The sequence below is a fragment of the Salvia splendens genome, chromosome 9 (genome assembly GCF_004379255.2).
Source record: "Salvia splendens isolate huo1 chromosome 9, SspV2, whole genome shotgun sequence".
Lineage (NCBI taxonomy): Eukaryota > Viridiplantae > Streptophyta > Magnoliopsida > Lamiales > Lamiaceae > Salvia > Salvia splendens.
The window spans coordinates 717,743-786,007 of NC_056040.1; the positions used below are offsets into that span (position 1 = coordinate 717,743).

The window sequence follows — 68,265 nt, forward strand, 5'->3', positions numbered from 1 at the left end:
TTGTAGAACGAATTAAAAAGAAAAGAGTGCATATCCTTGTTGAAGGGAGAATATAATAAATGGTCCCATTGTGATAGTTAATTAATTAACACGACTTTTGGAATAATTTGACACGATTCGGAAAAACGTCGCCGATGAAAGTAATTAACAATGACCTCTTTTGTCTCCTATCTTATCAATGACTTTTCCACTATTTGCATATATATGTATGCATACATGTGGATAGATGTACCTAAATCAAACAATAAAATAATCAACTTTTAAAAAATAAGAAATTAAGTATCATATATTCATATTAATATAGAAATCTATTATGGATATACATCGTACATGACAATACACGATTGATCCATGCGATGTAGACTTCAATCGATAAGTAGTTAGGTGTACAATTTTACGCTATACTAGTGCAATTTTAGTTTCAATTTCAATTACAATTTAGCTAGTACTCTCTCCGTCCGCCATTAGGAGTCTTATTTGTGGGCGACACGAGTTTTAAGAAATATTAAGAAAAGTGGATGGAAAAAAGTTAGTGGAATATGGGTCCAACTTGTATATATTAGTTTTAAATAAAATGTGAGTGGAATGAGGTAGTGGAAGATGAGACACTATTACCATTTATGGTAAAAGTGAACCGAAACTCCTATTCGTGGACGGACTAAAATGGAAAAACGGGACTCCTATTTGTGGACAGAGGGAGTATTGCACAATATTAAGAATCTAAGAAATTAAACTAATACTTTTGATCCACAATCAAACATTTTTCTCTATATGTTGAAATCATGCAAAAAAAACATGAAAACATATAATTTTCGGGGTGGAATCATTGAGTGTAGATGGTTTGCAGGCTGAAGTGAACGAATGGTAGAAAGAGAATTATTTCGACTTCTTATTCTTCAATTTTTTTAGTTGTAAATCAGGGGTAATCATGATGTTTTCAGTCTATCCTAAGGGTGTCTGTCCACTATAAGGCGGACACGCCCAATAGCCCCGCCCCAGTTTTTGTCCATAGACCTAATTTTGTTGTCCATAGCCCCAAAATTCTATTTCCACCACTATAGTAGACAACTCCAATAGCCCCCAAATTTTATAATCAATTTTCATTTTTAAATAATCGCAGTATAAATAACTAGAATAATCGCAATATAAATAATCGCAGTATAAATAATCGCAGTATAAATAACTGAGATGGAGGAAGGGGTGGACTCGATGCCCAAGGTGGTGGAGATTGATTCCAACACCAAGGCTTTGACGGAGCCGCATATCCGCCAAATCCCGACGGCTGAGAAGCATATCCGCCAATACCCGATGGCGGCGAATGATGGGCCGACGGCTGAGATGGTTTGCTGTCATATCCCGATTCCTCAGTGTCGGGTGATTCGTCGTCTCCTCGGTGCATTTTGTAGAGAGTGTTTTTGTAGAAAGTGGGTGTATGGATTTTGTGAAAATGAGAGTGGGGGAAGAGGGGGAGTGGTATTTATAGATGAAAAAACAAAAAAAAATTCAAAAAATGCGGCTATAGCCGCGGCGGATATCCGCCACTATAATAGCCGCGGCTATAGCCGCGCCTATACACCCACCGCCGCGTCCTCGCCCCACTCGCGGCGAAGCCTCGTCCGCCGCCCTCCTCCCCCACCAGCCGCGTCCACCCTCGCGGCGGACACCCCCTCCACTATAATAGCCGCGCCTACCGCCCCGCTTCCGCCCCGCTCGCGGCTATAGCCGCGTCCACCTTATAGTGGACACTCTAAGACAAAATTAGACTCTCACGACGGTGTGGAGTCCGGGTCCGGCCACCCCTCTCGAAATTTGCCTATGAAGAAAAATATTCACTTTGAATTCTTGAGTTTATAAATAAATATTGCATTAAATGAGCATACTATTTTACACACAATTATCTCTAAATTTATTTTCTCTACAAAATTCATATAAGATCGTTCTAGACTAGTTGGTTGAGAAATACCACCACGAATCCCATAACTGAAAAATCACGAGTCTAAATTCCATCAACCGAAAATATACATCATTATCTTTTGAAAAAAGAAAAGAAAAAAAAAATACATTTTCCACCACCACCCCAAATCCCAAAACCTCCTATAAATAGAAGGTGATTCATGGCATAGATTCATTACGTAGAAAAGCTTAACTATATCTGTTTTAGACGTGTATGTCTCTCCACCTTCCTCACTCCTCCTAATCTCACTGCTTTCCCTCTCTCCTCTTCGCATTTTAATTTGTTGTTTATCGATTCCTCTTTTGTTACTGATGCACCAACGCAACAGAAAATCAGCTCAACACGTGAATTTCCTCTCGTTGTTTTGTAGGTTTTTGCATTAAAAATGTGTGGAATTCTAGCGGTTTTGGGGTGCGCCGATGACTCTCAATCCAAGAGAGTTCGCGTTCTCGAGCTTTCTCGCAGGTAATTTTCTTCAATTTCAGCTTTTATTTTTTTATGAGCAGAGTTGTTTGTGCTGTTTGTTATTGACTTATTGCTATTAGCTTGAGCTTCGTTGCCAATTATAGAAGCAGATTAGATGATTAATGCTGTTGATTAATTACATTTCCTCGTGTTTTATACTATTTCATTAATTTTGGATCATAGATTGGTTTTAGGTGGCGAAGTATGAGAATTTAAAAAATCGGCGATCGTGCGCAGTTTTTCTCATAATTTACCCTCATTTAATGATGGTGTGATATAGAAGCAATGTTGAGATCCGCTGTGCGTGGAATTTTCTGCGTTGATTTAGCCAGTGCAGTAGTAATTGATGAAATGAAGGGAAAAATAATTCCAAAAATGTGTGGAAATAGTGAAATCCTCTTTTTGGTTGAATCAAAAATTGATTTGAGCTGTGATTTAACAGGTTGAAGCACCGGGGCCCTGATTGGAGTGGTTTGTACCAGCATGGAGATTTTTACCTGGCCCATCAGAGGCTAGCTATTGTCGATCCCGCCTCTGGGGATCAACCTCTTTACAATGAAGACAAAAAGATTGTGGTCACGGTAGGTCCATTTTGCTCTTTACACGACGTCGTTTTGCCTGCGTTTATTGTCGTGGTCCAACAAGTACAATTGTGTGTGTGTTTAACTTTAATCTTAGCTGGAGATTTATTCATGAATTCATGCCGAGTTTTAAGATGGACAGATCTTGATTCCTCATACGATAACTTGGATGGATTTAGGTCAATGGAGAAATCTACAATCATGAGGAACTGCGGAAGCTTTTGCCTAACCACAAATTCCATACTGGGAGTGACTGTGATGTCATAGCTCATCTTGTGAGTATTAACTGCCAAGATTTTGATTAACAAAACATGATCCCCCATTCCACCTAGTTGGTTCTTGTTCTAACAGTTGTGTGTGTTTTTTCTTGATGTTGTCTTCCAGTATGAAGAGTATGGAGATAAGTTTTTGGATATGTTAGATGGGATGTTCTCATTTGTGCTGCTGGATAGTCGCGATAATAGCTTCCTTGTGGCTCGTGATGCGATTGGGATCACTTCCCTGTATATTGGTTGGGGGCTTGATGGTATTGCTTCTTTGTCCTCTATGTTGTTTGTAGCAATTGGACTAAAGCATGATTGGTTATTTGATAATTTCATGTTAATCTTGTTTCCCCTGTTTCATCTTTAGGCTCTATCTGGATATCATCTGAGCTCAAAGGGCTGCACGATGAATGCGAGCACTTTGAAGCCTTCCCACCCGGTCACCTGTACTCGAGCAAGAGTGGAGGGCTTAAAAGATGGTACAACCCTCCCTGGTTCTCAGAGTCCATCCCTTCAACTCCTTACGAACCTTTAGTTTTGAGGCGTGCTTTTGAAAACGTAAGATTCAATTGAATATATGTGTATATATATGAGTTAGTTTTTATTTCTGGGTGATAAATGTCCTCTGTTTAACTGTTGTTTGGCTATTACATATGCAGGCTGTTATAAAAAGGCTAATGACTGATGTGCCTTTTGGAGTTCTTCTTTCGGGAGGACTTGATTCGTCACTAGTTGCATCTGTTACGTCTCGTTACATGGCTGGCACGAAAGCAGCGAAACAGTGGGGATCACAGCTTCATTCTTTCTGTGTTGGCCTTGAGGTCAGTGGTTATTGTTCTTGTAGTTTGAGTTCAAGCAGCTGTGTTTCTAGTAGTCGACTCTAACATATTCCACCCTCTTTTTCGAGCAGGGCTCACCTGATCTGAAGGCTGCTAAAGAAGTTGCTGATTATCTTGGTACTGTTCACCATGAGTTTCATTTCACTGTTCAGGTAAGCTTCACCCCATCTGTGTCAGGTCAATTAAGGATGTTCGCTGTCTGATCTTTCTCGATTTTCTTCATACCGATGATTCTTTACTATGTACTGCAGGATGGAATTGATGCAATTGAGGATGTGATATATCACATTGAGACTTATGATGTAACTACTATTCGAGCTAGCACTCCTATGTTCCTTATGTCGCGTAAAATCAAATCTCTCGGAGTGAAAATGGTCCTATCAGGTGAGGGCGCGGATGAGATTTTTGGCGGCTATCTTTACTTCCACAAGGCACCCAACAAGGAAGAGTTCCACCGTGAAAACTGCCGCAAGGTACAACCACAGGATGCCATACTTGCCTAGGCCAAAGATCTAGAGCAACTTAGATCATGACAAACTAATGGTTAATGTTTATGCATCTGCAGTTAAAAGCTCTTCATCAATACGATTGTCTTCGAGCAAATAAGGCAACTTCAGCGTGGGGTTTAGAAGCTCGCGTACCTTTTCTCGATAAGGAATTTCTGAATGTTGCAATGAGCATTGACCCTGAATGGAAGCTGGTAAGGCTAAGTTTAGTATATATGCATCTTCATTATTAATGAAAACCGAGATCTACACATTGCTTGCAGCTCGATTGTGTAAAAACTATATCTAAACTTTGCAGATAAAGCCTGACCAAGGGAGAATTGAAAAGTGGATAATAAGGAGGGCCTTTGATGATGAGGAGCGCCCTTATCTTCCAAAGGTAGTATTAAATGAATGCATTGTGATTTTTTATTATGATTTATGAATCTCTCTTACCATTCTCTCTCTGAATTTTCGCAGCACATCCTGTATAGGCAAAAGGAGCAATTCAGTGACGGCGTGGGCTATAGTTGGATCGACGGGCTAAAAGCTCATGCTGAAGAACATGTATGTCATATTTTACTCTTCACAAAGATTAGTAGCATTGCTTGAGTTCTTGGGAGTTTTCCAGTGTCCAAAGGCATAAATTAATGCCATTCATCAATTTCATCAAATTTGTAGGTTACTGATAGGATGATGCTCAACGCCGATCACATCTTCCCCCACAACACGCCCACATCGAAGGAGGCGTACTATTACAGGATGATATTCGAGAGATTCTTTCCTCAGGTAACAACAGGCAGTTTAACTCTCATTCAAACAGAAACTGGTGATTATTCCTTAGTCTAGTTTTGTTGCTGAGCAAATGTTGCATTTGGTCGAATGCAGAATTCAGCCCGTCTCACCGTTCCAGGGGGGGCTAGTGTGGCTTGCAGCACGCCCACAGCTGTTCTGTGGGATGCATCATGGTCAAAGAACCTAGACCCCTCGGGCAGGGCCGCCATTGGCGTCCACAACTCGGCCTACGAGAAGCATCTGGCGAACGGGAACCTGACGACGTCCAAGATAACCGACTCTGCTCCGATGAGGGACGGGGTCGGTGCTCCGGGGCTCACCATCAGGGGCTAGCACAGGTGCAGAAACTCAGGTTGATTAGAAAGTGTATGTATATCATCAATAAGTAGTCTGCATTGTGTAGGGGAAATAATTAGTTTGCTTTAACTATGAGATGCTTTGTATTTTGTTGTGTGGAGAGGGATATGATATGATATGATTTGATTTGATGGAATATTTTACTTCCTAGTTTGTATTTTTCATTTTTAGTTTGATAAAATGAAATTACTTTGGAAGATTGTGTGGAAATTACTTTGGAATTTTACTGCTTGAATTTTATTGCAGTTGGTATTTTTGGTGGCATTATATTGCTTTCGATCCTTTTTGTATGATTTTTATTAGGATGGGCACATTGTGTGTGTATGTTCACTATCGTGTTGATACGACAATTATATGACTCAATAAACTCAAATTCGAATATAATTTTTCAATGTGAACACAATCTATTTTATAAACACAAATACAACTTGTGCATGATACAAATACGGTAGTAATATGTCAATAATCTGATAATAACATACCACAATAAATATTCAATTTTACAAAACATGGTAGACCTACAATATAAAAATTTTGTTAAATTGAAAGATTAATGCTCAAATGAATAAATAATAAACTAAGACTTTAAGTAATTAATTAATTTTAAAAATAGGGAGTAATAATAACAGGTTACACAAATTCTACACAAAATTATTATATCTTGATCATATCGGCATGATATCATGTTAGTTATAACAAATAAATTTTATTATAAATTGTTTGTATTCATATTAATTTTAATAATTAATTTTAATATGAATTGCACTTTGTATTTCATATGCCGTCAACGTAACCTTCATGTGTACAAACTCATTTCTGTAAAATATTTTTTAAATAATTTAATTTAAACGAGAGTTATATTTATTAAAAATATATATGTATATTAATTTATTTTCCAAACTTATTAAATTAAAATTGTTATTCTATATTTAGCAATACTAATATTTATTACAAATATATATGCATATTAATTTATTTTCCAAACTTATTGAACTTACATTTTTATATATTTAGCAATATTGATATTTGTATATTAAAAATATTATCTTCTTAATAATTCATATTGAAAAAAAAAGTAAATCACGATTACACTAGTTTGTAAAGTATAAGTAATTAACACGTGTTTCAAGAAAAAAAAAGTGGTACTCCACGTGATTATAGGAGTATTATTTATGCGAAGATAAACACATGATTATTAACAAAACCCCATAAATAAAATATTTGCTGGATAAAAAATAAAACTAAACAAAACCTATTAAGGAAACAAAAACCTCTCTGAATCAAAAACACAAAACCCCAATAAACCCATTAAAGGAAAATAAAAGCCATAGCTGAATCAAAAAACTCAAAAACCCCACGCTTAATGGCGGCCAAAGAGAGAAAGCTTCTCCTTCATGAAAAAGTCGAGGTACCGTTTTGGTCGAAATTCCGGCGCCTCACCGTTTTTTGATAAAGTTTGTATTTTTTTTATTACGCCTTCTTTCTTTGATCATCAATGACTCTTCGTTCTTTTGATTCTCCTCCCCCTTTAATCAATACTGTCAATTTTATTGAATTATTGATGTGTCGTTTCGTTAATGTGAAGTTATTTGTTATTAATTTAATCTGCATTGTGGGAAAACCAAAAGTCCTTACGGTGTTCTTTGCATGTGCTCTATCTTCTTTCATTAATGATCGAGCTGGTAACGGGGTTGGATTGAGTGTTTATCATTTTTTCCTTGATTTGGTTTTCATGGACATGCAAATTTGATATTGGTAACTATTTATCTAGAATTTGATGAATTTTGTTTGTGGATATGTATTGTTACTCTGCCTTGATTTTGTCACAAATGAGGTAAAAGGGGGATGAATTATGGCAATTTTGGGTTTTATTGTTTGTTTCTATTTATGGATTTTTCCACAAATTTGCTTAGCATTGAGGAATCTTGATCAGGTGAGGAGCTTGGATGATGGGTTTCTTGGTTCGTGGCACCCTGGGGTGGTTATCCGCTGCGGAGAACTGGTTCGTGGAGTCAAGTATGATCACATTCTCTGTGATGATGATGATGATAAGTTGGTTGAGGATGTGAAGGTGACCCCTGCAATTGATGGGGTTCTTGATGAAGAAGTTAAGAGGCCGGGTGAGTATAGGGGTTTGATTAGGCCTTGTCCGAAATCTCTAACTTTGGGTGCTGCAGGGGCGTGGCTTCTGCATTACGGAGTGTGTGTTGACTTGTTTCTTGACGACGCCTGGTGGGAAGGTGTGGTGCTTGACCACGAAGATGGGTGTGGTAGGCGGAGAATTTTTTTTCCTGACCTGGGTGATGAAGTCGAAGGCAAGGTTGATGATTTGCGGCTTAGTAAGGATTGGGATGAGGTCACACAGAGGTGGAAATATCGTGGGAACTGGCTGTTTCTTGAATTAATCGAGGAACAGGAGAAAGACTGGCCTCTCCTCGTCTCTGTGCGGCAAATGTGGTATGAGGTGAGGACGAAGGATAAGTTTGAAAAGGTTGGGGAGTGGACTTCGTCTAACCGGGAGGTGTGGAATGAATTATTGCAAGAGGTGTTTTGTGATAATTTTAAGCTTGCTGTTGAGCATCTCTTTGCAAACTTATCCTGTAAATCAGGGAAACAAGGACAAACGTCACTGAAATTTCTGGAAAAAGAGTTTGAATCTGTTCTAAAATCTGAAGGACCTTTTCGTAGTTCTGTTGCAGTTGCTGCACCTGTTGAAGAAGGAATTCCGCGAAATGATTTAAATCATGAAAGCAATGATCGGGTTCAGATTCAGGATGATCGGCTTTGTGTCTCAGTTAGACCTGAGAAAGAGCAAGTTTTGTTTCCTAATCCAGTTGAAGATTCTGGGATTAGTTCGAGCAGTTCTGATGAATCTCCTAGTTTGAAACTGAGACGAGGAAAACGTAAAATTTTAACCCAGAAAAGAATGCTTAAATGGCAGTCTGCTGTACCTAAATTGGTTAGTGGGCCTAAGAAATGCCCTGATGCCATTGATCGTTATAAGGAGTATATTCCGTCGAAAGGTATTGCTCAGAGTGAGCTCATATCCGATGTAAGCCAACATCTACTGTATTTGGGCTGGAAAATTGATTTTACACGTGAAGGTATTGGAAATACAATGAGGAGACGCTATATTTCCCCTGATGGGAAAACATTCCCTTCACTTCCTGGGGTTTTTAAGAAGCTTGACTGTGACTTTGAGTTGAAACACAGATCATTGCAAGTTAGCATGCACTCAAAGGACGCCATTGCAAACTCCGTGAGTTCACATGAAGAGGCACCCTTACCTTCTTCGAAATCCCAAGCTTCCAGTGAGTTGTCCAAGTCGTGCATCACCAATGAGATGATTCACATAGAACCTAAACATTGCCCCGAAGCAGTGGAGCATTATTGTTCACTAGGTGCAAAGCGAAGGCCAGCAGGACCGGAAGGCGAGAAAGCAAGGCAACACTTGTCTTCACTTGGATGGTCTTTTTATTACCACAAAAAAAGAGAGGAAGGGGAAATGCGTTATAAATCACCTGCTGGAAGAATTTTTCCCTCCCTTGTTGGAGCTTGTAGATGGTGTGTCAAAACTGGTGCACATACTTCCACCGATCTCTCTCCCTCCACTGGAAGAGTCGTAAATAGAGATTTCATCGATAATGATCACGGCGATTTATGCACGAGTAAATCACAACTTGCGTTTGTGGCGGATGATTCCACTGTAAGTACCCCTTTATTAGAGAATGGCAATATGCAGTTAACCGATGTGCCAGTGTCGGAGGGGTTTGTTCAGTCGATCAAAGGTGAAGTTCAAAAAACCAGAATGTCGAGGAGGAAGAGGAGAAAACTCGAATCAGATTGTCTTGAAGTCTCACTATTATCACCCAACAGAGGAAGGAAATCTAAAATGAGGCTGAGGGGAGATTCAAATGCTGATTCTTCAACCCCAGTGAGGCGATCTAGTAAAAGGGTACGCGAGAGGGATGCTTCTTCCTCTCAGCAGGCCCCTCGAACTATCTTGTCCTGGTTGATTGACAATAATGTGGTTTCGCCAGGAGAAAAAGTTCACTATCGCAGTAGCAAAAAGCGTCCTCGAATGGCAGGACAGATATCTCGTGAGGGGATCAAGTGTAGTTGCTGCGGGGCAATGTTTACTCTTAGTAACTTTGAAAAACATGCTGGCGGAAGTGATCATAGACCTTCTGCAAATATCTTTTTGGAGGATGGTAGGTCTTTGATTGAGTGCCAGTTGGAACTGAAACTACGTAATAGCCGTCGAAATTCAAAGTTAGAACGTCAATTGAAGGCAACCCAACATAATAGAAGAAGTGATAACATATGCTCTGTCTGTCACTATGGAGGTGAATTAGTTCTATGTGACCTGTGTCCATCCTCGTTTCATACTCAGTGTGTTGGTTTAAAGGTATTCCCCATATTCATCCACTTCTTGTTTAATAGCGCTTGATTATCTATTTCTTTCAAGAATAGGCATTGGCCATCTGGTCGAGTTAAAATCTTTTTAGGTTGTTTTGGTGTCATTAGATCTCTCTGTTTTTCACTGTGTTGAGCTCTAACAGGATGTCCCGGAGGGTGATTGGTTCTGTCCGTCCTGCTGTTGTCAGATTTGCAAATCTAATACCGGAAATAGACCAGCCAAAGACCCTTCTTTCCGCATATGTTATCAGTGTGAGCGACGATGTAAGTAACCTATATAGGTCCATATATACTTGTAAAATGAACGGAAATTTAGATTCTCGAGTATATCATGGCCTAACTGTTACAACTTCTTGTAGATCATGCTGAGTGCCTCACAATTGAAGAAGATGCACCCGGTTATTGGTTCTGCCACGATACATGTCAACAGGTACTGTTACCTGTATCCTTTTAAAGAACTCTGTTTGCATATTGTGGGTTTTTTAATCACGAGTGAAAATAGGTGTCGTTGAGGCTTTTTTTAAATATAACTGTTCTAGTGCAGATATTTCATGGTCTGCGCGGGATTCTGGGGGTAAAGGTTCCTGTGGGAACTGAAAATATGACTTGGACTTTAGTGAAATACATGGAATCAGATTTTTCTAAGAACGGTGCAGCATCTAATGACGAGGGTCTGGTGGAGAGTTACAGCAAGCTTAATGTTGCCCTTAGCGTGATGCATGAATGTTTCGAACCTGTCAAAGAGCCAAGGACAAGGAGGGATCTGATGGAAGACGTTATTTTTAGTAGACGGTATGATAGTCTCGTCTCCCCATGGCTACTTATGCATAATTTTGAAGTTTCTCTAGACTCCATTTCTTTGCAATTGTGGAATGTTTTATACTTTTGCATACCCTAGTAATTTTTGTTTGTCTTGCCCATTCCTACATCTAGCAAATCTGACGGATAATAGTGGGCGTCTACTAGATTGAAATTATTATAATTTAATTAGAAAATATCATTTATCCTCACGTACCTTGAGTCCTTGACTATCATCTTAGATTCTTGTTTATTTGGTACTAATACTTAGATTTACAGGTCCGATCTTTACCGTTTGAACTTTGAAGGGTTCTACACAGTACTATTGGAAAAGAATGACGAATTGGTCTCAGCTGCTAGTGTGAGGTATTTGATGCTTCGCATTTTTATTTTCAACTTTCTTATACTGTTCTATTGAAGTAACTCGAAGTCTATGTCTTACCTACTTCAGGATATATGGCAAAACAGTTGCAGAAGTCCCTCTAGTCGCGACACGGTTTCAATTTCGTCGACTTGGGATGTGTAGAATTCTGATGAATGAGCTTGAGAAGGTATTGTGTTCCTATATTTTAGAACTCTATGGTTTTGCTTCATTTCCCTCTGACCTGCATAACGAATCATCCTGCTAAATTGCTATTGTTTACACACTATTATAACGGAAAAACGGGTTGCGTTGCTCACCTTATGTTTGTGCACTCAAAATTGTATTCCAGTCCATAAACTCAGCATCAAGCTGCCTATTCAGTATACACTTCTTTAATACCAACTTTTCAAGAAAAATGACTTGCAGTTCTATTCAGTCGAAGCGCTCACTTTCTCTTGTTATCACAGCGAACTTCTCCATAGTTTGTTGGTGCCATGTTATTTTGCTTATTTGATGTATTTGGCTTTTGCAGCAACTCGCAGAATTGGGAATCGAGAGGCTTGTGTTGCCTGCTATTCCAACTGTACTTAACACATGGATAAATTCATTCGGTTTCTCCAAGATGGATGAATCAGAGAGATTAAACTTTCTGGTCTACACCTTCCTCGACTTCCAGGGCACCGTATTCTGCCAGAAAATGTTGAATATCAATCTTTCTATGATTTTGGCCCTACCTGCAGGTAAATGAAATGTGCGACTGCTATTTGATCGAAGGGCGTTTTCTTCACAAAAAGGGATCCAACCCTCCTTTGACACCTTTCTGCAGAAAAACAAACAAACTGTTGTGACCACGTTGACTACTATGCCGACATTAAGTTTGATGGAAACAGTGCTGTCTCCGAAGTTCTCGAAAGGAAACAAGTAGAGGAGACCGACACCACAGAGCAAGAAATGGCCTGGTAATGCTACACTCCAATTATTAGACGGCATTCCTTGATTAATTATATCTCATATCGGCATTGTGATTAAAGATACGGGCTTTTGTTTCTGAAAATTTTACTTATTCGCCTCAGCAATAAAACAGTAGCTGACAAAGGCGATGCTGGTTGCTCCACTGAAAAAGCCATTGTGGTACTTCATCAGCCCACTCACCAGTTTCAAGTTCACTAATTTGCATATTTTCGATGAAATTTTCACTGTTAGCTATGTGTACAGGTGGTGGATCAACCAACTGTCCCGGACTACTCGTCTCTCCATCCCGCCCTTGATTATCCTTTACTATCCACGAGCAGTGGCACGCAATCTGAAAGCAGCACTCAGGTTACATTAAAATGCTACAAGCGAAGGAAAGTATCCGCCTGCTAAGGGCATTAGTCTTCTCAGTAATGTATCTAATCTTCTTCTTGTCGTACCTATCAAGCTACTCGAGAACCTCTCGACTTTGGGAAGTAAGCTGGAAGATACCCGACATAGCTCATAAGCTCAAAATAAACAGACGTGGCCCCATTGTCGATTTTTTTGCACAGATTACAATACTAGCTAACCAAATCCTAACACACTGCTGGTTTTTCAATGTCTTCAGCAGAGTTTTTTGAAGCTATCCGTTGAAGCAACGCGTTCGACGTGCTTTTGTATAAATTCCATTTACTGTTCTCTTTTGTTTTAACTAATGTTGTCACTCTTATCCTCAGGTCAGTCTCTGTAAATATTCTTCAAGAAATATTATGGTATGTGAAGTTAACTTATTTTTGGGAAATTGGAAATATTAGTCCAAATTGTTTCTTGATTTTAGCACTGTGGAAAGTTTAATATTGCAATTATGGGTTTAATTGCATGAATTATACTTAATTATAGTACTCGTATCAAATTGGTTACGGTTGATAATTTCGCACTTTTTTCTCCTAATTGTTTATTGCATTGAAAATTGTATTGAGAACCAAGCTAAAATGAGAAATTTGACGTAATATATTAATTATATGTACAATTCTAAAATTGGATATTTATTCGAGGATGAGATTTATTTTTAAATGACATATTTATGGAAGGAAGGATATAAATTAATTAAATCGACGTCGAGCGCGGATGATGGTTGTAGTTTTTTTGTCTTAAAAATGCCTTTTTGCATAGCCAAAAAGTGAACAACAAAGAAATATCACCATCTAAAGAGGTAGACCAATCATAAATCTAATATTGAGTGGAAAGTTATTTGATTAAATATTTTCTGGTTTGAATGGTTGAATTTGGTTGTACATTTCTTAATCAGAAAAAGATAAATAAAACATTGAACAACTTGTGACAAGAGTTTTACCTTAAGGCATTGATACGTACACGTAGCCATTATATGAACACCATACATGCCATATCACTTTTCTTTATTAAAACTTTTTTTAGCTACAAATAAGTATTTATTCATTAATATGAGATCAAAATCATGGATATGTAACATATGTTCGACCCACTTGGCTTAAAATATAGTAAGTATTCAATAATATACACTACGTACTTCTTTCGTCCAATAAGAGTATGCACTTTTAATTGAGCACGAATAAAAAGAGATAGAAAATAAAATTAATTAAAGTATTGTTAGTGTAGAATGAGTTTGACCTCATTAGAGAGAAAAATGTTTTCAAAATTAAAAAGTATATATTTCTATTGAACCAAGAAACGAGTGTATACTATTGTGGGACAGAGCAAGTAGTATAAACCAAAATTATTATTAAAATGTACTCCTATGCACTTATTACTAGAGAAGATTTGCTCTTTTGATGCCTTAATGTCTCGTTTGGTGCAAAGTACATTATCTTCGTAACATTACTTTACAGTTTACACAAATTGTAATACTGTTAAATATACTCGACACAAATTGTAATCCTATAATATTATAAATTGTAATCACACATATAACAACCAAGCCATAGGAAACGAGCATATCTAAAGACACCAGCAATTGCCAATTAGAGCTACAAAATTAGCCTACATATGATAGCTGTTTTGTTCTTTCTATAAAACAATTAATAATGATTTCTCTGACTTATTGAAGGAGAACATATTATCAACTCAACTACAATTTTTCATTAACTTACGAAGCTTATGTTAAGATATATTCTCTCAAACCAATAAGTAGTTCCAATCACCACTTCTGCGTATGAATGAAATCATCGTAGATTATTCCCTTAAAAAATTATTCAATATTTTTTTATGTCTTAGTCTAATTTAACGCAACCCAATGTACAAGGTCAATCTAACACAACTTAATTAATATACTAAGATACAAGTATTTTATATGCAATAATTAAGTCATAAATTTCAGTCACCAAGCTACGCTGATAAATAAGAAATTACTATTAGTCCTTTTTAGTAAAGGGTTAGATAAATTAATCCTTGAGTACACGATGCGACTGTTTATGGCCCGACCCGATACTGAACCAGCACGACACAACAGGCCGGTTTCCCAATTAGATCCGGCCCAGCCCGGTCCAAAAGTTTGATAAATATCTGAGGTAGCAAGATCACCCTTCATCACCAAACTAACTAAATAAACATTTAAATATCTAAGTAGATTTGTGTATATAGTAATCCATCCATCCCAAACACTATAGTCTGATTAAAAACGCAAATCGAAAGATTCACTTATGTAATAAATTCCCAATCATAACATAATATTCCAGAAGCCCCAAAAACCAACAACAAAGCAGAACCGAATAGCCGACCCGACCCGACTCACTCGGAGCGGTTGGCATACCTCTCGACCTTGGCATCATTGAGGTTAATCCCCACCATGGCCTCCCCGAGCCCGCAGCTCACCTCCGCCACCACCGCCGCGTCGTTGTAGTGCGTCACCGCCTGCACGATCGCCCTCGCCCTCCGCGCCGGATCCCCACTCTTGAACACCCCGGACCCGACGAACACCCCGTCGCACCCCAGCTGCATCATCAGCGCCGCGTCGGCCGGCGTCGCCACCCCTCCGGCGGCGAACTGCACCACCGGCAGCCTCCCGAGCTGCTTCGTCTGCATCACCAGGTCGTACGGCGCCCCGATCTTCTTCGCGAAGGAGAACACCTCGTCGTCGTCCATGTTCCTCAGCACGCGGATCTCCCCCATCACCGACCGCACGTGGCGCACCGCCTCCACCACGTTCCCCGTCCCCGCCTCGCCCTTGGTGCGGATCATGGCCGCGCCCTCGCGGATCCGCCGGAGCGCCTCGCCGAGGTTGCGGCAGCCGCACACGAACGGGATGCGGAAGTTGTGCTTGTTGATGTGGTTGTCCTCGTCGGCGACGGTGAGCACCTCCGATTCGTCGACGTAATCGATCCCGATCGATTCTAAGATCTGCGCCTCGACGAAGTGGCCGATCCGAGCCTTCGCCATGACCGGAATCGTCACGGCCTGCTTGATCTCCTTAATCAGCTGCGGATCTGACATCCGAGCGACGCCGCCTTGGGCGCGGATATCGGCGGGGACGCGCTCCAGCGCCATGACGGCGCAGGCGCCGGCCTCCTCCGCGATGCGAGCTTGCTCGGCGTTGACGACGTCCATGATGACGCCGCCGCGGAGCATCTGAGCGAGGCCGACCTTGACGGAGAAGGGGGATTGCTTGGTGGTCTCGGCGATGCCGCCGTTGCCGTACACGGTTACAACTCCGGTTCCGGCCATTTTTGAGGAGGATAAAGCTTCGTAGAGAGAGAGAGGGGAGAGGGAGAGGGAGAGGGAGAGGGATAGGGACAGTTATGAAATGGGTGGGGTGGAGTGATGTATATATATATGATGGATCCGCGAATTTCTGATGTTAGTAAAAACTGGTAGAGAATGAAAACTACAACACACAGAATTTACGTGGTTCGATTTACTGAAGTAAATCTACGTCCACGGGAAGAAGGGAGGGCAAGATTGTATTGCTTGATCTGGGATTACAGCTTACAACACAGACTTGCTATATGATTTTATCTCTAGAGAGTTTTTTTTCTCCTTCTATCTGATCTAAGTTCTATTTATATCTTGAACTAAGATCGTGGCTTGCATCACCACCCTAAGTCGTGGATGTCGTGTAGGTCATGGCCTAAGATCGTGGATGTAGCGTAGGTCATGGCCTACGATCGTGGCCTGAGTTGACACCACGTGGTAGTGGGTGTGTTGGACATCCTGTATGGGTCCACTAACTCCTTGTTCGGTCGAATACTGAGACCGAACTGCTTTGGTTGCCGATCTGAGAGTAGAGCTTGATGCCGACCTGAGAGCAGAGCTTGATTGGATGGCTTTTACCGAGCTGTAGGCTGAGGCCGAACTCTTTGGTAATGCCGAACTCATACTCCTGCTTTGGTTGCCGATCTGAGAGTAGAGCTTGATGCCGACCTGAGAGCAGAGCTTGATAGGTTGGCTTTTACCGAGCTGTAGGCTGAGGCCGAACTCTTTGGTAATGCCGAACTCATACTCTTCCTTGGGCTTTGGGCTGATGGGCCGTCATTGCTGTTGGGCTTGTTTAGTACGCACCCCATCACTACCCCCCCCGAAAAGCGAAGTGAATCACTTCGGCGAAGCGAGTCACTTCGGCATTCTGGAAAAGGGTACGGGGGAGGCTGAAGTCAGGGGACGTGCCCTGCGCGTGACTGCATTAAATGCGGCATTAAATGCGACAGTAAAATCCGGCCGTCGAATCCTGAAAAGGTGGAATATGAAACGGTGCGATGATTTGAAATCTTTTCCAAATCTGATAAATACCGCCTTTCTTCATCATTTGAACACCTTTGCTATTGGCTTCTTCTGCACTCTCTATCTTTTGCGTGAAAAATTTCCTTCCGCTTTCAAAAATTTCCTCAGGATTTCTTCAAACTTTCAAAGAGTAAGAACCATGTCTGCTTCTTCTTCGTCTGAGTCTGGTAGCGGTAGAAAAGGGGGTAAGGGGTCTTCTAGCCGGAAAGAATCCGGGGAGAAGACCGTAGAGTATTTTCACAGTATCTTGAGTAAGGATACTGTGATATCCCTTTACGAAAAATATCTTCTTCCCGGGGGGAAGGCGGTGGTTCCCGACGATGATCATAGGGCTAACGACCCGCCGGAGGGTTATGCCACCGTTTACGAAGCCTGCTTAGAATGCGGGCTTCGTTTCCCTCTTCCCCCACCTTTTGTAGAGCTTCTTGATTTTTTTCAACTCCCTTTAGGTCAGGTGACTCCGAATTCTTGGAGGCACTTGTCGGCTTTTGCTGCCGAACTCCGTAGGTTAGATAAGGATCTGTCTCTGCGGGCAATCCTTAATTTTTTCCAATTTAAAAGGAAGGGATCTTGGTTTTACTTGATCCCCTTACAGCCTTTTAGGGCCTTCTGCAAAACCAAATGGCCGAAATGGCAAAACCGCTTCTTTTTTTATAATAGGACAGCGGCTCCGGGCTTCCCCTGGAGAGGGCCGAAGTCCGTGATTCCTCATCCTCGGTTAGAACCATTGGCCGAGCTCGATGGCGAGCTCAACAAGATTCCCATAGTTAGGAAACAATACACGGAGTCTGAGCTCGTCAAGGGCGACGTCGTGTTCGACATCTCGTCTTCGGACGAAGAGGCCGAGGGTGAGGATTTCTCTTTATGTTCTACTGCTTTAACGAAGAAAACTAACCTTGCTTTCTTGCTTTTTGGCAGTGTACATGCTGAACAAGGCTACCCGAAAATCTTCGGAGTCCAAGGAGCCGGAGAGGCCGAAAACCACCAGCTCGGCGTCTGATGCCGAGAGGACTCCGAAAAGGCAAAAAACCTCTTCGGATCCGAAGAAGCCGGAGTCAACTTCGGCAAAGGGGAGGGGGAAGGCCCAGAAGCCCCCGAGAGCGCCAGAGAAAGACGTGGTCTTGGCGCCTCCTTCGGAACATATCTGTGAGCCGTTTTTATGGCCCACGGACTTCGCCGAGGTGAATTCTCTTCTTGATTTTCTGGCCTTGCTTTTTTCCTGTATTTTTTGTGGTCCCTTTGTTGACTTTTTTCTTTATTCATTTTCAGAGGAACGATATGCTCTCCAAGCTCGTCGCCGTCGAACTCTCCAAAGCGTCCAATGACTATGCTGAGATGCAGAGGAAGTTGGCGGCTGCTTGTCATCGGGCCGAACAGGCTGAGGCTAACTTTGAGAAGGCCAGAGCTGCTAGGATTTCGGCCCAGGATGAAGCTCAGTTTGCCAAAAACCAGCTCGTCATCCAGCGGGAGCAGACGAAACGGAGGGATGCTGCTGCCGTGGTTGCCCAAGGGGAGGCTCTCCGTGTTTACACGGAGAAACTCTTTTTGAGCAGCCAGTTCTCGGCCTTTGTCGGTAGTCTGGTAAGGCTAATTGCCGATAAGGGCGAGCAGGGGGCCGACGTCGTGCTGCCTCTGTACAGCCGAGAGATAGCGGCTCGGCTTCAGAATCTGCCGCTCCTTGAGGAGCTCGCTTCATCTTCGGTCCTGCTTTCTGCAGACCGAGTCCGGAGTTGTCGAGCTGATCGGGACGAGAACCTGGAGGCTATCTTTGTCTCCGTGGGACCCGTTTCACCCGCTTCGACTTACCACGGAGAGGGTGAGGCCGAGCCGCTGGAGCTGGAGGCCGAAGTCGAGCGGGCCGGGCATCCGGAGAAGGAGGCCGATCAGGAGGCGGAGGCGAGGCCGGCAGGAGGCGAGGCTGAGGCTGAGGTAGCCCAGGAGAAAGAAGCTGTACCAGACCGAGGAGCCGGAGACGAAGCTGGCGGAGTATGATTTCGTCTCCCTTCTCTTAGTCTAGTTTCTTCCTTGTAAAATGGCCTTGAAGCCCTAGTGTAAAAAATTTTCCTTGTGAATGAAAAATTCTCTACACTTGTCTTCGTATAGCTTTTCGTGCTCGCCTTTATTCCTGTTGTATTTTACTATCTGCTCGGTACAGCTGCCGAACTAATATAGCTGCTTTGTACCCAAGGAGATGGAGATACTTCACTGGAAACGGCTGTACTCTTCGGCTTTGGACGAAGCTGAGAGAAGAGCTATAGCCGATCAGACGAAGAATGACGAGCTTCTGGCTCGTTTAGTGAAGCTGGAGGCCGATATCAAGGACTTAGAGTCCGATAAGAAAGATCTGGAGGCCGAGCTGAATACGGCCATTGCTGAGAGGACTGCGTATGAGGATTACATCCGTGTGCGCGGGGGAATGACCATATCAGATGTTCAGAGTCGAGTTGACGAACTGTGGGAGGAATATCATGTACTCCGTATGAACAATGTGCTGGAGAGCCCGGCTTGCCAACAAGTTGTGACATCACTGCGGCGTTGGGCTTCTCGGTACAACATTGTTCTTTCTCGGCGCCCCTCCATAGAAAGATTCCTTCGGCATATCGCGCCAACAGATGCTCGCACTCCAGATCAAACCTCTGGTTCCCTTGTTCAAAATCCTACTCCCAGCCAACAACGAACTCCGGAACAGCCGGAAACGTCAAGACGAGAACGGGCTCAGGAGCAACCGGAATCGTCAAGACAGGGACGGACTGAAATTCGCCGAGGAGTTGTGACTATGAGCGAGCAAGATCAGCAGATGCTTATTGCAGAGACTCTTCATCGCCGAGGTGTTAGGACTTCTCGGGCTCGGGGAAGAGGCGTTGGGTCGAGGATAGCATCTCGTCGACCTGCTTATTCTTCATCTGCTCGGAACAACCGAACTCGGCTTCCAGAGGATTTTGCAGATAGGTGGCTTAACTTCAGCAACCCTGGACAGTAGAATAGTCCTTTGTAATAGCGTAACGCCATTTTGTAGGGTAGCTAAGTTGTATGCCGAACAAGATTTGAAAAATGAAATTTTGTTTTCGCTTCTAACACTGTATTTACAGCTTAGCGAAAAAATTTCATCGTACTCGTCCTCGGTCTTATGAAGTAAACTTCTTTGACCGGACTTGGGCCTTGGTCTTATGAAGTAAACTTCTTTGACCGGACTTGGTCCTTGGTCTGATGAAATAAACATCTTTGACCGGACTCGTCTTTGGTCTGATGAAATAAACATCTTTGACCGGACTCGTCTTTGGTCTGATGAAATAAACATCTTTGACCGGACTCGTCTTTGGTCTGATGAAATAAACATCTTTGACCGGACTTGGTTTGTGTTCTAATTTGGCGATTTTTGTCGCCGGGATCGAACTTTCCCTTGTCCTAATTCGGCGAGTTTTATCGCGTGGATCGGACTTTCCCTGTTAACCGAAGTGGTCTTATGCAGTAAACCTCTTTGACTAGACATGGTCGTCCCCGGTCTTATGAGGTAAACTTCTTTGACCGAACTTGGTCGTCCTAATTCGGCGAGGTTTATCGCGTGGATCGGACTTTCCCTTATTGCAGTTCGTTTCAGACGAAGTGCTTGTTAAGCTGAATCGCGGTCTTGTATCCTCCTTGGAAGCTTGGACTCACAATCGTTGGCTTATTGCAGTTCGTTTCAGACGGACTGCTTGTTAAGCTGAATTGTGGTCCTATATCCTCCGTAGAAGCTTGGACTCACAATAGTCTTTAATAATCGATCTAAAAAGGAGATCAGTCTTTAAAGAACGATATACCTTGGTACCATTTGTAAGAGACGACAAGCACATAGAGACAAAACACATAGAGAAAAAATGAAAAGGACGAAGGAAAAAAACTTTAAACCCTTTTTTTTAAAAAACGACAAGTAAAAGGTACAAGTAAAAAACAAACAAATAAAAACACATACCCCTATGACCGAACTAGACACAAGACGGACTGACCGGACTTTTGTCTCTTACAAGTGGAACTTCTTGAGGTTGGAGACGTGCCATGTTCGGGGTACTTGTTCTCCTGACATGTGAGTCAATTTATAAGACCCTTTGCCGAGGACTTCTGACACCCGATATGGACCCTCCCATGTGGGTTCGAGTTTGCCCAGCTTTTCTGCTCGGCTTACTTCGTTGTTTCTCAAGACGAGATCTCCCACTTGAAATTGAAGCTTTTTCACCCTTTGGTTATAATACCGGGCTACTTGCTCCTTATACTTGGCTGCTTTTATGCACGCCAATTCTCTTCTTTCTTCGGCGAGATCTAGTTCTGCTCTCAGTCCGTCGTCATTCATTTCTGAGGAGAAATTTAGAGTTCGGGGACTGGGTACGCCGATCTCCACCGGAATTACGGCTTCAGTGCCGTACACCAGACTATACGGAGTTTCACCGTTGGAGGTTTTGGGTGTAGTTCGGTAGGACCATAGGACTTGAGGGAGATTTTCTACCCATTGTCCTTTGGCTTGTTCTAACCGAGCTTTTAACCCTTTCACCAGAATCCGGTTCGTTACTTCCGTTTGTCCGTTTGCTTGGGGATGGGAGACCGAAGTGAACCGCTGTTGAATGTTCAGCTCTTGGCACCAATTCTTGAACGTCTTGTCGGTGAACTGAGTCCCATTATCCGAGATGAGGATGTGGGGTATGCCAAATCGGCACACTATGTTCTTCCAGACGAAGTCCAATGCCTTTGAGCTCGTTATCGTAGCTAATGGTTCAGCCTCCACCCACTTCGTGAAGTAGTCCACGGCAACGATAAGGAATTTCATTTGCCGAGGAGCTTGAGGAAGTGGTCCCACTATGTCTATGCCCCATTGCATGAAAGGCCAAGGGCTTTGCATAGTGTATAGATCGGTCTGCGGCATCCTTGGGACATTTGCATGAATTTGGCACTTCGTACACTTCTTGACGAGCTGCACTGCCTCTTGTACCATGGTTGGCCAATAATATCCCCATCTCAGAACTTTTTTAGCTAAAGCTCTGGCTCCGATGTGGCTACCGCACGATCCTTCATGAACTTCTCTGAGGATGTAGTCCGTCTCTTCTGGTCCTACGCACCGCAATAACGGTTGGAGGTAAGACTTTCTAAAGAGGACTCCTTCATGAAGTTCGTACCGAAGTGCTCGGCACGTGATCTTCCGAGCTTCTCTCTTATCCTCGGGCAATTGTCCTTGATCCAGATACTGCAAGATCGGCGTCATCCAGTTCGGCGAGCTGGATACTGAATGTACCTCGGCTTCATCAATGCTTCGATGCATTAATTCTTCCGCCTTTGAGCTCGGATCTGAGGCCAACTTACTTAAGGTATCTGCTCGGCTATTTTCCGCTCTGGGAATGCGGATTATCCGAAAATAGGAGAAACTTCGGCTGATGCTTCGCGCTTTGTCCAAATACTTCTTCATTCTCTCGTCACGAGCTTCACTTGTACCCAACATGTGATTTACTATGACTTGTGAATCACAATGGACTTTGAGAGATTTGACGAGCAGACTTTGCGCTAACTGGAGTCCGGCCAGGAGGGCTTCGTACTCGGCTTCATTATTAGTAGTGGGGAATAGGAAACGAAGTGAGTAGGTTACCTCGTGTCCGTCGGGAGCGACAAGTAAAATACCAGCTCCACTTCCCATCTTGTTTGAAGCTCCATCTACGAATCCGCTCCAGCAGTCCGGCGGCTCTACTTCGGATTCCAAGGGCTGTGCTAGTTCGGCATTGGCAGAATTCTTCTGTTCGGCAATAACAGGAATTGCTTGATCGAACTTCGCTTCTGCAAGAAAATCCGCCAAGGCTTGTCCCTTGATGGCTTTCCGAGGTAGATATTCAATTGTGTGCTCTCCCAACTCTATAGCCCACTTGGCGATTCTGCCTGATGCTTCTGGTTTGGTCAACACTTGCCGAAGTGGCAGATCAGTTAAGACGCATACCTTGTGAGCATAGAAGTATGGCCGCAGTCTCCTTGCTGCATTTACTAGTGCCAGAGCAATCTTTTCCAGAGGTTGATACCTGGTTTCTGGACCTCTTAATGCTCGGCTTGTAAAATAGATGGGAAGCTGCTTTGGGCCTTCTTCTCGTACAAGCACCGCGCTGATGGTTTGATCCGATGCCGCTAAGTATAAGAATAGTACTTCGGCTTCGGTTGGAGCAGAGAGAATAGGAAGCTCGGCTAGATAACTTTTGAGCTCGTCAAAGGCCTTTTTCTGCTCGGCTCCCCACTCGAACTTTGGTGCCTTTTTCAACACCTTGAAGAACGGCAGTTGCTTTTCGGCTGCTTGGGAAAGGAATCGATTCAGTGCGGCTAGACATCCGGTTAGCCTTTGCACCATGTATGGACTTCGGCATAGCCATGTTCTGAACGACTTGAACTTTTGAGGGGTTTGCCTTGAGTCCGTCCTTTGAAACCCAACAACCCAGAAACTTTCCCGAATCTACCAAAAGGTACACTTTTGGGGATTAAGTTTGAGGTTGGCTTTCTTGAGCACGTTGAGAGTGGACTTGAGGTTGTGCTCGTAATCCGAGGTGCTTTTGCTCTTGACGACTATATCGTCAACATACACTTCGACCTCCTTTCCAATCAGGTGCCGAAAAAGCTTGTCTACCATCCTTTGATAAGTGGCTCCGGCATTCTTTAAACCGAATGGCATCTTTTTATAAGCGAAAATGCCGAAATCAGTAATGAAGGCCGTTTTTGAAGCGTCAATCTCATCCATTAAAACCTGATGGTATCCTTTGTATAGATCAAGAAAACAAAAAATTTCAAAGCCTATCAGAGCTTCTACTTTTTTATCTATGTTCGGAAGGGGATAGCAATCTTTGGGACAGTGCTTATTTAGATCGGTGAAATCTATGCACATCCGCCATCCTCCTTCCTTTTTCTTGATCATGACAGGATTGGCTACCCACGAAGGATACTTCACTTCGAATAACACATCCGCCTTCAATAATTGACGGACTTCGTCATGGATGACTTGACTTCGTTCTGCCGCAAAGAGTCTTTGCTTCTGTTTTATCGGCCGGACCGAAGGATCAATATTTAAACGATGAGTGATTACCTCGGGGGGCACTCCGGTCATGTCCAACGGAGACCATGCAAAGACGTCTTTGTACTCCTTGAGGAGCTGGATGGTTTTTTCCCGTAGTAGAGGCGTTCCCGCGAAACCGATCTTGACCGTTCTGGATGGATCATCTTCGTATAACTGAACGGTCATTGAGTTCGGCTCTGGTGTGACTTCGGTAATTTCGCTTGCCTCTGACTCCGGCTGCTGTGATTGCTATGCTTGATGATGCCGATCTGATTGCTCGGCACTTTTAAGCGCAATCTGCAGACACTCTTTTGCTCTCTTTTGGTCACCTCGGATGACCGCTATCCCTCCTTTAGTAGGGATCTTGATGGTGAGGTGATAAGTGGAGCAAATGGCCCGAACTGTGTTGAGCCAGTCTCTTCCCAGGATGACGTTGTACGGGGACCGAGCTTTCACCACGAAAAACTCAATCATCGTACTGGAGCTAGTAGGCGCTTTCCCCACCGTGATCGGAAGGCTGATAATACCTTCAGGGCGGGTGTCCTCCTGGGCGAAGCTCTTCAGGGGAAGCGGAGCCGGGCTGAGCCGAGCTGGGTCCACTTCTAGTTTGTCGAAGCACTCTTTAAAAAGAATGCTGACTGACGCTCCTGTATCCACAAACACCCTGTGGATCAGTTTGTTTGCCACTCCGGCTTGGATGACAATGGCGTCTTGGTGAGGAGAGATGGCCGGGACGGGATCAGCATCCGAGAACGTAATCACTTCGTCCTGCTTCAGCCTTTTATGCGTTGGCTCTTCTCGATTGGAGCCTCTGCGCTCTGACTTCAGGGACGACTTGGTCTTCCCGGCAGGGAGAGCGTCAATAGTCAGGATTACTCCATCATATTGCGGCTCGTCATCGTCTTCGGGATCCGGCTGCCTTTTCGGATCCTGAGGAGCGCAGTTCGCACCTCTCTGCTTCTTATTCTTCTTTGACTGCTTGCTTTGGTATTTTTTCAATGTCCCTGCCCTCACAAGAACATCGATACCTGCAGCCAAGTTTCTGCACTCCTCGGTATCGTGACCGTGGTCTTGATGGTAGGAGCAGTAGTTATCCTGGGTCGGCGCGCGGCAGATTTCGTCATCCGCTTTGGCTTTTCGAACAGGTCAGAGTGTAGTTCGAAAATTTCCGCTCTCGGCTTGTTCAGCGGTACGAACTGAGCGGGCGGCTTCTCGGGATTGAGACGGGGTCCCAATCTGTCTTGCACCGGAGTCCTTTGAATCCTTTCAAAAGGAGTTCGGCGAGGATGTCCCTGATCGCCAAAAGGAGTTCGGCGAGGATGTCCCTGATCGCTATGATCGGGCTTCCTCCTGTCTCCTCGGGACGATGAGCTGTCTAACGACCGTTTGCGACGGTCTGCCTCATCGGCCCGGGAGTACTGGTCCGCAATGTCCCACATTTCCTGAGCTGTCTGCGGACCGCACTCAACGAGCTTCCTGTAGAGAGCTCCGGGCAAGATTCCATTTTGGAATGCCGAGATGACAAGCAGATCGTTGAGATCGTCTACTTGCAGGCATTCCTTGTGGAATCTTGTCATAAAGTCGCTGATTTTTTCGTCGCGACCTTGACGAATGGAAAGCAGCTGAGCCGAAGTGATTCGGGCTTCCGCTTTCTGAAAGAACCTCCTGTGGAAGGCATCCATTAGATCTCGGTAAGATCTGATGCTGCCCTGGGGGAGGCTATCGAACCACCTTCTCGCGTTCCCGATGAGCAGCTCGGGAAACAGCTTGCACATGTGGACCTCGTTGAGACCCTGGTTCGCCATGTTATACTGATAGCGCCCCAAGAAATCGTGAGGGTCCACGAGCCCGTCGTAAGTCATCGACGGAGTTCGGTAGTTCTGTGGTAGGGGAGTTCGGGTGATGTCGTCCGAGAACGGAGTCTTCAGTGCTCCGTACACGGCGAATCCGATATCTCGTCGGTATGGAGGAGATTGAGTTCTCCTGTGATTCCGGTACCGAGGAAGAACAGGAATATGTCGGGGTTGAGGATTCTTCTTCCTGGAAGACACGGCACTACTGCGGTAGTGACTTTCATGTCTGGATGAGGAAGGAGAATCCTCCGTTTTCGTCTTCGGCTCTTGGCTCTTTTGCAGGAAGGCTAAGAACTCATCCTGCTTCTCAGCCAAGAACAGCTTGACAGCCTCATTCAAATCAGGCTGCTGGGAAGACTCAGTGGGACGATTTTTGGAGCGGCCTGTTCATTCGCCATGAGAACTGGTGGTGGATTTATCCCTAGGCTGTTTTCCAGACCTATGGGATGGATTGGCTTCCTCCTGGTTCTCACGGGCAGGAATACGGGTACTCTGAGATCTGGTATGCATTTTTTGGGTGGAAAAAAATGGATCAAAAATTCGCTTTATCACAAATTTTGTTCTCTGCTTCCCACAGACGGCGCCAGTGATGGATCCGCGAATTTCTGATGTTAGTAAAAACTGGTAGAGAATGAAAACTACAACACACAGAATTTACGTGGTTCGATTTACTGAAGTAAATCTACGTCCACGGGAAGAAGGGAGGACAAGATTGTATTGCTTGATCTGGGATTACAGCTTACAACACAGACTTGCTATATGATTTTATCTCTAGAGAGTTTTTTTTCTCCTTCTATCTGATCTAAGTTCTATTTATATCTTGAACTAAGATCGTGGCTTGCATCACCACCCTAAGTCGTGGATGTCGTGTAGGTCATGGCCTAAGATCGTGGATGTAGCGTAGGTCATGGCCTACGATCGTGGCCTGAGTTGACACCACGTGGTAGTGGGTGTGTTGGACATCCTGTATGGGTCCACTAACTCCTTGTTCGGTCGAATACTGAGACCGAACTGCTTTGGTTGCCGATCTGAGAGTAGAGCTTGATGCCGACCTGAGAGCAGAGCTTGATAGGTTGGCTTTTACCGAGCTGTAGGCTGAGGCCGAACTCTTTGGTAATGCCGAACTCATACTCTTCCTTGGGCTTTGGGCTGATGGGCCGTCATTGCTGTTGGGCTTGTTTAGTACGCACCCCATCAATATATATGTGTGTGTGAATTGGGGATTTTGGGTGGAAAATTAGGGATTCTGATAAATTGGGGTATTTTAATGGTGAAGAAGAGGCCAAATCAAGAGTTTGTTTTTCCAAGAAGGCTAGGGTTTGGGTTTGGGATATTTCTTCTTCGTTGGCACAATTGGAGGCGCACCAAAATAGAATCTCTTTGTTATTTGTTGTCCTAATTCGTCCCCAAATAATAGACTTAACGTATCCAATGTGATTTTTAATGAAAATATTAGGGAATCACTTTATTGGATATATGATATTTAATTATTTATTGATTTCTAAGATCTATTTTTGTTGATGAGTTTTAAGATACTGAAATACAAACAATTTTTTCGAACTTGATGCCATCTTTAATATAAAAGAAGATAAATAATTGTGAGTTGCAATAAAAACCTAAGGAAAAATTGTGCCAAAAAGGAGACGTGTAAAAAATATACAACCATATTACTATCATAGAAGCTTACGAAAAAGTAACAAAATAATACAGTAGTAAAAAAAAGCAGTACATTTAATCTAATACGTATATATTTTTCTGGAGCTTGTTGATAACTTATTTATAGGGCAACTTCATTGAATAGTTCAACAAAATAACTACCAAATTTTATGAATGCATAAAAAATTAGTAAATTTAAAAGCATTTATGGTTTGCTTGTTTCATAACATTTTCTCCTTTTTAATTATAAAAATGTCGTCAATGATCTCAGATAACCGGACAAATTTAATTAAATAAAATTACAATAACTAAATAAGTCTATGATAATAACAATAATGAGCTACGTATATAATAAAACCCTCTACAATAATCAATAGTTTTAGCAAATGGCCCAATTAAGGAGAAAAATAGAGTATGAAATAGGCCCGACCCAAAAAATGTTATGGGCTGCAGACTTCGGGCCCAAATGACTTACCTGGGCTTAGCTTAAGTAATAAAAGCAGAACACTCAAATGAAAAAATCAAAATAGAAAGAGTTTCTATTTATAGAAAAAGGATGATGAAGCAGTAAAAATAGAACCCTTTTAATATTTGCTTGTTTATAATAATTTCTATATATTTTAATGATAAAAATTGTCGTCTAATGATGGTCTCATATATTTAATTGCATAGAATGATTTTAACTCAATAGTAATAAAAACAATGAGCTAAGAATATAATAAATCCCTCTACTCTAATTGATTATTTTATGGCCACTTCTAACAAATGGTCTGCTCTATTACATACATTTGCTACCGAAGGCTCAATTAAAATTATAGCATCAAACAGGCCTGACCCAATAAATGTATATGGGGCTGCAGAATTCGAGCCCAAATGATGTATATGGGCTTAGCTTCAATGGCAAAATTGAGACACTCAAACGGGAGAATCGAAATCGAATCAATGTACTCGATCTTTTGGAACTTTTGGAAGAACCTCAACATATTGTATTCATCCTTGTCTCAATTCATCGAAGCAGGGATAAGTGCCATAGAGATAGAGACAGGCAACCTGTGCAACTCTTAATGCGATTATAAGCATTTTCTTTCGAAGTGGAACATTCAGAAGCTGCTCCACCTTTGACATTCCGAAACATGAAGTTATGATACATTCGAAATTGCAACCTACAAAGGCCAGAAAATTTGAAATGACCAAGTAATTTGCAAATGGCACAGAATCTTTATCTCAACATGTTGTTTCCAGTTATTTTGGATTCCTGGTACATGAGTCCTCCCCACAACAGCTAGCAACGACTGACTTATGCTGGAGTGCATAACGTATGGTGGTCTTGTAAGATTCAGGTAGAGGTGCAAAAGAGACGTGTCGGCCCAATATCTCAAAGTTGTAATCTATCACCAAAAGAAAAAAATTACTCACTAGAAACTAAGAAGTGATGTGCGGATGATTTTCTAGCTGTAGGCAGTGGAAAGGGATAAACAAAAAGAAGAGAAATAGCTCACCTCTATAGGTCTATCACCAAGTATGACCTTGGCACCATATTTTGTTGCCTCAATATATGCCGTACGAAAATCTCCACCGGGCACATGCTCATATTTAATAAAAAAGAAAGATTATGGATATGTATAAAAAAAAGATGCTTCTTTATCAAGTTAGCATAAATGAAAAATTGAATCATACCTTAGCAACATACCGCTTGAATAGAATTGAATAAAGACTTTCATTTTTCTTCCACATATGCACCATGTCTTGCAAGGTTGGCATCTGTAAACAATGCTTATTAGTGAAATAAGTTGAAAGGAGTATTAAATAAAGATAGACAAAGGAAGTTAAGATCATTAGTTGAGAGAGGTTGTTTGTGGAAAGTATACAATGTGGCCAACAAGATAATGTAGGATATAGTCATCGTGATGATGTGGACGGTCGAGCACAGTTGTGCGAAGATCGGTTTGTGGGAGATTTGCTAAAGATGGGAATATATGCTATCCTTATCTCTAGTTCATAAGTAGGAACTGATCATTTCAATATTATTATTATTAGTAGTAGTAGTAGAAGGTAGTAATCATCTTTCCAGAGATCAATAATTTAGACACTTATTCTGTTTGCTTCTTCTTTAAGTTTTTTTATCAAATACATTGCGTTCATCTCTCTTCAATTAGAGTATTCTCTTGATCCTTTCATCGAATATCTTTGGTGCGAATGGTTAGATTGAGTTATTTCATTGAGCACCTCTTGTGCTTCGCTCTACTGCCTAATTGAGTTGGAATTGGAAAATAATGACAGATTTTTTCCAATATCTTCTCGTCACTGTGATGTTTCAAACCCACAGAAACCAAACAAGAGCACTGAATTCAAAACCACTTCTAACTAATTTCGGGCACCAAATTCAATTGATTTCACAGAAACTGAAAAACAAATAGTACAAGTATGAGCAACCAACCTCAATTTTATCATGCGTAAGAATATGGCGGCGACTAGCGCACAGTTCCAAAAAAACAGCCTGCAGTAGATATATAGAAAGATGAGTACAATAATATCATAAAATTTTTAAACAAAAAAATGTAAAGCACCTCTGGTTTAACGGTTTGCATCACAGCCTTAACTTCTGCCCATGATTTCTGAAAAAAAGGAAGAACGAGTGATTAAACAGTTCATATCTCAACAATGCGAAAAATTTAATACGATTGGGAAAAAAATGAGATGCTTCGAATTTAGAGAAATAAAAAAAAAATAAAAACGTAACATTACTCACCGGAGATCTGTGATCGGATCCGATCACATATACATTGCAGACGCCTCCATCCGAAGATGACTCGCACGTGAGCGTTACAACATTCTCCAGCGGCTCCTCTTTCCGCCGTTTCCGCTCATGGTTGTTGTGAGGATCACTAATCCGATCGGTTCCGGCTGTCGCTGCGGGAGAGGAAAGCAACCGGCTCGATTTGGCGGCGGCGTAGAACAGAGGGATGAGCCGATTGGCGAATCCGTACATCTTTAGCTATGTAGCTCTCCAGCAGAGTAGGTTACTTGGGGTATAATGAGGTAGAGGTTTACAATTTATTTGTTTACACTCTTTTGGATTTGAAAATTTTAAATACTACTATTATAAAATTAGTAATTAAAAATATTAGGATATATTAAAAAATACTATACTATAAAAGATTGGAATATAAACTATAAATAATACGATACTACTATATTTTTAGAAGTGGTTTCTGTAGAATCAACTGAATTTGGTGCTAGAAATTAGTTAGAAGTGGTTTTGAATTCAGATTTGTGTGGGCATTGAAAAAAAGCTATCATTATTAACCAATTTTACAATAGCCGATTATTTGGAGAATTAACTGAGCCGATGAAGAGATCAGGCATGGCTGTTTATAAAGGATTTAGGAATAAAGGGCTGGAATTCTAACTCAATTAGGTAGTAGAGCAGAGCAGAAGAGGTGCTCGATGAAAGGATCAAGAGAATACTGTAATTGAAGAAAGATGAACTCCAAGTATTTGATAAAAAGACTGAAAGAGAAAAAAGGAAACAGAATAAGTGTCCAAATTGTTGATCTCTCGAATGATGGTAGATATTCCTAACTTTAGCAAATCTCCCACAAGCTGATCTTCGCACCATACTCACTGACTGATGACTGCGCTCAACTATCGTCGTGCTGACTATATCCCGCAATATCTTGTTGGCCACATTTGTATACTTTCTACAAACCACCTGTCCAAACTAATGATCTTAGCTTCCCTTGTCTATCTTTCTAATACTTTGTTTTACCTCTCAACTTATTTCACTAATAAGCATTGTTTACAGATGCCGACCTTGCAAGATATGGTGCATATGTGGAAGAAAAATGAAAGTCTTTATTCAATTCTATTCAGGCGATATGTTGCTAAGGTATTATTCAATTTTTCATTTACAGATGCCGACCTTTTGTATGTTGCAATTTCGAATGTCTCGTCTTGACATAACTTGATGCTTTTGAACGTCACACTTGGAACGAAAATGCTTAGAATTGCAGCAAGAGTTGCACCGGTTGCTGGTATCTATGTCGCTTATCTCTGCATCGGGAAAGATGGTATAAGTTGACCTCCCGAACCCGAATGACTGACCCCGTAGCCATATGGTTCGACAACCCAAATGACACATACACAAACTCAATGCCTAGCTAGAAAATTTAAACTCGAATGACTTGTAGCCTAGCTCATTGCCTATTCGCTCATCTTCATTTGGGCCCTAATTCTGCAGCCCATAACATTTATTGGGTTTGGGCCTGTTTGATGCTCTATTTTTCTCCTCAATTTTAATTGGGCCTTTGGGAGCAAATACTCCGTATAATTGCTCAGACCATTTGCTAAAACTATCGATTAGAGTAGAGAGTTTTAATTAGGTTAATCTGATCAATTAGATTCATAATTAAGTACTAATTTGATCAAAACACATTTGACCGTTAGAGTTAATACAATATATTGTTTGGGACTAAAAGGTAGCATACTTAATGTGTAGGATCAAAAATATTTTTAGAGTAAATATATGGGATTACATTTGGACTTTAGTCTAAATTGAATGAGTATAAAGATAAAAATAATGAGCTACTTATATAATAGAATCCCTATACTCTAATCGATTATTTTATGGCTGCCTAACAAATTGCCCGACTTTCATATATTTGCTCTATAAGCCAATTATTATTAAAAAAAAAACTTTAACGGGCCCGGTCCGATAATATGTATGCTTCTACTTTTGGGCCCAAATGATGTAATTGGGCCTACTTGCCATTGAAATAATAATACTATTAACAACAATTTATACAATTAGTAAACCCTACTTATATTATCATTCTTATATTTCTAGAGGAGAAATAGGCTTAATTTTAATTTGCTAATACGGACACATTTTCAATTAGTGATTACATATTAAATCACTCATGGTTGTTTTGCAAGGATCATTCGCTTAGGATGTGTAGAATTTGTAGTCTTGGAGCTCTCGATGGGGCTGTCTTTCTCCATCGGGCTCGACTCATGGAGTCACGGGATGGGGTCCAGTCCCATGAGTCGAGCCACTACTCGTGGAGTAGAGCTCGGGACACTGGTTTGCCTCGTGCTTTCTCTCTCATCCGCTAAAAAATTATCGAAAGAGCGCAAGGGGAGTGCGTTGTGGGACAAATCCGGCAATGCAACTCTCCCCGTACACGGTGAATGAGACGAACACGATGGCGAAAGTGTAGTTGGCCTCATCTAATGGATCGGGCCAAATGAGAAATTCACAAAATCTTGGACAAACTAATGATAAGAGGTCTTGGATTTGAAATCAAGTTGGAAAAAAGTAGTGTAGTGTTAAGCAAAAAAGCAAAAAGAGGATTTGAATAATTTTTTGGTGGGGTGGGCTTTTGAGTTTGAATTGAGTGGAAAATTAGTAGCCAAGTTGATGGAGAAAGAAAAAGTGTGGTGCTTCCCACGCCTAGTCCCTCTCCAATTTGGGTTGGATAATAAATTTGTTTTGGTAATGACTATAAATATTTTAAATTTCAATTATTGAAATAATTTTCATTTGTTTTGTTGTGATAATAATGGCTTTTGCACCACCACGATTCTTACAAAATACTGAAAATTCGATGAAGTCACATGCAGAAACAATAATTTAGTTTGGTAGGGGCTTAAGTCCCTCGTTGCTTCTCTGTGCGTCGCTAGCAATAAAGTAGAGGTGGCCAATTTGTATTCTTGATTCTTGACTTGGTCAGATTTTTTGTAAGAGAATATGTATAGTTTCATGGCTTTTGTGGGGAAAGATGAGATGTATAGTTGAGGAGTATAGGGTCCATAAAATTGTTCAATTTTGGAGGCTATAATTTTTTTTCCTTTTATATCTATCATCTTTCAATTTCACCACTAATATGAGTGTTGTATCTCTACTTTTACATGGAAATTGAGAATTTTTTTAATGGTCATCTTCTTAAATTTTAATGGAAGAATTTTCATTCATTATGCAATGAACGACTTCTTGATACATGACTCGCATATTATAACCTTCATATGCCTTACTAGTAGAGTTTGTGCCATCAAAATGTGGTTGCGGCAACGGAAGTAAATTGAAAATCTCAACTTTTTTATAGTAACGTTTCAAAAATCACAAATTTTTATACTCTCTTTCCGTCTATAAAAAATAGTCTCATTTTGTCATTTTGAAATATCTACAAAAAATAGTCTCATTTCTAAAAATGAAAAATTTCTCTCTCATAACTTTTCTCCTCCATCTCATGTTTTACCCACTTTTTCTCCACATTACCAACTTTTCTTACTCCCTCTTACTTTAACAATTTCTCATTAAAACACATGTCGTTCACAAATGAGACTATTTTTTATGGACGGAGGGAGTAATTAATTAGGCTATATTACTAACATTTATCAAGGGTATATATGACATTTCAAGCTTTGCAAATGGGGTGGAGGACAAATACCTTTCACAAGAATATCACGGGCCCTCTCTTTTTATACAAATCACGTTAGAACCACAAGAAATAATTATATTGTAGGACAACCATAAAAATCATTTTGATACAAATACTAATATATCTAAATAATACTACATAAATAAATGTTACTCCACAGTCACCCACTCGTTATGATGGATAGAAAACGGGACCGTGTGCCAGCGAAATCTTAGCCACTCTCAATCAAGTTGCATGACGATAGGGGCGGAGCTAGAATTTTACGTAATCGAAGGATAGAAATTACAAAAGCATTTTATAAAAATGGAAATAATAATAGTATCAATACGAGAGTTGTGCCACATCACATGATTATGGACCCTGATTATTAACTCTAAAAGAAAAGGAAAAAAGATCGATGCTAAAGTGGCTATATTTGAGATCTTTTGTAGGTAGAATTGATATATTCTTGTGGCCATTGCCAAATATTCGTAGCTTCGAATCTCACCAACGAATTTAAATAGTACTCCTCATAAATACAATCATATCTCTCTATTATTGTTGGATTATCTAAAAGTAATTAGTGTGTGGATTGGATTGAATAAATCGTGATTTATTTTGTTCAAGTAAATTATCATCACCACAACATATCATATTCTTGCTAGGATGCAACTACAGCTTATAGTTACCACATAAATCACAAATAGTTAATCGTAATTATTGAATTATTGCCACAATAATTGCAAAGCCGACGGACTATTTATTAAGTTGTGGGGTACAACACATTAGATACAAAATCTCAAGTGCTCAGAACCTACCTTTTGTTTTATTGACATGAATTGTAATTTATATTATAATCTCTTATTTTTATATAGTAAATGAGTATCATTGGTTTATGAAGCTCTTGATGCTCAAAATCTAGACAATTTAACTCCAAAATATAATTCATAATTAAACTACAAAATTAATAATTAAATTACTATCACAACAATCGAAAGGCAGGAACGAAACAAACAAAATATACCAAATCTCTTCTTTTTTTCTTTTTAAATAATACAAATAATCTTCAAAAGTCCACAAAACTGGCACACAATCACCTAAAAACTTTATTTAAAGGGATATTACATAATCATAAGACAAAAAACAGGGGGGGGGGGGGCAAAATTGCATTCTGAAAAACTCGATACAATTATTTAAAATTCTTCTTGTGGCACACAATCATTTCTCTAATTAAAATAATGTGGCCCCAAAAAGCTACCATGAAATAAATCTAATACAATTTGATTATTTTAGAACCCATCACTAAATCTCTTTGGAAGAAAATAGCTGACCATCAGTTTGATAGTAAACTATGTCCCCATTATCACTGACATAATGATCTCTGCTTAGACTTTTCAACAATGTGGGAATCAAGTGAAATGGAACTGGTCCAGATTTTCTGGGCTCTCTGTAGTAATTTCCGAGCACCCTCTTTGCCTCCCTCGTCTGTGAACACCACTCTCGTATATTATTTCAACATTTCATCGGTAAAAAACATGTTTAAATAAATTTGAATTTTCAGGTATTGGAATTAAATTAATTGAAATGTTATGCTACATAACTTATGTTTATATATCATTATAGTCATAGATGTTACAAAGTTGCACAAAAATCAAAGATTGATTTGAAGTGAATAAAAGAACAAATCATACTTAGATTTTTATGTCATTTGTAAAAATAACGGCCTCAATAATCAGTTTCAAAATATCCGAATGATAGTACTACTAAATTAAAAAAATCTAAAGGGTACTCACCGATAGTGCTCAGATATATAGCATAATATTTCTAGTGCAAGAGTTAATTAAGAATTTAAAGTTGTTGTTATGCTAAGATGATCACGTGATTAGGGACTAATTAAATAAATTTAATTATGAATAGAGATCTCACCGCTTCCACTAAATGGTAATGTGGGATCTGGGGGAAGAGGTGGTGTATAACATGGGTGCCAATATCATGGTGAATTTTGTTGAATATTCCGTAGTCTTGATCTACTGTTGTCAATCCTCCTCTTAAATAACTCCATTCCTTACAAGACAAAAAAAGGAAACATTAATAACTACTACTTTCATAGCACATGACTTGTGTCGGAGCACATGACTGGAAATCTCTGATTTAGAAAAGGTTGGTGAGATTCTAATTCAAGATATTTTAAGTAGACATTGTCACTCTTGACAGGACCACGCCATTCGAGTTACTAGAGATTATAATAACGAGAAACGGTATGAGATAAGCCAATATAAATTGGCTAAGTTGATCTTAACACTGAAGTCAAGATACATTGTCATTGATTCAGTTTTCGAGAAAATAGTAAAAGTGAAATGAGACATATTATGTGGGATGGACCGAAATGAAAAAATGGGACAAATTATCTAGGACGGATGGAGTACTAATATAGTCGATTTGAATGTAGATATTTGTGTTAAATAATGTGGCATTCATATTGGGAAACATATGCTAGTGACAGAACTAAAATTAAAATAGAAATAAAACTGAATTAAAATAATACCTTGCTGCGGTACCATGGCAGCTTCTTGTCGTAACCATGGTGATGCAAATATGTCACCGTGTCCAACCACACAACGAATATCTACAAGATTCAAACCCACGACTTCAGAATTTTATTCCAAGATGATAGTTATTTAAATTACAAAATTTGATAATTTCATGAATAGCTATTATCCCTGTGATTTATTTGATAGGAGTTTAACAATATTCTCTATTTCGTATTGCGTCTCATTTGGACTCAATCCGAAATAGCAATACTCTCGATTTCATAGCAGCGTCTTACCAAATAAGGCACACCGTAGAGCTTGAACAACATGGTTGGGCCAACAATGGTGGAAGCATAGAGGAGAGAAGCAACCATTGCAGCCCAACAAACGGTGGAAGTGATGACCAAATCTCTCTCATTGGGTTTGAACAAACTGCTATCTGGGTTGAAATGAGATCCAGTTTTTCCAGGACTTCTATACCACTGAAATTAAATAAATAAATTTAATTTAATTTCCTATGCTGGAAATGTGAATTATTTAAATTTGATGAGAGAGAGAACCATACCAAGTAGAGAGGGTAGGCAAACATGGGGAATGGGATTTTGTATCTCAAGAATTTGGTTGAGAAATCTAGCTGCTTGTATAAATTCTCAGGCAGCTGGAGTTAATAAATTAACTTATTAATCAGTCTCTACGATCAAAGATTCAAGAAGTTATTTAGAAAAAAATGTTTCAAGAAATGTTTACCGGCACCCATGACTCGTCCTTCTCCACATGACCATGATTCTGGTGGTGTGTTCTATGGCTAATTCGCCTAAGTAAAAATACAGATCTATATTAGCCATATTTGTGTGACATTTGTGACTAAAATATAAGATTGACATCCTTTAATAAGAAAATGTTTATAGTATTCGAATAAGAAAATGTTTATAAACCGATCGAGAATCGAGATCAATTTTTAACAAAAGTAACTGTAGCATTGCGAAGAAAAATGTCTCATCTTAAAGATAGATACAGAATAAAAGGAAACAAGCTATAATTTTTATGACCGAGCTAAAATAACATACGAGACTATTATTTGTGAACGGAAGTAGATGATGCAAAAACATAACTAAAATGTTTTTAAGTAGAAAAACTAACCATCCATGATAAGGTACAAGAATTGAAGAATGTAGTATGTGTCCCACCACGTTATTTAGCGTGGTGCTGTCTGAAAAACTCCCGTGCCCACTGCAATGAATCAGCATGCACTAAATTGAATACCAATACAAGTTTATACCACAATACATAAACTAAATAAATTTAAATGCATCCATACATATACTACATACTACTATCAAGCTTGGTACTACAATTATAGGAGCTACCTACAAAATTATTGTTCAATTTGTCAATGTAGCTTCAACACCCAATTATATTACTCTTTCTACTTCTCATTAATTGTAGAAATTGACATTGATACGTATATTAATAAATAAAGAAAAGATTTTTATAAAATGAGATGATATAAACAAATCAATTAAATACACAAACAATACACTAGTAAATGAGAAACGACTGGATTAGCGAGTGCAATTTAATTTATAACTAAATAAAGCAAAATGTGATACGTATATTAATAAATAAATAAACGTTTTTTACAAAATGAGATATAAATAAATCAATTAGATACACAAACAATACACTAGTAAATGAGAAACGACTGGATTAGCGAGTAAGATTTAATTTATAACTAAATAAATCAAAATGTGATTCGATTTAATAAAGAGAGAAAAAAAAAGGAAATGAAATTACCAATCGTGGCCGAGGACGAACAAGGCCCAAAACATGGTGCCCTGCGCCGCCCAGTAGATCGGCCAGAAGATCCAGGTGTCGAAGTAGGCGGCGGCGGCGAGGAGCGCGGCGACGGCGATCAGATCCCAGGCGACGTAGCTGAGGGAGCGCAGGGGGTCCTTCACCCAGCAATGCGGCGGGATCGCGGCGCGGATGTCGGCGATTTTGAACGGCGGCGGCGCGGCGGGGTCGAATTTGTCGGCGGCGCGCTTTCCGATTCCTTCGAGCTGCTCGCATTGGCCGGCGTAAGGCTCTCCCCCTTCAGCGCCACTCTCGGAGAGACGGGCACCGGAAGAAACGGCCATTTTTGGGGGGGATTTGGAGACGAGGAGCTGGTTTTCAGTTGGAAGGAATGGAAAAGGCGTGAGTGGGAATATATATATATATATGCAAAGAGAGAGAGAGGGTTGGTGTGTGTGCGCTTATACGTGTTGGTATGTGTGGAGGAGAGAGGGATTGACTGACCTCATTTTAGGGTTTTTATATTCTTTCCTATTGTTTTTTTATTTTGAATTGTGACTAATTATTGATTTTTAGTAAGTGGAGTAATTGTTAACAAGGATTTCTTAATGAGATCCGAGCTCATATATACAGATTAGGGTCTCTTTTGGAGTACTAGAATTGAAATACAGATGTGTATGAGTTGGTCTAGCATAGAGCCGAGGATAAATGTTTTGGGTTTGAGTCATCATGGCGCAAGCCGTTCGGTCTTTAAATTTATATTTATTTATCCAAAAAAAATGAAATCCGGCTATAATTGCAGTTTTATGGAACTGAGTTTGAAGTTATAATAATTTAAATGACTTTTTTTATATTGTGCAGTAATTTATGTGGTGTTGTTTATATAATGTGAAGAAAAAATACATTGAATAAATAATAAGATAGATATTGTAGTGTTTTCGTTTTTTTTGAAATAGATTATCTATACTGAAAAAAATGCTATGCTTTTTCTAAAGTGAATTAATACGGAGTGAAATAAGTTCATATGTAATTATATAGAATAGTTTTAGACTTTGAATTCTTAATCATTAAATTTATACATATGGTTGAAGAATATTAGAAAAGTAGTCTGGTTTTTATTATTAAATTTATGAGTTTATTTTAATTTTAGGGAAGGTTATAGCAATTCTGTCCTCAAGCAATAGTCAAAATTTTCCAATAAAAATTAGTCTCAGTATATTTTTTTTTGGAGAGTTGAAGAGATAAATATACCTCTTCAAATAATCAAACGGGTACCGTTTAAAAAAATTTGACTATTCTATTTTTAAAAAAATATTGTGGAGAAGAGATAAATACACCTCTTCCGTTCAAATTTTTTTTGACTATTCTATTTTTAAAAAAATAATGTGGAGAAGAGATAAATACACCTCTTTAAATAATGAAGGTACCGTTTAGTTGCTATAATTCATTATCATATAATTATCCATCTAGAATTAAGTTATAATATTCAATCTCATGAACCAAGTATAAGTATATATTTATCATGAGATATAATCTAGAACAAATCCGAAGTATAGGCAACTCCAAGTCTCCAACTATTGATTACATACGTTTATTCAAATTGTGAATGTCATGTTGGGAAATTTAATTACGATGAAAGATTAATTAATTGCTGCGTTTCATACTTCTTGATCCATATTTAGGCGCAATTTGTGGAATATGAACTCATTTAGTTGCAACTATTTCGATAACCGGATTCTTAACTTAATTATTGAAGATTATATTAATTTGTTGGATTCTTCTTATTTGATATATTGATCGATCATTTCCGTTAAAAAATACAAACAATAGCTAACAAGGAAATTTGATGTTGCATGTATATTTATTCGACCAAAAAAGTTGTGTGCCAACAATTCAATCAATTCATCTACCAGATTCGATGTATAATCATAAATTTCCAAACATATGAAAATCCAAAGGTTAAGACAAGAGAAAATGGCCAAACAAATACAGAGTATATTAATTACAGCTGTCATATATTCACAATTAATTAAAACACAGTAACACTAAAAAGCTAGCATGGTATATACATTTTCGTCTAATGTTAATCAATTATACTATTAAATGTAACACACCAAACATAATGTTTATTGCAGTTTGTACGTGGTATACACTTCTAAAAAACAATATATAAAATATTAGATTTTTTAGCTTTCGTTTTTATAGATTAAAATTTATAATTTAGATTTAACTATTTATAAATTATTAAAATAGAAAAATAAAATACTACCAGTATTTCGGAAATCCCATTTATAAGAAGAGCAAGGCGTGAAGTATTATCGAGATTAATATTATTTTGAGATTATACATTTACACTAAATACATATTTCTTCTGTGATCTATGTGTCCCACATTTTTTTATTGAAAATGCATGCCTATATTTGCGTGGCTTCCATGCAAGGTTTTATTACTACGCATGGCGCACCGATAAACTAGGTAATTGTCGGTTTCATTAAATTTTTTAGGTAATTTTAATGATTAAAGATACCGTACATAATTATTCTAATTTTTATTTATTTATTTATCTACCAATTATTTTTATTTTATTAAATCGTTTTTATTAGTCTCTCCATACCACGTCGATTAGACTACATAGTCGTTGTTGCCAACATAATTCAGTTATACAACTAATTTGCTATCGAGTATTATCTTGGATTTAAGTTAGTAACATAGGAAGGTTATCATGATCTGTTTAACTGTGGATTTATTTTTAAATTTCAAACTTGTAATTTGTAGACGTTTCATATTATTAAGATTTAAAACTCATGTTCTATAACGTGCTTTTTGTTAATCATGTACTACTATATTTTTTGTGCAATATATTTAAATTATACTAATACATGTTTGATTTAGCTGACCTAAGCAGTGATTCAACCGGTTCGATCAATTAGCTGACCTAAGCAGTGATTCAACCGGTCCTATTGATCGAACCGTGAATTGATAGTCTCGTCGATTCCTTTATTGATCTGATTTTTAAAACATTGGTCTTAAGAATCTAAGAGAAAATTGATCAGGTGCTATACTCATTGGATTCAAGTAGGCCCATTCAATTTGGGCTTGAATACTAGTTATTGGATTCAAATTGTTAGTCGAACCCACCACCTTAGAAAAAAGAAAATGTATTTATCCCTTTAAATGTGTAATACTAATACTACCTCCGTCCAACTGAAGATGACCAACTTTTCTTTTTTTATTTGTCCTAACTTGTTGGGTACAAAACCATCCCACATCGAATGAGTGACGGAAGTTGGAAGGTGTATATAATTTCTGTCCAACCCCAATTAGTTTGAGGCCTTTTGGGAGTGACTCAAAAACAAATCCGTGTAGGCTTAACCCAAAGCAGACAATATCAAACTAATGTTGCAGTCGACGATCCTAACCCAACTAAGATGACTCTTTACCAAAAATATAAACACATTTTATCTCTACTTTATCTCTTCTCTCTTACTCTCTCCACTTAACACATAAAATACTTTATCTCTTCTCTCTTACTTACTCTCTCCACTTAACACATAAAATAAAGTTACACTAAATCTCGTGCCGTCCAATGAAGGGATCATCTTCCTCTCTACTTTATCTCTTCTCTCTTACTTACTCTCTCCACTTACATAATATAAAGTTGCACAAAATCAAGTGCAGTCCAATGAAAGGGTCATCTTCCTTGGAAGAGAGGGAGTACTATATTAGTAGTAATTTTCATTTAGTTGGTTATTATTTTTGACCCATTTGGATCAAAGATTCACCACCAAACAGGTTTATATGCATCATAAACAACCAAGAACAAAAACCACATTTAAAATTTTCAAAGTTTAGTTAAAAATAAATGTGTCAGTACCATTTAAGCCCAACATAGAGATCATAGACCTGTGAGGATCATAGCTCAAGTCAGAAGACTCAGTGAACAAACAATCGGAGACACCAGACGAAAAGCAGGAGGTGACGGGCCATTATTTTCGACCCCTTCGGATCAAGAAGGAATTTCAAACAATGAGGTGACAGTTAGCCTTAAATTTCTGTTCATGGTGAGTAATTTTCACCTGACCTAACATTATTTGTCTCCATTGTATCAGTTTTATACAGCGAGGGACATTAGTAGGTAAGTAATGGAAGCTTACTATGCAATGGTGTCGAGTTTCGCGAGCTCTCACATGAGCTTGTATCTTTTCTCTTGGACACCGGTAACTCCCATCTGTATCTCTATTATTGTGTGAAGCGGCATCTGCGTATTGTGAAAGAAAAAATAGCCGCATTTAATTTTCAGAAAAGATGCAGCTCAGCTTCTGTAGTAGAACAACAAAATAAAAATGGAAGAGAAGCTTCTGTAATTATGTTTTATATAGTTTTGCAGCCTCTTCCAATGGTGTAAATGTCGTCTTAAAACAGACCAAATATCCGAATATATTTCAAAGATAGAATATCAAAGTTTGAAATTCGTAAATTAGTGCAAGACGTGGAAATTGTGCATAGCTGTGGATGTATTACCTCGATATGGGGAATCTCTTTCAATGGCCTATCAGCAAAATAAGCATACAAAGCCCTCAAAACTGCCTAAAAATCCAGAAGAAGTAAATTGGCATCTCAAGCATATGCTGCGTTTTCGCGGGGAAAAACTAAATTATAGGAGTGTGATAGGTGTATAACCTGGTGGGATATGACCACAACGGGAGCTCTTTGTCTTTCGAGCTCAATAATTACAGGCTCCAGCCTGAAAAGAGAAGAAACAAATGCAACGTGTTAGGCGTTATGAAGTATGAACTTGACCCAAAGGGAAAGGCGCATTTGAACTGCATAGGATGGACCTTTGTATAACGTCAAGATAAGATTCTCCACGAGGATATCTGTACCTTAACTTGTCCTTTTTACGAGATCTGCAGTTTTTAGGATGAAATTAATTTCAGAAGATGTTAATCAATGACAATGAGAGGAAAGGAAGGGGAAAGGAGTGTAAAACAAGAACACATAAAAAAATTAGGAAATGAATGACAGGAAGTTAGGCTCACGAGAGAGGGAATGGGACATTCAAATACACCTAACTGGTTTCTAGGAATATGCTCCGTGGAATTCAAGTATACAAAGACTGTTTTGAATAACATTTCGAAAATACTATTATCCCTCTTCTCGGTCTGAACTCTGAACTCCACGAAGCTGCTAGTATTATATTTTACAGTTATATACAGACCGAGCATTAAGTACTTAAATCATAATTAATTGTGTGGTTTTACATGGACCATATGACTAGCAACAATTGCTAAAATTCTCAAATCTATTATACAAAGTGGTTGTTACTTATCATCAAAAGGACAAGGTGAGAAAACGGACAGCTTCACGTAATATCATCAAATGGACAGGTCACCTTGTACATACATGTTATATATTCACTTGTACTGCTTTCAGGACAAAACAAAATATGGAGATGGAAGAACGTAACACATAAGAAATGAAGCATACTCATATTCTTCTGGCATATTTTTCTTAATTTCTTCATATGTCATCCCATCGCATACACCAGAATTAATTTCGTCAAGTGCACGCCATTGTATCTACAAGATAACATAATTAAATGAGTAATATTAGATGTCAGTCAAAGAAACCGACAACAGAAAGTGCAGTGAAGAATGGCGTCAATCATAACCTTGGGAAATCCTCCAATCGGACCTGCTGTCAGAATTGTTCTCTGTAACGTGCTAGTCCATATCTGATCTCAGTAGAAACAAAAATTATAATGATATGTCTTCCTCATAATATTCCAGTAACCAGATTGAGTTAAAATTGAGGCATAGAGACTGGAAGCCGATATCCCAAAATTTATGAAATTGGAGAATCTTACGGAAGCAGCCTTTTCATTTTTCAGGCGCCTCTCGACAAAATTTGCAAGCTTCTTAGCATAAAGCTCGCCAGAATCACTGCACAAGGAAAACTAGCACCAAAGTTACCAAATGAAACCAGATCAAATTACCCTTATGCTGATAAACAGAAACAGTAGTTATAACTGAAACTAGTTAGAAAGTACATTACTGGTTTTCCTAAGAATGGAAAATATTTCATTTGTATGCTAGTGCAAAGCCTGAGTACTTGAAGAAATGTTAACTTCTAATATTTCGATGGAATTGACTTCGCTCAACAAAACATGGTTGCAGGAAAAAGGCAACATTATTCTCTCGTTTGAATTTTTCCAAGAGACCAAATTATAATTAAAGAGGATTTGGAAGGAGTATAAGCAAAGTAGAAACTGTATTCACATTCCAAAATTCAGAGAACCTTATGGCACTGTCACCACCAATTCGACCTCTGACATTGAATCGGCTCTCTCCATGCCTGGTAAGCAAAATTGGACGGGGAGTCAGATGTGTATTCACCTGCAAATGATACGCAACACCATCAGCCACATCTTATGTAATCCTTCCTGTCCCCATTAGCTGCCCCATTCGGTGTGGGTTTTAAGAAATTGTTGACTTTGTTAAAAAAGTGGGAGGAAATGGGGAGCGGAGGGAGTAACATGCACACATTGTAATTTTGGTGATGAGTAAAACACACCTCCCAGTGCATGTATCCAAAATTATGTAACATTAAAAAAAATAATTAATCGGCAGATTTTTGGAGGCAAAAATTCAAATTAATCGAAATTCAATTTGGAATCAAGTAGGCCGCTTTCAATTCTCTCATCTGTGGTGGGTAAAACGTATCTTCACAATGTCTTTGCAGAAAACTCTAGCGAGTCCTTATAAAAGATGTTTTACAGCATACCAGGAAGAATACTATCCGTCCTGGAAGGTACCCACTAATGTTGTTCACCTGTTTCAACAAAACACAAATATTTATTAGATGATTATATCAGTATCTCAGTCTAAAGTAAATTGGTAAAGAAAGGTAAGGACCATTTGCGCTTTGGTAAAATGCCATAACAACCATGGGATGATATGAAAGAGACTCACAAAACAGGAAATGGCACAGTGCATTGATGCCCCTTTTCTCCAACTATAGATACTACATCCGTGAAAGACAATGGTGTTCAAAGTGTATTAATTTAAGCAAAAGAAGCAGCCCCATATCTCGATAAATTGCTATTTGCGAGACCTTCATAGATTTATAACACACAGTATATGCTTAGCACAATCAACAATGACCCCTTGTTCAGCCTTATAAGCAACCAATCTATGGTTGCATTTCAACATGACAGCTTCGAAAGTTATGTAATTTAGATGCTGCGGACATTTTCTTCAAAAAGATCCAAGATTATGTTTCTAACTCATACCATCATATAGTGGCAGCAGCACCATATGCCAAGGTGAGGGAAAGCAGATTATAACATTGCCTTCACTGGATTTAATTAATCGAAGCATTGCCTAAATGTATAGATATAAATATCACTTTTCCCATTATAATATGGTCTTTTCATCTACTCAAGGAAATTAGATTCTGTAGAAGCATTCACACACTGGCATAGCACTCTTGCTCGTATAAGTAGATAGCTAATACTCTAGAAAAAATAGATTAAAAAAGCAAGAACATTGAGGGGATTTACTTGTATTTGTCCACCATTTCCAGAGACCATGTCTATCATTTTTATATAAGACCCTTCTTCAACTGGCTCATAGACCTAAACAAAAAGAAAAACTGTTCATAAATCATTATTTTTCTCCACATAACACATTGAGCCAGTGATATCAAAAGCTATGTCCCAGGATCTACCTTTTCGTAATTTTCCAGTCGGACCTTGAAGTCCTGATAACCTGCTTCAAAATCTGGCCTGAAATATACCACCAATCACTGTGAGAATATATGCAGTGCATAAATGACAAGGAAACCATCTTGCATCGTACTCCTCTGCATAGTCTGCGCTCTGTTGAACTTTGAGACGTATATTCCTCTCAATTATATTCCTATCGTTGCATAATGTCTCCAGAAAGATAATCTGTCGGTAAAAAACATCATGATGAAATATCTAGTGGAAAAGATTTACCCAAGTCGCACTACATTATGATGACTTGGCACTACAGAAATGCACATTTAAGGTGAATGCAGCAATTTGAGTTAATTAATTTATTGACATACTCAGAATAAGCAGAACTTTATGTTAATTGACAACAAATATTGAGTACACAATAGAAACCAAAAAATGTTACTACTAATTTGGACCAAAATGTTGTTAATGAACAGACATCCCCAATGGGTAGGCACAACTCTCATTTGAAGTTATTCAGGTTCTCTATGCCTCTAATTAACACTAAAAGAAAACACTTTAAGTAACCATCTTTTACGCATGCTAAGACATTACTGGTAAACCACTTTATACCATACAACTGATGAACAGAATCAGTTGAAAATTACTTAGAATAGACAATATGCTGATCCAATAGCAGTAAAGCAACCCAAATTCAGTACTCCACCTTGCATTCGCCTTCAGCCATTTTCATAAGCATATTCCGTCTTTTCCTGGTGCTGTTCGTAGCATCAAATATCCCAACCTAAGCATAATTAAAAATGCATTACCAATAGATCCAATAAATGTTATGCTGGTAAAGTGAAATGTACCTACCTGGCCACCCTCTTGCATCCAAGATATCATATCCTCCATCGCAAGAGCTGCTACCTAGTAGCATGTCATGAATTAGAACTATGCCCAAGGAAAAAGGTCAATACAGATTATAAGTTTTTATATAAGAAAAACATTAACAATAAAAGTTCTGAATAAAACCTGCACCATCTTGTTATTGGAATCATTCACAGAAAAAATCAGATTTGAAAGAAATGCTTCCAATTAAGAATACCTCATTGCGTGCCTCTATGCCTTCTTGATTGTCGCCACTGAAAAAATCAGCTGTCTGCATCATATCAATGAGAGTTAAATAAGTATCATAATTAAGGATGCTTGAGTGTAAAAAGTTCAATATGTTGTGAATAAATGGTTCATTATAGTGGAGGCATATATGCCCAACGCTATCCCTTGAACTTGGTGATATCATACATATACTGGACGTAACTTGCCAAAAGAAAGTAACATTGTGTCAAAGTTAAATAAATAGCATGTCTATTCCTAATACTCTCCACACAAAAAAGAGGAAAATTCCCTCAATCTTCTTGATAATAGAGGCTACATGTTGACAAATTGGGAATCCAGATTGGCCACTAGAAATAGAACTGACACCTCTGTGCTTCATGAGACGAGCAAACAAAAAAGCGGAAGACGAGACGTGGACAACTGACAGTACCTTGTTAACTCCATGCTTGAGCCTTCTATACTGCAAACAGAATACACAACAACGTCCCTTACTCTCGAATAATAGCAGGAAAATAACGAAAGAGAAATCAAATATAGAGAATCAATGACCTTCCCAACATTAAAGTGTTTAGTATCATGTCCTAACCAGCGAAGATATCGAGTAAGTTTTGCTGCTGTGAAAGTTTTACCCCGTGCAGGTAACCCAACCTGTAAGAAAGCTCGATTTGAAGCATGAAAGTTGAATATCCAAATTCCAATCAAAAAATCCTATAATGGAATACAAGACGATGTTCCTTGTATCTTGGGCATTGTTGAAAGGATCTTGCGTGTCAAATAAACAACTGTAATATTCATCTCTAGGATAAAATATTAAAATCTAAAATAAAAGTTTTCATATTCATTTGAAAGTTTAGATATTAGCTCTCTGAAGAAACTAAGTTCCCCAAGCCTCCATATGCAGAATCGGAGAAAATGCAGAGATATTAATGTTTCATTTTGAACTATGTTGTGCTAAATGTAGTTTAAGATACATTGCTGAAATCGTATGTGCAAGTTGCACCACATATTTACATGCATATGTACCATACAAGCAAGTGGACATCAAAAGAAAACACATAATATATGAAATGTGGACACAGAATTGCTTAGAACTTAATTTTCAGACGGATAAAACTTCAAGAACAAAATGGAAAGGAAAATATATGCCGACTCTATCCAACAAATTGTCAACTCCTGATTTTTCTATAACTTAAATGGGTAAACTAAATGGAGATGGGGGATGGGCACACTTAACTGCAAACTAAACAATCTTCACAAAAAGCTCTACCTTGCCCTGAAGAGGTAAAAAGACTTCTATGATGTGTTAGCTAGAATACTAGGATGTACCAGGACGATTGCCAAATGCCTATCCTCCTTGGGCCCAAGCATCTGATCTGCTACAGCTCCTGCTGCAACAGCTCCTGCAGCAGCTGGCATAGAGTTCTAGAAAAACACAATTGATGTCTCAGAAGCTACTTTGCGCGATGGAAGATATACATTTTCAGAAATGTTAAACCAAGATCATAGACTTCTCACAAACCTTAGACTCTGAACCAAGTTTGACATCAACAGCAAAAGCTGATGAACTTGATGATTTCATTAGCCTAGGGGATCCTACCCCCCTATCCACAAAGAGTCCTCTGTGTCCTTCCTGTTTCTGCATGTTAGAAAAAGTTCCAACAGACTTTGACTCAACCAAGCCAGATCCTAAAGACAATTTTGCTGTTTCTGGGACAATGACTTCCATCCCCTGATAGCAGAGTCAACATAAGAAGGAATACTGTACAAAAGTTGTAAATACATGAAAAGCAAGCTGTTAATATCAAGGAATTTGTCTTCAATGCCATGAAAGGGTGTGTAGATAAATCAGGTATGTATTTGTTTTAAGTTCTCTTGTCATGTCAAAAGCAGAAAACTTCAGTCATTTACTTCAGCAACTAAATTGGGAGGGTGGACTTTGATTTTTGCCTTGGCAAAAGCATAACATTGGATTTGATTGGTACATTCACATTCATAAACACAAGTCATAATCTGATAACAAATTGCAATGTTTCAGCTATCAAAAGTATAATCTTACACTTTATAAGTATGTAGATGCCAACCACCAAAGTAGGAAGATAACAATGAATATGAATTTATTATGCATGAAAAGCACTATGTAAAATGAGGTTTAAGAGTTGGTTATTATGTGGTGAGTTGCCTGAGGTACACTAGACGAAATTCTTATCATTATCGCATTAGAATGACAGTATGACACGCAACTCATAAATGGACAAAAGGGAGGAACAAATTAACACCATACACCAGGTCGGTCAACTGAGGCACCGAGGTCTTTTTGAGAATGTGAGGAACCAAGAGAGCTGTCATTCCTAGAAAACACTCCTGTACGAGCAAGTGATCTAGGAGTTTCTGTCATATTTGCTGCATAAACAGGACCTGAATTTGCAGATGATGGAGCTGGAACAACATAGTGCTCAATATCGAGCTCCAAACTTGCTTGGGATCCAATCTGTATCAAAAAGTGTCCGATGAATGAAGTGATACTTACTCATGCATAACATGTCAAGTATATAAAGCTATAAAAGCCGCAGAAGGGAGTGGGGAACATGTTGCCTAATTGTGATATGTGTATAAATCAGAGAAGCAACAAATATGATGCTTCAAAAATCTTCCTAGTCTGCGAAGATCCCTTATGAAAAAAATGATAAAGGAAAAAAAGAAGGGAAAGTTGCACATTGTCGGGCATCTGTTTGGCTTCAATACGTTAGGGCTAGACCTACATTTCCATAATTCCATCCCTAGTATATTTGAATTATTCGGACAGTTTATTTGATAGGGGACCCTAGGCATATAGGGAGGAAAACAGTACACAAGTAGTATAGAATAATATATGATCAGTTAGAAACAATACAATTTCAGAACATCAATACAGCATTACGGCATTACCAAACTACAACTTGAGAGTGCTCTCATTAGTACGAGACGTTCTATACCTACCTCATTAGCAGCTTCAGTATCAGAAGCTATACTGACGTCTGGTATTCCACGAACAGTAGATCGCTGGAAGTTCTCCTGATACGCCCTCCAACTTGCAGCAAGATCGAATGGTGAAACCCTATGCGCTTTAATGAACACTTTGTACTCGAGAATCTCATCTCCAGACAACTTAAACATAGCCGAGTCCTGATCCCCTTGCAACGTACCTCCTATCAATTGCCTATTTGGACCCTCCTCCACAATACAAGGCACATTACCATGCTTTGGCTTCAACAAAAACTTAAAATCCAGTGTCTCTATTACCATACAAAAATCATCAGACTTCGAAGTGCTGATACACAAAAAATGGAGACGCAACATATTGCATACACATATTAGAAGCTAAATTACCGTGATTAGGTGGTACAACAAAGCTTAATTCCCACATAAAAGTCGATTCCCTCTCCATAGACAGCTGAAGAATACAGTGCAATCAAATATAACCAGTAATAGCTGATAGAAGCACCAATTCCAACCCTATTTAATCGGAGTTCAACAAATACACAAATTCGATGATAATCTCCACAAATTACCACAATCAATCAGACAAAAATTCAAAAATCCATAAGCCAATCAGTAAGTGAAAAGAGGTACAACAATGCGAACCATAACTGCAATCACGATCGCAAAAATGCGAACAAGTGCGAAGTTGCAATTGGTTAAAATAAACAGAAATTAATAGAAAAACTCTCACAGCTTTGGAGGAATCCCAGGAGCCGACGAGAGGGGCGGAACCGTAGACATGGGGCACAAGCTCTCCTTTGAGCTTGTAGTTCTCCATTTTGAGAGAGACGTAGAGCTGGCCGCCGGCGTGGTCTTCGGAGCCATGGGAGCTGGTATCGGCGTTCGTGGATGCGGCGGTGCCCATAATCTAGAGGAGTGAAGAGGTGCAAAGCATTTGGTTGGAGAGAGAGTGAGCTGCGAAGAGCGATGAAGTGGGTGAAAATGGCGATAAGAATGGAATGGAATAGAATTTGTAAAAGGAGGGAAATATTCTTTAGATTCAATTCCATCCTTAAATATTAATTTTGTCATTTTAAAAATATTTTTGGTTTTCCATGTCATTATCTACTTCACTTATTTTTGTTTATTTGTATGTTATTGTATGCGTTGCAGGGCGCTTAGGGCATCTTGTAGTAGCAATCTGCGTTGCAGAGCTCCCGGTTGATTAATTATGAGAGAGATATAAAAAATGGTTGAAGTATGAAAGATGGGCCTATCTCAATAAAGAGGAAAAACTTATCAAAATTTAATAAGGATTAATTTTGATGGACGACAAAAAATTGAAAGAACATGATTTTTTCATGGATAGTGTCTTATTTTTATCTATAAATACAACATAATACCTTCACATCGCACATCATATATGGGACCCCCATTAAATTTTTTCTACAAATCAATGGTTCAAATGCGGATACACCAGATTATTGCTTTATGAGAGCATCTCCAGTAACGGCGTCAAAATCGCGACGCCGATTTTTCGCCGACGCCGGTTCTGACGCCGAACCATTGGAACCGGCGTCGGCGAAATCGGCGTGGCTATGCCGATTCGCGCGATGACGCCGGTTCCGACGCCGATCCTCACGGCGCCATTGTGGGTCCCGGATCGGCGTCAAACCGGCGTCAGATTTTATTTTTTAGTTTTTTTTTCTTTTAAAAACACTATATATACGCGCTTTGAACGTCATTTTCATTCGCACCACTTGTTTTAACGAGTACTCTATCTCTACCTTACTTTCTGTTCAAGATCAATTTAAGAAATGAGTAATGCCGGTGGTAGTGGTGGGGATGCGGATGAGTACGAGCGTATGATTAACGAAGAGCTAGATGCCTATACGAGCCGTGAGGTTGATCGATGGATGCAGAGTTATATGCAGCCGGCGGCACCTCGCCCACGACCAGTTGTCCACCGTCGACAAGTGGTTGATCGTGATCATGAAGCTGCACATCAGCGCCTGTTCACAGATTACTTCGCAGAGGAGCCGCGTTTTAACGCCAACCATTTCAGATGTCGTTTTAGGATGAGGCGGGACTTGTTTATGCGTATTGTTAACGCTTTGGAGTAGCGATATCTGTATTTCCGCTTCAGGCACGATGCGGCTGGCAGACCCGGCCACACCCCTATTCAAAAGTGCACTGCGGCAATCAGGCAGTTGGCCTACGGCACCGCGGCAGACATGTGGGACGAATACCTCCACATCGGTGAGACGACTGCCATCGAATGTATGAAGTAATTCTGTCAGGGCGTGATCGAAGTATTCGGTGATTAGTATCTCCGAAAGCCTACCCCCGAAGATTGCCGGAATCTGCTGCGGATGCACGGGGATCAGCATGGGTTCCCGGGAATGTTAGGCAGCATAGATTGTATGCATTGGGAGTGGAAGAACTGTCCCGCTGCCTGGAAGGGGTTTTACACGACCGGCTACAAGGGAAAAAATCCCACGATGATCCTCGAGGCCGTAACTGATTACCGGTTGTGGATTTGGCATGCGTATTTTGGGATAGCCGGTTCGAACAATGACCTAAACGTCCTCAACTCGTCGCCCCTTTTCAACGAGCAGTGCCAGGGCGTCGGTCCGGCCATCAGTTTTGTCGCCAACGGCAACCAGCATGATATGGGCTACTACTTGGCGGATGGGATATACCCTAGGTGGCCCGTCTTTGTGAAGACGATCCGGTGCGCATCAGATGCGAAGAAGGCCTGCTTTGCGACGCGGCAGGAGTCGGCGCGAAAGGACGTGGAGCGCGCATTTGGTGTGCTTCAGGCTCGATGGGCTGCAGTTAAGGGACCAACGCGTTTGTGGAATGTCAACTGCATTGCTGATATAATGTACGCCTGTATTATTATGCACAACATGATTGTCGAATATGAAGGTGTACAACTGACTGATTGGGCCAACGACGATAATGAGGCCGGTCCAAGCCACGGCGTCGCCACCACCAACGTACGAGGTGGGGTACCTCACGATGAAGAAGCCCTCCTCCAAGCACATACCGACATGCGTCAGACGGAGGCTCATATTCGACTCCAAAAAGATTTAGTTGAAGAGTTGTGGGCGCGGAGGATTGCAAGGCGTTAGTTTTTATGTAAATTTATGTAATTTTTTTAAATGTAATTTTTTTAAATGTATTTTTTTTAAATGATTGTACTTTTTGAAATTTTAATATTATTATTCGAATTTTCCGTATTTGTCTCGTAAATTAAATTCCGTATGTTGATACGAGTGTAAATTAAATTATATAATTGTTATTAGTGATGTGGATAGGTAGTGTGAAGGCTATGTGAGGGCTATTTGATGTCCAGTTGATGTGGCAAGCTGATGTGGCAGGAGAATTGTAGTGCTGATGATGTGGCAGTATGAAGGCTATGTGAGGGCTATTTGACGTCCAGTCTTACTGGAGATGCTCTAAACCGTTCCTTAAACTACTATTTGCGGGCCCCACTGTACTTTTTTACTCCATTCCTTAACTAAGGAACGGAACCTGCAACCCTTCGTTCCTTAACCGTTCCTTAAATTACTATTCATTCAATTTCATTTTTTATTTTTATTTCCAAATCAATTCAATTAAAACAAACACACTTTAATAAAAAACAAACACACTTTATTAAAAAACACACAACATTAAAACAAAGTTACAACTTAAACTTAAAAAAATAAAAAGCACACAATTAAAATCCTAAAAAAATAAAAGTACACAATTTTAATAATTTCATCCGCCAAAGTTTGCCCAAATGTGCTCAATTAGATCCTGTTGGAGTTGGGTGTGTGCGCTAGAGTCGCGTGTACTTGCACGAATAGATAACCGTTCTTGTATAGACAGATGCGCTCCACTTCGAGGCGGACTACTTGCGGTCGAGACGGATGTGTTTATGAGTGAAATGAGTATGAAATAGGAGTATTTATAGAGTAAATAAATTAAAAAATAAATAAATAAATAACGGCAAAAAAAACGGAAACAATACCGTTGCAATTTTTTTTATTTTATTAAATTCGATTTTTTAAAAAAATCGAATTATTGCGTCACCGTGACGACGCCCACTCGCGGGGCAGCGAGTGGGCGTCACGCATCGAATGGGAGGCCGCCACGTCGCCTCGGCGCTTGGCGGAACGTGTCGTGCCGCGTCTCGCGGGAATGGCACCCGGCACGCCACCGGCACGGAATGGCGACGACACGGGCGGCTGCAACGCGTGCCGCGGCGGTTCCGTTCCTCCGGAACGAAATAAGGCACCGCAACGGCACGCGTTGCGGGTGCTCTTAGTCATTTAGTTCGAACGTGGGCTGATTTATTTCAGTTTCAGATCCTTCTGTTGTTAAATTTCATACAACTATTAGTAAGGATTGTAGTGTTTCAATCTTTTAGTTTTTTTTATTTATTCTTTCATGTTTTTGCTTTCTTTCTTTCACATAATTTAACTTGCGATTTTCTTATCAATAAGGGTGCTACTGCTTTTTATTTTCAGCTTAAAAATGTTGTGATAAAATATAACTCATTATTATTGTATAAGCTCAGAAATTATTTATTATACTAGCGTAGAGTTGGAGTTAAAATCACAATATTCAAAATTATTGTAATGTTTATGAATTGAAGAGTAATATATAATTTTTCGCTTAATGTTTGACTTATCTCGCAAGTTTGTTAAAAATAATTTTATCCTCATATCCGATTTAACTAATCTTAGAGTTCATATACTCTTTCCTTCCACCAATAAACTTTCCATTTTGTCATTTTCTTTTGTCTACTAGTAAATTTTCAATCTGCTTATTACTATTTTTGGTAATGGATCTCACGTTCCACCAATTTCATCTCACTCACATTTTATTACTATAAAACTAGCAATAATATATAAAAGTATGATCCATCTTCTCCTAACCTTTTCAACCAACTTTTTACTACATTAATTAAAACTCGTGTCGGGTCAAAACACCCCTTGTATTGATGGACGAAGAGAGTATTATATGCTAGTAGTCCTAAATAAGATTATCACTAGATTGTACAATGTGATCATTAGTGTAAAATTTTAAGTGATAATTTATACTCCCTCCGTCCCCAAAGAGTACGAAATTTGGGTTCAACACGAGTTTTAATGCATTATTGGTAAAGTAAGAGAGAGAGAAATAGAAGAAGTTTTTTAAGTATTGTTAGTGTAGAATGGATCCAATCTCACTAGAGAGAAAAGAGTTTCCAAATTTGAGTGTTCATACTATTTGGGGACGGACGAAAAAAGGAAATAATGCATACTCTTCACGGACGGAGGGAGTATATAATATAATCTTGTATAATGTGATAATTTTATGTTATTTAAAATACTATTCTATTGATAATTAAATAATATATGAATGTAATTAAGTGATAGAATTATTTATAGTATTTTGCACGATTAGGTAATTTATGAGCTAATACGGTAAATAATTCATGAGCTTATGAGTTATAATGAGTCATCTATATTCTTCAATTTCGGAAATAAATAGTACCACTCATTGATAAGACAATCGGCAAGTTATACGAGCGAGAGAATAAAGGCAAAATATATATGAACTAAAACTGCGTCGTATTATTCTACAGCACCCTCCGCTGTGTTTTAGACACATAGCAGAGGATGTACTCCCCAAAATTTGGAGGACGGAGGGAGCATCCTCTCCAAAATTTGGAGAACAGAGGGAGTATTAAAAATGAAGTTAGACGACCGAAATAGAAAAATAGACTCTTATTCACAAAAATATTTAATAAGCGCAAATGAAAACTGAAAACCGGTCGAGTTCCAAGCTTTTCATTTTCCCATTTCATGGCGGAATCTCTCTTCTCTGCTGAATTTGTTGACACATAATGGCGTTAAACAATGATTAAAGTTTCCCTCTCATTCTAATTTAATGAAGTGGAGACAGTGATGAGTCTCGATGATTAAAGTAAAGGCGACAGATGTGAAATGCGACAGCGTAGTATAATTATTGTCTTAGTCAACCATTGACGCTGAACACAACAGCTCCAACAAATTATAGTCTTCCTCTCCATCTACCGAATCTAGATAGAGAGAGAATGGGGAGTTACAGAGTGTGCATGTGCTTCACGCGGAAGTTCCGCGTGACGGAGGCGGAGCCGCCGGCGGACGTCAAGGAGGCGTTCCTGAAGTACGCCGACGGCGGGGCTCAGATGTCGGTGGAGCAGCTGCGGAGGTTCCTGGTGGAGGTCCAGGGCGAGGCGGAGGGCGACGACGCCACCGCCGCTGCGGCGGAGAACATCGTGCAGCAGATCCTCCAGAAGCGCCACCACATTGCCAAGTTCACGCGCCACGCGCTCACTCTCGAGGACTTCCACCACTACCTCTTCTCCGCCGACCTCAATCCCCCGATGAACAGCAAGGTATTCGGTTTGATTTGATTTGATTTTTCCGATCTAGTTTTTTTATTTTCATTGTTTTTGGTATAAGTTGTTGAATTTTTGTGGCTAATTAGTTAGAAACATTGATTATAAGTTGGAAACCTGCTGCAAGTGTGTGAAATGAGTGCATGTATGTGCGTATTTTGTTGAAATTTAAAACATAAGAGTTGAATGATTAATCTCATTTTATACAGTCGATTTTTGGCAAAAACGGCTGTATTTTATTTTTGATTCATATTCGTGGTAACATTGAGATAATCTTCCTAATCGAGATCGTTGCTCAAAATTGTTGTTATTTGATGCATAAACAACAAGGATTTGGATAGTGAGACCGAAATAGTTTCGTGGATTTAATTTGATGCTTGCGGGGAATAGCTGTTGAAATGATTTAGCTAATTTGTCTCCTTTTTCTTGACAGATGTATCTAATGTGGCTTTCACTATTATGTTTTGTAGTTATGTGTAATACATGTTTGGACATGTGATGATCTGCTAATTTTAATTCATATCCATGGTAACATTGAGATAATCTTCCTAATCGAGATCGTTGCTCAAAATTGTTGTTATTTGATGCATAAACAACAAGGATTTGGATAGTGAGACCGAAATAGTTTCGTGGATTTAATTTGATGCTTGCGGGGAATAGCTGTTGATATGATTTAGCTAATTTGTCTCCTTTTTCTTGACAGATGTATCTAATGTGGCTTTCACTATTATGTTTTGTAGTTATGTGTAATACATGTTTGGACATGTGATGATCTGCTAATTTTAATTCATATCCATGGTAACATTGAGATAATCGGCCTAATGGAGATCATTTATCAAAATTATTGTCTTTTGATGCATTAACAACAAGGCTTTGGATCTTGAGACCGAAATAGTTTCGTGGATTTACTGAATTATGGATTTATTTTGATGATTGGGACGATAATTGTTGATATGATTTAGCAATTTTGTCTTCTTTTTCTTGACAGATGTATCTAATGTAGCTCGCACTATTATGTTTTGTAGTTATGTGTAGTACATGTTTGGACATGTGATGAGCACGATGGCCTCTGCTGCAGATATGAATAGTTGAATTCTTAGGCTGTTTCTTTTGTTTTAGTGCTACTTGCTACTATATATGTATGTGTGTGTATTTTGTTGAAATTTTAAAACAGAAGGGTTCAATGATTGATCTCATTGTTTACAGTAGATTTTGGCAAAAAAGGCTGCATTTTTAATTTGATCCATATTCTTGGTAACACTGAGGTAATCTGCTTAATGGAGATCATTTATCAAAATTATTGTCCTTTGATGCATAAACAACAAGGTTTTGGATCTTGGGACCGAAATAGTTTCGTGAATTATGGATTTAATTTGATGCTTGAGGGGATAGCTGTTGATATGATTTAGCAAATTTGTCTCCTTTTCCTTGACTAATGCATCTGCTGTGGCTTTCACTATTATGTTTTATAGTTATGTGTAATACATGTTTGGACATGTGATGAACATAAATGAGGGCCTCTCCTATGAATAGTTGAATAGTTAGGCTGTTTCTTTTGTTTTTTGCTACTTGTTCCATAATGCTTCGAACCACTCTAATCTGTAGTGCTTTTTAGGTGCAGGTGTTGTGAGTTATTCCCTAAGTTTATTTTGTGTTCATTTCACAATTAAAAGTCGATTTTTGGGCTGCAGGTGCACCAAGACATGACAGCTCCGCTGTCTCACTTTTTCATATTCACCGGGCATAACTCTTACCTCACTGGGAACCAGCTCACGAGTGACTGCAGCGATGTGCCAGTTATAAAGGCGCTGCAGAAGGGAGTGAGGGTGATAGAGCTCGATATATGGCCAAACTCTTCAAAGGATGACGTGCATGTTCTCCATGGAAGGTTTGAGTTTCTCAAGGCTCTGCTCGTCTGGTCTTTTAGTGTCATTCCTGTTGATTTCTTGTTAAATTGATGAGTTCATTAATCTAGAGCAGTGCAACATATGAAAAAGAACAGGAAAAAAATAAACAAAACGAAACTAAGCAAGGGGAAAGTCACCCATTTTGTAGTTTTATTTTATCACCAAAATGAGCTCAGGGTTCATATTAAATCAAAAACCCATATTCACTTTTCTTGAATTATGCTTAAAATTGTGTTTGAGCATGACTAGTTAAAGAAGAAATGCAAGCTTTTTAAAGTAAAACACAAGTTTATCTGACCTTGAGTTTTTTGATGATCAACAAGTTGGTTTTGAGAGTGTTTCTGTTGATCAATATGTTTTAGGCGAATGAACATGTCAGTATAGAATAGGAAATAGAATGAGTTGCACCATATAGGACTCAATAACCCGTTAGTTTACTTCCAGCATCATTGCACCAAAAAGGTTGAAACATGATACGCGATCAATAATTGTAGACGAGCTATGTAATATGAGCTAGGAGAAAAGAAGCATCTTGCTGTCCACTTGAGTGCCTACTTTTAACTGTATCGGTATATCCTTTATGTTCCGCTGATTGGTTATAACTTCCTCTATTGTCAATATAGAACCGTGACAGCACCTGTGGACCTCTTAAAGTGTCTAAAGTCGATAAAAGAGCATGCCTTTTCTGCTTCTCCATACCCTGTCATAATAACATTGGAGGATCACCTTACGCGTGACCTGCAAGCTAAAGTTGCTCAGGTAAATAACAAACATTGGAAATTATTTTAATTTATGCACATTCACTCAAGGATATCTTCAAGTGTTCCATGCGAATTCTCCTTAGATGCTCTCCCAAGTATTTGGAAAAATGCTTTTCTGCCCAGAGTCAGACTGCTTAAAAGAATTTCCGTCACCAGAAGAGTTGAAACATCGCATTATTATTTCCACAAAACCTCCTAAGGAGTACCTTGAAGCTCAGAACCTTAAGGGCGGTGAATCACTTAGGAGAAAAGATTCTGAGGATGATGTGTGGGGAAGCGAGCCTTCGTGCCTCACGGCCGAACAAGAAGAAGAAGATAAGGTAGGTAGGAAACTATTGTTTTTCATTTCCTTGTTTTTTTCTTTACAATTGACAAACTGTACTTACGCGTGGAATAATTTATAAATATATCTTCAATGCAGATGGACAATGGAATGACAGACCTGAATCCTAACAATGAGGATGACGACGATTGTGATCCTGGATTTCGTGAAGCACCTGAATATAAACGCCTTATAGCTATCCACGCTGGGAAACCAAGAGGAGGGATGAAGGAATCACTAAAAGTAGAGGCTGATAAAGTGAGGCGCTTAAGTGTTAGTGAGCAAGCTCTCGAAAAGGCTGCTGAATCTTATGGGACAGACATTGTCAGGTGTTTACCTTTCTAACTGTGGCGCTACGCCCTAACAGTGGTAGATTTGTGTTCATAGTCTTAATGTTTCTTACATTAGGTTTACACAGAGGAATATTCTGAGAGTCTATCCTAAGGGAACTAGATTCAACTCGTCGAATTACAAGCCTCAAGTTGGTTGGTTGCATGGAGCTCAAATGGTTGCATTTAATATGCAGGTTCGACCACAACTTTATCTTGAAACTTCTACACCTTGATGGCTGGATCATAATCAGAAATGGATCTATGAAACGTTATCACAAGTTCAAGAAATGGTCGTATTTGCTGCTTCACATTCTACTAATTGCTGGTGCAGGGATATGGAAGATCACTTTGGTTGATGCAAGGAATGTTCAGGGCCAATGGGGGCTGTGGTTTTGTGAAAAAGCCTGATATATTGATGAATGCTAACGAGGTTTTTGATCATAAAGCGAAGGCCTCCGTCAAGAAAACCTTAAAGGCACGCCTAGACTTACCGTGTGCTTCTTTCCACTATTCTCATCTAACAATGCCTCGTGACAGGTGAAAGTATACATGGGGGATGGCTGGCATTTGGATTTTAAACAAACTCACTTTGATTCATATTCGCCACCCGACTTCTACGTGAGGGTAAGCCAACTAGTCCCGATCTATTGGATTGTTTCACTGCTTTATCATCTCCATCCTGGAAAAGCTTTGTAAACATGAATGCCAACATTCGGGCATTAGATCTTGATTTTTAAAAATAATGAATTTCCACACGACACAGGTTGGCATAGCCGGTGCACCGGCTGATGAGATGATGAAGAAGACGAAGACGATAGAGGACAACTGGAGCCCTGTTTGGGAAGAGGAATTCACATTCCCTCTCACTGTTCCTGAGCTAGCTCTGCTAAGAATCGAAGTGCATGAGTATGATATGTCCGAGAAGGATGACTTTGCTGGCCAAACCTGTCTTCCGGTCGCAGAGCTCAGGCCCGGCATACGGTCCGTGCCTCTCTGTGACCGGAGAGGCGAGCGCGAGAAGCTGAAATCTGTCCGCCTTCTGATGCGGTTCGACATCTCATGATTATCAAGATGCAGACCACCTTAGGAGTCATGTTCATTCGACATCTCGGTATAAGAAAACGACGGGACGAACCCCGTCGTTGAGGAGGGCCCACGCCATGCCCCCAGTTTCTAGAGTTTCATGGAGGAAGTTAACGGTGGAATCTGCCTCCGTTGGCGAGTGTCAGAGCTACTGTTTTGTAGTTTTACTTCTGTTTGTAAGGAGACCTGCAGTTGTTGGTGTGTTTTGAGTGAGAATAAAGTGATATCCAGTTTTTAAGTTAATTTAATTTAATTTTTAAAGCAACATCATATTGGTCTATTATCCAAATGCAGTTGCAAGCAAGTAGTAGTGTGGTTTTATATTTGTGTGTAGACTTTGATTTTATTGGGCTGGGAGTAATAAATAAGTTTGAATTATTCGAAATTAGATTGAAAAAAAATACATTATTTAAGCTTGTTTAATGATGTCTCTTCAGACTAAATCAACATAGACTACCCACATGGATGACCTTTTCATTGTAATATAATATAAAAAAAGTAATTAGAAAGTTTAAAAAATGTAAATTATAAAGAAATTAATTAAAGAATTTTTTATTTAATTAAGAGCAGAATTTGCAAATTAAATTTATCAATATCATAAGTATTATGTATATATTTAAAATTATCAAATTTCACAAATGCGTCAATTATGCAAATAGCAATTTTTTTAAATAATCAAAATTTTCGTTCAGCTAAAAAAACCTTTAAAATTTATCTTCTCCCAAATTTAACAATTAAAGAAATAATGAGGTTACAAAAGAATAAGCATACGTGTTGTTACGCCATTGGCAGAAATGCCATCATATGACGCGAATATTGAACGTGACAAAAAACTTACTACTCCGTAGTACATTAATCATCAGTTCTCACTTCTCTGCTGCGTGACTGAAGTTGAGCAAATCCTCGGTCGGAACAGAAATGGCGACAAATCAGAGATTATATCTCCTCTTCACTCTGCTAATCTGTCTCAGCTTCGCTTTTACACAGGTTATTCTGCAATCTACTTTTTTCCCCTTTCACTCTTGTTTTGTCTTTTTTTAATAAATGATTTGCATTTCAGTTTGATTCCTAGTGAAATCCTTTGCAGTTTGTTACTATGTTCGGTACCAGTCGCCGACTGATTTTATTTAGAACCCTTCTATTTTGACTGCTTACTGCGATGAGCATGAATTTGAATTTGGGGGAAAACTTTTGTTCTCTGAAATCAGTGTGTATATCATTACTGATCTTGCAGTTGGAGATCTTGAGTTCCGTACATATTTTCTTAATGAGATATCGGTGGTAGTGTCTTCTTCGATATCGTTATGTTAATTTGCTGCGTTTAAAGGGCATTGTTATTGCTTTCTCCTGCAGGCGAAGAAATCAAAGGAAAATTTGAAAGAAGTGACTCATAAGGTTTACTTTGATGTTGAAATTGATGAAAAACCAGCTGGTATGCTCTAGTTCTATGATATTTATGCATATTGGATATTCGAATCTAGTTTGTGAACTAGAGTTTCGTCTTGTATTTTTCTGCAAGCCATCGTGCACTGGTTTGCTCTAGTTCTATGGTAATGTGCACTTGATTGTGCTATATTATGTACTACTACTTGTGATTAACCAGGCAGAATAAATTAGGGAATTTATCAAGAGCAGTTGAAGTGATTCGCATTGTTCTACAGTTATTTTTGCATCTAGTGCCTTTGCAGTCATATTTAGACTTTAGTCTGAGAGTCTGTAAAACAAGATGGGTGACGAGGATATAAAATGGAGAACATTATTTAGGGAGACAACCTAGAAAGTAAGAATAGGGCAGTGCTCTGATTCAGAAAAGAAAAGATATAGCTAAGGAAGACAAGTGCTTAGGAAGTTGGAAGTTTTGGTTAATAAATCTGATTTACGGGATTGGTAGAAGAGTAGAGAATGAGTGAGTTTGGTTGTGTTTAGGATTTTGTTCCAGGTTGGTAGTGAAGTCTGTCTGTGATTGTGATATAGAAACTAGAAAACAATTTTAGTTTGTAAGAATGGGAATGGGAATGGGAATGGGAATGTAAGAAAGTTTGATGGGGATCATTTCCCCATACCAACACTCATCACGTCCTCACGCATTCATCATATTCATTCATTTTCATTTGCACCGAACTGCCAACTGCCCTATAAGTCAATCCATCACTGCACCACCCATGCATGATGTGTGCTAGTATATATCAAGTAGGATTAGTTTGATTCTGATACAGACACTCATATATGTAATGTTTGTGTTTTCACTTTTAATGTTGCCTTGACTAATACGGATGCATATTCTTAGGACGCATCACTATGGGTCTCTTTGGGAAAACTGTTCCGAAGACGGCAGGTATGATTAGCTTTCTGGGATTAATGCTTCCTGAGCTATCTTCACTGCTTATATAAATGACTTTTCGTTGTTTTTTTCATGCAGAAAATTTTAGAGCTCTGTGCACAGGTACAACACTTTTGTCTTCTTTTTCTTGTTTCTGCCATGCCGGTGTCTCAACTGGATGATCATTAAAGCCCCGGTTGATCAGCTTTTTTAGTTTAATAGCTTCATAATTCTGCACAGTATCTAAGGCATAGAAGTTATTTACTATGCTCTAGTTAACATAAAGAACTTCTATGTCTAAGCCATTTTCGAAAAGAGTTGCTCAATACTTTGTATTAGGGAATAAGGGATATTATTTTCTGTAAATTCAGGTGAGAAAGGGGTCGGGAAACACGGGAAGCCTCTGCATTACAAGGGAAGTGCATTCCACAGGATTATACCCAGCTTCATGCTTCAAGGAGGTGACTTTACTCTAGGCGATGGAAGAGGTGGGGAATCAATCTATGGGGAGAAATTCGCTGATGAAAACTTCAAGATCAAACACACAGGACCTGGTATATACCTGCTACTATTTCGCTGATATAATTGATGATGAAAGTTGAACTCATCATTATCTCCATAACTTCATCTACGTACTTTACAGGACTCCTCTCGATGGCAAACTCTGGCTCTGACACTAATGGTTCCCAGTTCTTCATCACTACTGTGACAACCAGCTGGTAAGCTATTCATATCCAGTAGGGTAAACATCACTTTCTAGCCCAAAATAATCTGTGTTTTTTCAGAAACATCTCATTCTTTCAATAATGATATATCATCAGTACCCAATAACTTGAGTTTTCAAATCTAAGATCAGTCCACCTATCTCGAATTGAAAAGTTACATTGGCAATCGGAAATCTGCAGTGACAAATGGCTTTTATTAGGGTATAATTCCCACCTGGATTCCTGATTGCCAGCATGAGTATAACCCTCACATTATAGGAACAATAGTTTCAATTCCTGCAAATATTCGTTACGTTAGCACACTTCTTGCCGTACCTGAAAGGCTTGATCCGATCAACAGGTTGGATGGCCGCCATGTCGTATTTGGAAAGGTACTGTCGGGAATGGATGTGGTGTATAAGATTGAAGCTGAAGGCAATCAGAGCGGCACACCCAAAAGCAAAGTTGTGATTGTAGATAGTGGTGAACTCCCAATGTGACCACCCTTCTTATGCATATTTGCCACTCACTTATATTAATGTCTTTTTGGTGTTTGCGACATTAAGTTAAAGATCTTGTCACGGCAGACTGTGGACTTGGAACTCGCAACTTGAAACATTTGGCTTGAGTTGGTTACTACTTTGCCGCTAGCCCAATGCACACAATATGGTTTATTGGACCGAACTATTATTAGGAATTTTTATAGGCCAGCTGATTTTTTTTAATTATTAGGGATAATATTTTATTATGCCCGGTATGCATGAATTTTACCGGAATATTATTGGAGATTCTGATTTCGATTTAGCGGAATATTAGATTAGGTTTTTAATTTGTTGTTATAATTTAATTAACTATGTCTTTTATTTTATTTATATATTTAGCTTATAGTATATTTTTAGGATTTATGTATTTTTTCATCATCAATGTTATTTTAATTAGTGTTTTATTAAATTTCATAATATATTAGTATCTAATTTTATTGAAATGAAGCCAATTAAATTTATTAATGTATAAGATAATAAGTAATTTAATTAAATAACATAATATATTAAATTAAATAGTCGATATCACATTAATCAAATTTATTCAATTAATTTATAATGAAATTAAAGAAATAAATCAATAATCATATAAATTGTTCGATTCAGTAATTGGGCCAACTAATTATAGTTTTTTAAAAGCCCATTACTTTAAGAATTCATTTAGGTTAAATTTTCCGACTCCATTTTTCCTTCTGCTCAAATCAGCCTCCGTCTCATCTTCTCCATCAGCCACTTTGCCTCTCCAGGTAAGAATTTCAAACAAACCCTAAATTGCAATTTTGAGAATTGTTTACGTTCGTGAAAATCGCAAAAAATTAAGGATTTGGGATGCATTTGGAGGCTTAATCTCACACCAAAATGCGTTTTTGGTGTCTGCGTAGCTCGATTAATACTAGAAAATGATTTATACATTCAATATGTTTGATTGATTGAAATTTGCTGTGCGAATCTGGAAATTTAGTGAATATGCAGTATTTGATTTGATGTGCTTGCTTCTTACTATTATTTGTGTGTTGGCAGAAGCCATGGCTGTTCCTTTGTTGAACAAAAAGGTTGTGAAGAAGCGTGTCACCCAGTTTAAGAGGCATCACAGCGACAGATATGCCTGTCTCAAGGTATACTTCAATTCCTTGATTGTATTCATAGTTTTTGGTATTTTGTAATACCAAATGAATATGACAGAAGAAGTAGAGTAATTTCAACTTATTAGATGCTATCGTTTAATTTTAGGGCTTTTTACAATGCTTCATGATAACTGGGCTCGAGTAATACTACATAATATACAAAAGGTTAAGAGATTTTTTATGATTATTTCTCAATTTTTGTGTCTTTAGCTTATGTGAGAGCAGATGTTTTGAGCTAGGTTTACTTTTAGTTACTTTTGTTCCTATGATATGCTTAATTTAGTCCATTGTGGTGCTAATTGGCTTTGTTTTTCATGTGATAGACCAACTGGCGCAGGCCCAAGGGTATCGACTCCCGTGTCAGGAGAAAGTTCAAGGGAGTCACCTTGATGCCAAATATCGGCTATGGATCGGATAAGAAGACCCGCCATTACCTACCCAACGGTTTTAAGAAATTCCTTGTCCACAACGTCAAGGAGCTCGAAATTCTCATGATGCACAACAGGTTCGGACAGTTCTGTGAATCCTTTACTAGTACATTTACTTTTTAGTTTCGATTTCCAGTGCAACTGTGAGTTATAACAAACACACTGTTTTGATCCATTTGTTGCCACAGGAAGTATTGTGCTGAAATAGCACACAATGTCTCGACAAGGAAAAGAAAGGAAATCGTTGAGCGGGCATCTCAGTTGGATGTGGTCGTGACCAACAAACTTGCTAGGCTCCGCAGCCAGGAAGACGAGTAAAGCTGTTGCAAAGCTCTCCCTAGTATAATATATTTTTTTCTTCCGTTGGAATGTTTTAGTATTCAGATTATTGATTGGAGATTCGAAATTTTGTTTGGTTTTATAAATTATGCAATCAAGACAGGTTAAGCTTTCAACTTCATTTAAACATGCTCTTCATCTTTTTATTAGAGCATCTCCAATGGCGGCGTCGGCACGTCGATTTTTCGCGGACGCCGGTGCTGATGCCGAACCATTCCAGCCGGCGTCGGCGAAATCCGCGTGCCCACGCCGATTCTCACGCCAATCCGCACGACGTCATTGTAGGCCCCGGATCGGTGTCATACCGGCGTCAGATTTTTATTTTTTTTTTAATTTTTCGAAACACTATACATACGCGCTTTGGACGTCATTTTTCGAAACGAATGCTCATATTCGACTCCAAAATGATTTAATTGAAGAGTTGTGGGCGCGGAGGATTGTAAGACGTTAGTTTTTATTTAAAATTATGTAATTTTTTTAAATGTACTTTTTAATTTAAATGAAAATAGTATATTTTTGCGTATATGTGTCATATATTTAATTATGTATTTTGTGTGATTGTTAATTGTTTGTTTTTCATAATTGAGTGATGTGATTGGGTTATTGCATGTCTAGTTGCTTGTCCAGTTGCATGTCCAGATGATGTGACAGGAGGAATTTAGTGCTGATGATGTGGCAGTGGCAAGGCTATGAGAGGGCTATTGCATGTCCAGAACCACGGGAGATGCTCTTATCTTCGAATGCAATCCCTTATAAGGTCTTGTGAAAATCGAATTAATTAGCTGTGTTTATGCGTTCTTTTTTTGTGGATGTTGTGTTAGAATGGCTTTGTAAGAAATTTTGATATGGGTGCGAGTATTATAAAGTGGTCTTTTGAATTAAATGGAGAATAAAATAAGGGAGATTATAAACTATGTACCTAAAGAGAGAATATAGGTAGGTATACAGTAAAATGAGGTATTGGAAGGGATGAGTTTGTTTAGATTAGAATATACCAATTTGTGATACTTGTCACGTCGAGAAATAGTTCCATTCAAAATTCAAACCTATATGAGGTATTGAAAGAGAATGAGTTTTGTTTTAAAAAGAATACAAATCCGTCATTTTAAAGCAGAGAAAATGAAAGAATATACTACCAATATGTGATTCTTATTGGTTTTCTTTGATTACTACGATACAAAGATACACTAACCGGATGTAATATTGAGCAGTCGTTTGATGAATTATATCACTTTCGTTGCATAATTTCTCAAACGAGGCTATGTATTTGCCTCATCTAACACTTGGAATCATCTTGATTATCAACTTCGTTCCTTTTGAACGCTTCAATTGCTTCATCTTTACTTCTTAAAAGATAGCAATATCTTATGCAATCATCTATGAACGTGATAAAATATTTTTTATCATCTCTAGTTTGCAAAAACTTTAAATCACATATATCGGTGTGAATTAATTCAAGGGATTTCGTGTTTCGTTCAACAAAATGAAACGGTAACTTAGTCATTTTTACCTCAAGACAAATCTCACATTTATTTGGGTATTGACTTCATTTATCTTTAGTATATCCAAGTTTACTAACCGTTTTATATCATTAGGACTCACATGCCCTAATCTATAATGCCACAAATTTGAACACTCAATCAAATATGAGGAAGTAGTAACATTCTCATTACTAGCCAATGATTATTCAACACGGCGAATAGCCGTTACACTTTGTTTAAAAGACCATCGGTTACATAACATTTTCTGATGGTTTTCCAAACTTATACACAAAGAACTTATTAGACTCAAATACAAGTATTAATCCAAAACTAGGTTCTTGTGTATGTCCCGGACATGTAGCACTTTCTTCAGAGTGATTGTCATGTCGGACGTCTTCTTA

The 68,265-nt window shown here is 39.1% G+C and overlaps 9 protein-coding genes across 17 annotated transcripts; 5 read left to right on the top strand and 4 right to left on the bottom strand.

Moving 5' to 3' along the window:
* The first annotated feature begins 2,027 nt into the window (after positions 1–2,027).
* Positions 2,028–5,949, top strand: LOC121748468 (asparagine synthetase [glutamine-hydrolyzing]). Of its 2 annotated transcripts, XM_042142846.1 has the most exons (14): positions 2,028–2,165; positions 2,325–2,419; positions 2,862–3,000; positions 3,180–3,275; positions 3,385–3,526; positions 3,631–3,821; positions 3,923–4,084; positions 4,174–4,254; positions 4,354–4,575; positions 4,668–4,802; positions 4,907–4,987; positions 5,068–5,154; positions 5,269–5,376; positions 5,476–5,949. In XM_042142846.1, exons 2-14 carry the CDS (start codon positions 2,340–2,342, stop codon positions 5,713–5,715), a joined length of 1,764 nt encoding a protein of 587 aa, XP_041998780.1. In that variant the 5' UTR covers positions 2,028–2,165; positions 2,325–2,339; the 3' UTR covers positions 5,716–5,949. The 2 variants fall into 2 exon arrangements, with proteins under 2 accessions (XP_041998780.1, XP_041998781.1); XM_042142847.1 differs by lacking the exon at positions 2,028–2,165 and having other exon boundaries at positions 2,178–2,419.
* A 1,073-nt stretch (positions 5,950–7,022) lies between these two features.
* On the top strand, positions 7,023–13,076 carry LOC121747845. 3 transcript variants are annotated; one of them, XM_042141984.1, is made up of 12 exons: positions 7,053–7,193; positions 7,673–7,859; positions 7,917–10,147; positions 10,302–10,422; positions 10,518–10,588; positions 10,703–10,950; positions 11,236–11,322; positions 11,408–11,507; positions 11,853–12,060; positions 12,147–12,279; positions 12,394–12,451; positions 12,536–13,076. In XM_042141984.1, exons 1-12 carry the CDS (start codon positions 7,134–7,136, stop codon positions 12,683–12,685), a joined length of 3,654 nt encoding a protein of 1,217 aa, XP_041997918.1. In that variant the 5' UTR covers positions 7,053–7,133; the 3' UTR covers positions 12,686–13,076. The 3 variants fall into 3 exon arrangements, with proteins under 3 accessions (XP_041997917.1, XP_041997918.1, XP_041997915.1); XM_042141983.1 differs by having other exon boundaries at positions 7,023–7,147; positions 7,673–10,147; XM_042141981.1 differs by having other exon boundaries at positions 7,673–10,147.
* A 1,828-nt stretch (positions 13,077–14,904) lies between these two features.
* LOC121749762 (probable pyridoxal 5'-phosphate synthase subunit PDX1) lies at positions 14,905–16,057 on the bottom strand. The gene has a single exon (XM_042144390.1). The coding sequence runs from the start codon at positions 15,971–15,973 to the stop codon at positions 15,041–15,043; it is 933 nt and encodes a 310-aa protein (XP_042000324.1). The 5' UTR covers positions 15,974–16,057; the 3' UTR covers positions 14,905–15,040.
* Positions 16,058–28,271: 12,214 nt separating this feature from the next.
* Positions 28,272–30,653, bottom strand: LOC121746502 (traB domain-containing protein-like). 2 transcript variants are annotated; one of them, XM_042140366.1, is made up of 6 exons: positions 30,330–30,653; positions 30,148–30,195; positions 30,018–30,077; positions 29,258–29,341; positions 29,080–29,163; positions 28,272–28,968 (listed from the first exon to the last, which is right to left on the bottom strand). In XM_042140366.1, exons 1-6 carry the CDS (start codon positions 30,567–30,569, stop codon positions 28,744–28,746), a joined length of 741 nt encoding a protein of 246 aa, XP_041996300.1. In that variant the 5' UTR covers positions 30,570–30,653; the 3' UTR covers positions 28,272–28,743. The 2 variants fall into 2 exon arrangements, with proteins under 2 accessions (XP_041996300.1, XP_041996299.1); XM_042140365.1 differs by having other exon boundaries at positions 29,080–29,166.
* A 4,365-nt stretch (positions 30,654–35,018) lies between these two features.
* On the bottom strand, positions 35,019–38,768 carry LOC121748592 (acyl-lipid omega-3 desaturase (cytochrome b5), endoplasmic reticulum-like). The gene is made up of 8 exons (XM_042143052.1): positions 38,325–38,768; positions 37,671–37,760; positions 37,278–37,344; positions 37,096–37,188; positions 36,827–37,012; positions 36,545–36,625; positions 35,926–36,063; positions 35,019–35,484 (listed from the first exon to the last, which is right to left on the bottom strand). The coding sequence occupies exons 1-8, from the start codon at positions 38,666–38,668 to the stop codon at positions 35,302–35,304; spliced, it is 1,182 nt and encodes a 393-aa protein (XP_041998986.1). The 5' UTR covers positions 38,669–38,768; the 3' UTR covers positions 35,019–35,301.
* Positions 38,769–42,155: 3,387 nt separating this feature from the next.
* Positions 42,156–51,192, bottom strand: LOC121747861 (6-phosphofructo-2-kinase/fructose-2,6-bisphosphatase-like). Of its 4 annotated transcripts, none has more exons than XM_042142002.1 (24): positions 50,852–51,192; positions 50,509–50,572; positions 50,119–50,414; positions 49,424–49,630; positions 48,662–48,871; positions 48,469–48,564; positions 47,692–47,790; positions 47,573–47,602; positions 47,132–47,185; positions 46,900–46,953; positions 46,751–46,828; positions 46,184–46,275; positions 46,053–46,110; positions 45,886–45,960; positions 45,108–45,155; positions 44,622–44,719; positions 44,191–44,266; positions 43,996–44,058; positions 43,812–43,903; positions 43,163–43,231; positions 43,005–43,068; positions 42,846–42,911; positions 42,479–42,582; positions 42,156–42,227 (listed from the first exon to the last, which is right to left on the bottom strand). In XM_042142002.1, exons 1-23 carry the CDS (start codon positions 51,023–51,025, stop codon positions 42,508–42,510), a joined length of 2,238 nt encoding a protein of 745 aa, XP_041997936.1. In that variant the 5' UTR covers positions 51,026–51,192; the 3' UTR covers positions 42,156–42,227; positions 42,479–42,507. The 4 variants fall into 4 exon arrangements, with proteins under 4 accessions (XP_041997936.1, XP_041997935.1, XP_041997934.1 ...); XM_042142001.1 differs by having other exon boundaries at positions 42,156–42,405; positions 50,852–51,191; XM_042142000.1 differs by having other exon boundaries at positions 42,156–42,582; positions 50,852–51,189.
* A 4,707-nt stretch (positions 51,193–55,899) lies between these two features.
* LOC121747914 (phosphoinositide phospholipase C 6-like) lies at positions 55,900–61,196 on the top strand. Of its 2 annotated transcripts, none has more exons than XM_042142068.1 (9): positions 55,900–56,518; positions 58,213–58,409; positions 59,052–59,187; positions 59,273–59,509; positions 59,611–59,840; positions 59,920–60,037; positions 60,175–60,318; positions 60,381–60,467; positions 60,607–61,196. In XM_042142068.1, exons 1-9 carry the CDS (start codon positions 56,195–56,197, stop codon positions 60,904–60,906), a joined length of 1,773 nt encoding a protein of 590 aa, XP_041998002.1. In that variant the 5' UTR covers positions 55,900–56,194; the 3' UTR covers positions 60,907–61,196. The 2 variants fall into 2 exon arrangements, with proteins under 2 accessions (XP_041998002.1, XP_041998003.1); XM_042142069.1 differs by lacking the exon at positions 55,900–56,518 and adding an exon at positions 57,663–57,786.
* Positions 61,197–61,754: 558 nt separating this feature from the next.
* LOC121747915 (peptidyl-prolyl cis-trans isomerase CYP20-1-like) lies at positions 61,755–64,840 on the top strand. Its single transcript, XM_042142071.1, has 7 exons — positions 61,755–61,913; positions 62,280–62,358; positions 63,214–63,261; positions 63,346–63,369; positions 63,618–63,800; positions 63,890–63,965; positions 64,312–64,840. Exons 1-7 carry the CDS (start codon positions 61,845–61,847, stop codon positions 64,448–64,450), a joined length of 618 nt encoding a protein of 205 aa, XP_041998005.1. The 5' UTR covers positions 61,755–61,844; the 3' UTR covers positions 64,451–64,840.
* A 286-nt stretch (positions 64,841–65,126) lies between these two features.
* On the top strand, positions 65,127–66,510 carry LOC121746881 (60S ribosomal protein L32-1-like). Its single transcript, XM_042140836.1, has 4 exons — positions 65,127–65,238; positions 65,513–65,607; positions 65,940–66,121; positions 66,233–66,510. The coding sequence occupies exons 2-4, from the start codon at positions 65,518–65,520 to the stop codon at positions 66,360–66,362; spliced, it is 402 nt and encodes a 133-aa protein (XP_041996770.1). The 5' UTR covers positions 65,127–65,238; positions 65,513–65,517; the 3' UTR covers positions 66,363–66,510.
* Positions 66,511–68,265: the final 1,755 nt, after the last annotated feature.

Coding starts and splice junctions, on each gene's coding strand:
- LOC121746502 (XM_042140365.1), bottom strand. CDS start 30,569: ATGTACGGATTCGCCAATCGGCTCATCCCTCTGTTCTACGCCGCCGCC. Junction 29,167..29,257: donor TCAAGCGGTATGTTGCTAAG/GTATGATTCAAT, acceptor ATTAAATATGAG/CATGTGCCCGGTGGAGATTT. Junction 28,969..29,079: donor TTGGTGATAGACCTATAGAG/GTGAGCTATTTC, acceptor TTTTGGTGATAG/ATTACAACTTTGAGATATTG.
- LOC121747914 (XM_042142068.1), top strand. CDS start 56,195: ATGGGGAGTTACAGAGTGTGCATGTGCTTCACGCGGAAGTTCCGCGTG. Junction 58,410..59,051: donor GTGCATGTTCTCCATGGAAG/GTTTGAGTTTCT, acceptor TTGTCAATATAG/AACCGTGACAGCACCTGTGG. Junction 59,510..59,610: donor AACAAGAAGAAGAAGATAAG/GTAGGTAGGAAA, acceptor TCTTCAATGCAG/ATGGACAATGGAATGACAGA.
- LOC121749762 (XM_042144390.1), bottom strand. CDS start 15,973: ATGGCCGGAACCGGAGTTGTAACCGTGTACGGCAACGGCGGCATCGCC.
- LOC121747861 (XM_042142002.1), bottom strand. CDS start 51,025: ATGGGCACCGCCGCATCCACGAACGCCGATACCAGCTCCCATGGCTCC. Junction 44,267..44,621: donor GGTGGTGACAGTGCCATAAG/GTTCTCTGAATT, acceptor TTCCTTGTGCAG/TGATTCTGGCGAGCTTTATG. Junction 42,912..43,004: donor TTGTGGTCATATCCCACCAG/GTTATACACCTA, acceptor CTGGATTTTTAG/GCAGTTTTGAGGGCTTTGTA.
- LOC121747915 (XM_042142071.1), top strand. CDS start 61,845: ATGGCGACAAATCAGAGATTATATCTCCTCTTCACTCTGCTAATCTGT. Junction 61,914..62,279: donor TCAGCTTCGCTTTTACACAG/GTTATTCTGCAA, acceptor TTTCTCCTGCAG/GCGAAGAAATCAAAGGAAAA. Junction 63,370..63,617: donor TTTTAGAGCTCTGTGCACAG/GTACAACACTTT, acceptor CTGTAAATTCAG/GTGAGAAAGGGGTCGGGAAA.
- LOC121746881 (XM_042140836.1), top strand. CDS start 65,518: ATGGCTGTTCCTTTGTTGAACAAAAAGGTTGTGAAGAAGCGTGTCACC. Junction 65,608..65,939: donor ACAGATATGCCTGTCTCAAG/GTATACTTCAAT, acceptor TTCATGTGATAG/ACCAACTGGCGCAGGCCCAA. Junction 66,122..66,232: donor ATTCTCATGATGCACAACAG/GTTCGGACAGTT, acceptor TTGTTGCCACAG/GAAGTATTGTGCTGAAATAG.
- LOC121748592 (XM_042143052.1), bottom strand. CDS start 38,668: ATGGCCGTTTCTTCCGGTGCCCGTCTCTCCGAGAGTGGCGCTGAAGGG. Junction 37,345..37,670: donor CTTGTACCTTATCATGGATG/GTTAGTTTTTCT, acceptor ATTTTTACTTAG/GCGAATTAGCCATAGAACAC. Junction 35,485..35,925: donor ATTACCATTTAGTGGAAGCG/GTGAGATCTCTA, acceptor TGGTGTTCACAG/ACGAGGGAGGCAAAGAGGGT.
- LOC121747845 (XM_042141981.1), top strand. CDS start 7,134: ATGAAAAAGTCGAGGTACCGTTTTGGTCGAAATTCCGGCGCCTCACCG. Junction 10,951..11,235: donor GACGTTATTTTTAGTAGACG/GTATGATAGTCT, acceptor TTAGATTTACAG/GTCCGATCTTTACCGTTTGA. Junction 12,280..12,393: donor ACAGAGCAAGAAATGGCCTG/GTAATGCTACAC, acceptor TATTCGCCTCAG/CAATAAAACAGTAGCTGACA.
- LOC121748468 (XM_042142846.1), top strand. CDS start 2,340: ATGTGTGGAATTCTAGCGGTTTTGGGGTGCGCCGATGACTCTCAATCC. Junction 3,527..3,630: donor TATTGGTTGGGGGCTTGATG/GTATTGCTTCTT, acceptor TTTCATCTTTAG/GCTCTATCTGGATATCATCT. Junction 3,822..3,922: donor TGAGGCGTGCTTTTGAAAAC/GTAAGATTCAAT, acceptor TTACATATGCAG/GCTGTTATAAAAAGGCTAAT.